General features: G+C 46.6%; 1 long non-coding RNA gene across 4 annotated transcripts; it reads right to left on the reverse strand.

The window, feature by feature from the left end:
- Positions 1-11,765: 11,765 nt before the first annotated feature.
- Positions 11,766-41,024, reverse strand: LOC150039533 (uncharacterized). 4 transcript variants are annotated; one of them, XR_016534336.1, is made up of 5 exons: positions 40,834-41,024; positions 37,909-37,985; positions 36,587-36,653; positions 14,874-14,970; positions 11,766-11,829 (listed from the first exon to the last, which is right to left on the reverse strand). It is a non-coding gene; the product is annotated as an uncharacterized LOC150039533 (long non-coding RNA). The 4 variants fall into 4 exon arrangements; XR_016534337.1 differs by having other exon boundaries at positions 37,642-37,985; XR_016534338.1 differs by lacking the exons at positions 37,909-37,985; positions 40,834-41,024 and adding an exon at positions 37,244-37,348.
- Between the last annotated feature and the right edge of the window lie 31,065 nt (positions 41,025-72,089).

The raw sequence follows: 72,089 nt of genomic DNA on the forward strand, positions 1-72,089 counted from the left end.
GAGGAAAAATGAAGCTGCCCACCCCACTTCTCCACACACTCACAGCCACCACGCACCAGGCCCCGGCTCTGCCTAGGCTAAAAAGCTCACCTCTGACAGGGAGCTGGCTCCAGAATCCTGGCTTAGGCCTAAGGGCCTTCCTCTCACACATGCAGCGTCTGGGTAGAGATAGCCTCCTTCAGTCCCTTCCCCAAGAAGAAACGCTGCCGGCAGCTTACAAGACGGGTGAACACACAACAGGCCGAGAGTGTCCTGCCCTGCTCTCTAGGCCCCAGAACAAATGCCGCTCTCTCTCTCACACTGGAGCCTTTCACAGGCGGACTGGTCCCAGGGCGAACCGACCGGAACCAGTTCATTGTCCTCGCCCCGCCACTAACGCCTCACGTCCTTGCTCCGCCCCACCCCTCTCAGCCTCTTAACCTGTAAGCCCCAGCCCTGACCTCTCACGTCCTCGCTCCGCCCAACCCCTCTCTGGCTGACACACAAGCCCCACCTGCAACCCCTCAAGTCCTCACAGTGGAGTGGCAGCTGCCCAAGCCCCATTTGCTCTGACCCCTCCCTCCCGTGGCGGCACCAGGCCTGGATGGAGGAAAATAAAACAAAAGAGGAGGCAGTGGTGGGCGGGCTGCCGCACCTGTCCACTCTCGACCTGGCCCTGGGCCTACACTGAAAGCTCACCGCTGACGGAGCTGGCTCCGGAGGACAGGCTTCAGCCTAACATAGGCGAAGCCCCTTCAGGAAGAGGAAAAATGAAGCAGCAGGCCCCACCTCATACACCTTCACAGCCACCACACACCAGGCCCCGGGCCTGCCTAGGCTAAAAAGTGCACCTGTGACTGGGAGCTGGCTCCGGAAGCCGGGCTTAGGCCTAATATGGCCTTCCTCACACACACGCGGCATCTGGGTAGAGACAGCCTCCTTCAGGTGCTTCCCCATGAAGAAACGCTGCCTGCACCTTACAGGACCGGTGAACAGGCAACAGACGCCCGGTCTCAGGCCGAGAGTGCCCGCCCAGCTCTGCAGGCCCCGGAACAAATGCTGCTCTCTCAGAGGAAGGCGGCCGCAGTGGAGCCTCTCACAGGCCAACTGGTCCCAGGCAGAACCGCCCAGAACCAGTTCAGCGTCCTCTCCCCGCCCCTGACCCCTTATATCCTCACTCCGCCCCACCCCTCTCAGCCTCTGAACCTGCTAGCCCCGCCCCCAGACCACCTGTTCCGTGCCCTGGCTCCACCACCCTGGAGCTCTCCCTCCAAGCCCCGCCCTAGACCGCTGACCTCCGTTCCTCGTCCAGGCCCCACCCCCCGGTGCTCAGCCCCCCACAAGCCCCGCCCTTCTCAAGCCTCAGCCCCACTCCGGCTCCAGCCCGCCTTTTTCTCTGGCTGTTCTTCCCACTGCCTTTGGCTGCTCTCCTCTCAGCTCCTCCTCTTCCCCTTCCCACCTGGAGAGGCGGGGCGAACAGAGCAGCAGCCTGTGAACCAGGACAGTTTCCGGGGGTGATCTGCTTTGGTGGCCATGGACAGGGCTTGGAGTCTGTGCTCTGGGTTGGGCATGGGGGGACCCGCTGTCCGTTCTGGGTTGGTGGGGAGGAATCAGTTGCTCACCCAGGGGTGGGTGTGGAGGGACCCTGGAGGGCTCCAGATCCTGAGGCCGAGTGCCACCGCTTACTTCTACCCTGGGAAGCATGGAGGCCCAGATTGTGAGCACCTGGTAGGGAGAAATGGTTGACCAGTGTCTGAAACCCCACAGCTCCTCCAGACAGCCTGGAGGCTCAGTACTGGCAGAGGAAGACGAGCCCTGGCCACGGCCTCCCCTCCCAGCCCAGTTCTTCCCCCGAGGAGGTTCCCGCTTCACTGCCCACCTGCCAACCTGCCTGCCTAGCAGAAGACCTGAGATCAACCCCTGACTGTGCGGCAGCCCACGAGCCTTTGGGAACACCCTGCTGACACTGGAACTGGAGAGCCAATGGGACAGGCAGGCCCAGACCTTCCACAGACACTTACTAGGGACAGTCGCTTAGGGCCTTGCACGGCCTCTCTCGTGCATCCCGGATTATCAGTATGTTAGGGCGGGGCGTGGGGGGGGTGAGTGGAGAACACGGAGGAAACTAGACCAGAGAGCAAAGCAAGACAAGGAAAAACAGGCTGAATTGTTGATATTTCCAGTTTTCAGTTAGCAGTGGGGAAATAAACCTTTACAGAATCCAGTTGGTAAAGGATGAATTTAAATTAAAACATTCCATCTTCTGCCTCCATCAACCAATGTTTCCTTCAAAAATTTAAAACAGGGAGACACAGCAGCCACGTGTTCAGAGACAGCAAGCGCTGTCTCACAGCTTCCATCCAAGATTAGTTTATTTATTATTTTATTTCATAAACTGCAAAAACGAGTGAAAAAGGGAGAGAAGATGAGCTTGCACTCTCCCTCTCCTACCTCTTCCTGTCTTCTTCCTTCCCTCAATCCAACACACACACAGAATTAATGTAAGGAAAACTATGGATGTGTGACCACCACACTGTTCCACACATGGCGTTCACATGCCACACTGACATTTCCCATGTGAACAGCAGGGGACGCCCTCCGAGGTGCAGTGAGCTCGTCTTCCCACCCAAGGGCGCGCTGGACCCCTGCTCATCACTCTCCTCCCCTCCGTGGTGCAGTGAGCTCCACTACCCAACAGAGGGTGATCTGGGTGAATGCTCACTAATCTCCTCCCCTCCGTGGTGCAGTGAGGTCCACTTACCACCAGAGGGCGCGCTGAGCCTGTGCTCACTGTCCTCTCCTCTGTGAATTGACTAACTCTAACTCTCACTGTAGCCTAAGTTTGTGGGTTTCTGTGACCTTCTCAGCCGAGTCTTTGAATGTATTTTCTGAGTATATGGACTATCCTAACCCCTAGACCTCTCTACAGCCTCAAGATTTCCACTAAAGAAGGAATCCCAGCTTTTTTCCAATTTCTTTTTATTTCCAGTCCTGGCTTTGAGCTCGGGGCTTGAGTACTTGGACTTTCTCAAGGCTAGAGCTCTATCACTTGAGCTGAAGCCGACTTCTGGTTTTTTTCTATGTATGTGGTACAGAGGAATTGAACCCATGTCTTTGTGCATGCTAGGCAAGCACTGTACCAGAAGGCCAAACTCCCGGCCCTTCTTTCCGATTTCTATAGCAGAAATCATTTGCATCTTATGTGTTTTCATTACCCCCAGATTAAGCTGTTCACTCTACACTCCTTTTGACAGAAACAACTTTATTTGCGTATGGTGCCTATTTCACTAATGAGATGGTTTGAATAAGATATGTCCTCCACAGGCTCATGTGAAGAATGCTTACTCTCCAGATGGCGGTGGTATTTTCAAGGGTTTTCGAGGCTCCAGAATGGGGCCTAGCTGAAAGAAATTGTTCACCTGGGTCACATCACTAGGCTTTGCACTCAGGAGTTAGGTGCTGTCCTATAGCTTTTTCACTCAAGCCTTGCATACTACCGCTTCAACTCCACTTCCACCTTTTTGTTTCTGTTGTCAGCTGAAAGTCTGTCTCGTGGATTTTTCTACCCTATCTGGCTTTGAACTATCTCAGTTTCCTCAGTAGCTAGGATTACAAGCATGAGCCAGATGCCCTGCACAAGCCTCACCACTCACAAGATTATGCCCCACAACCCTGCTGTACAAGGGACCTTGAGAGACAACCCTCCTCCAAATCACATCAGCAATCACCCGTTGTTATAACTTAAGATATAAATTATTATGTAATTGTTTAAATTATTTTTTTCTTCATTGTAGAAGCTCCTAGAAGACTTAGCAGATCCCAGGACAGAAAAGGAAATGAATGAGTCAGTCTCTGAAAGTCTGAAGTATTTCCATTAGCCTTCACTCTTCGTATAAACCAGAAGATATGCAGTTTCCCGCCTAAAAAAGAGAGATTTATCAGCATAGTAAAATTAAACATCTGCGGTGAAAGGACAACAGGAATGAGGGTCAGCAAACTTCCAGGCTAGCGGAGCAAGTCTTCATCCAATCACCTACCACCCATCTCATTAAGGGAGAGAAAATAGTGACTTGAGAAAGTCACTTCTATGCTCTTGTGAGTTGGCAAATCTTCATCTACCCATCACCTACCATCCATCTCATCAAGGAGAGAATAGTGACCTGGAATACTCACTTCCATCCTCTTGTTAGCACAAATCACAGCCAGCCTGATGCTAGATGGCTCACACCTGAGGATCACAGCCTGGACAGAAAAATCTGTGAGACTCTAATCTGCAATAAACTACTCAGAAAAAGCCAGAAGTAGCACTGTGGTTCAAGTGGTAGAGCTCTAGTCTTGAGGACAAAGAATCCCAGGGATAGCACCCAGGCCCTGTGTTCAAGACCCATGACAAGCAAATTAAATAAATAAGATAAAATAAGGGGCCTGGAGTGTGGCCTAGTGGCAGAGTGCTTCCTTAGCATGCAGAAAGCCCTGAGTTCCATTCCTAGTACCACATACACAGAAAAATCTGAAAGTAGTGCCGTGGCTCAAGTGGTAGAGCACCAGCCTTGAAAAAGTGCAAGGGCAGTGCCCAGGCCCTAAGTACAAGACCCTAATCTGTCAAAAATAAACAAATAATTACACAAATAACATAAAATAATAAATCAGGGACAGGCAAATGATGAGAGTTGGAGTATAAGCCAACTCCAACCTTGTTTTTGGAAAACAACTTTTATTGGAACGCAGCCAATTATATTCATTCACTCATTCTTGTACTGTCTATGGCATCCGATGTGTTACAAAGTCAAAGGGAGTAACAGCTACAAAAACTGTGCCCCACAAACTCTGAAGTTCTTTCTCTCTAGCCATGGTCATGTAAAGTGTGCTAACCCCTGTTCTGGATCACAGCGGAGTCAATAAGCCAAAATTGGCTAAGAACAGGCACCTAAGAGAAATGCTCAGGATAAATGAAAGAAAAACAGGAAAAGTAGGTTAAAGGAGAGCATCAAACATAAACACCATTTAATCCATTAATTTAATTTTTAATTAATCAAGCCTCCTTCTGTGGTTGAGTATGCCCTCCAGTACCACCTCCAGTGCCATCATGGGCACATATAAAAACCTCTCTGCCTTAACTTTCTTCAGCTTTTCTTCTAGTTTCACCTCCGTAGCCATTAAAAGCATGTCTTCATGCTTACTGACTGCATGCCGCTAGGCCAGACTGGGAAAGATGAGAAAACTGGTCCTGTCCCTTGGTCTGCTAGGCACCATGACTCATACTTGTAATCCTAGTTATTCAGGAAGCTTGGACCTAAGGATTTATGTTCAAAGCCAGCAGAGCAGGAAAGTCTTTAATGCCCTTATCTCCTATTTCCCACCCAAAAGCAGGACGTGTGGTAGGGAGCTAGCATGAGCAAAAAAGCTCAGGGACAATGCCCACGACTAGACTTCAAACCTTAGAACCAGCACCAAAAATTAAAAAAAAAGAGTACATGCTGTAATGGGGTGGGGGGAGTCATATAAGCAAAAAAAAGTTTTTGGAAGTAATAAAGGAGGCATGCTCAAGAGGCAATGAGAGCAAATAAGATTTCCTACCAATCTGCTTGAGTGTATCATAAAGGCTTTGCACAGTAGAGAAGACCATGATTATGAAAGCACAAGGAGGCGTTTGCTCAGAGGTTAAATTAGGATCAGGTAATAAGAGGCCAGAAACCACATGGGCATAGTTACAGAAGATACTTCTACCTAAGCACTACTGAGGCCTTCATTCTCAGAGAAGTATGGTGTATGGGATGAGTGTTGAAAGATGGACAGAATGGTTTAGTAACTAGGGAATGCTCAGAAGAAAGGCAATAATTCATCCATGCATCTTTCATAAAGCTCTGAGAACCCAACGCACGCTGTCACGCATGTGCTTCTCTTACCAGCGGTAGTAATGACTCCCGTACGTGCACTGGATGTCTTCCCAGGACACCTGGAAGAACACACACAGACGACAGCAGCAGCTAGTTGGTAGCTAGGAAGTGTTCAGGGAATACAGGGCTCTGTAATCTGCCCATTAGACTCCTATAAAGAAGCCCACTGTGATGAGAGCTGGTGACACGATGCCCTGTATAACAATGCCCTCTGTAATGTCCTCAGTCATCTTTAAACTCTTACACTTATGCCCCCAGAGTTTTATCTTGCATCTTTCTAATTTCTGGTTTCATAAGTTTCCTACCGAGCAAAAAACATCAAGGCACTGGACCCACAGGGCCAGAAACCTAAACACTGAAGCAAGCAGACTCTTAGAAAGCAGTAAACCAGCTGGGCACTGGTGGCTCAGGCCTGTAATCCTAGCTACTCAGGAGGCTGTGGTTCAAAGCCAACCCAAGCAGGAAAGTCAGTGGGACTCCAATTCACTACTCAGAAGAAGCTGGAAATGGCACTGTGGCTCAAGTGCTACCATGCTATCCTTGAACACAAACAGGTTTAGGGATAGTACCCAGGCCCTGAGTTCAAGCCCCAGGACTAGAAAAAAAAAGCATTAAATCTAGATAGAGGAACAGCTTTGAACCACAGAACTCCCCAGCTCCTACACACAAAATAGAAGGCCATACTGTGTCTTCAACTCTGCTGAGGGTTTATTAGCGATGGCTAATTCAGAACAAGAGAGCATGTGGACGGTAAGTCTCACCCAGCCAACACTGGAGTCGTTGAAGCAGAACCATTTTCCATCCACTGCATTCTGGATATAAGCACAATAGTGACCAAAGTCGGCCATCCTGACATGGGCGATCACAGCAAAGAGTTCATACTGCCCTCAGGCTGGAAGAAGACAAGGCTCTCAGTGATTTATCCCGCATTCCCCAGCCCTAGTCTTGAAGGAAGCATGTTTTGCCATGCATTTGTTACTGCTCTGTGCTAGGCACTGGTACTTCAAAGGTCCTAGAGAAAAGTCCTTGACCTGGAGACTCTCATAGCTACTTAAAAGGAAACATTATGAACCAGAACTGTAATGGCTTGCTTTATATTGGATACATGTTTACAGTAAGTAGGGATGGTCAATCTTTGTCCCCTGAGAAAAGTGGAAACCCCCAGGAAAAGACCTGTTTTAACCCCCAAGAAAAGAAGGGTCGATAACAATGGCAGACCAGTTATCCAAAGGGAATTTGTTTTGTTTTGGTTTGGGTTTGGTTTAGTTTGGGGAAGGGTTTAGGGGGGGGGGGATTCTGGAGCCTTTGTTTTATCTTGGTCTCTTCTTTTTTTGCCAGTCCTGGGGTTTGAACTCAGGGACTGAGCACTGTCCTTAGGTTTTCTCAAGGCTAGAGCTCTACCACTTGAGCCGCAGCACCACTTCCAGCCTTTTCTATGAAGGTGGAACAGAGGAATCAAACCAGGGTCTTCGTGCATAATAGGCCAGCACTCCACCAACAGACCACACTTCTGGCCCCTTTCTTTCTGCTCTTGTGAGACAAGGTCTTACCATGTCACCCAAGCTGGCCTTGAACCAATGATCCTCTGGCCTGTGTCTCCCCACTGCAAAGACTATAGGCAGTGCCACTATACTTGGTAAAATAGATAAATAAATAGTCTGCCTGAAATACACCTGCGCTCCTGTGACTCTCAACAACCTGAGGACCACCTGTCTTCCTCGGTACTCCCCTGGCCTGGCCAGCAAACAGCATCCATTCTCAGATGAGAGCAGTGCTCAGAGGAGGCAGACCTCACTGCCTGAGACGCTGCCCTTCCTCAGCCAGTGTGCACCCAGCACAGCTGCTCACCTCACCCCCAGTGGAAGCCAGCAAGAGACCCAATCACTGGCCTTGGCTGGTAAGAACCTGGACCTGGAGAATTCTCGAGTAGGTGCCATCTAACAGCTGAGGGGTTAGAGCAGCTGAGCCTGAAGGAAGTCCTGTCTGTGAGATGGATCCAGAAGTGTGGGAATACCTCACCTGCTCCGTGGCCTCACTGAGGTCTTGTTGCTCAGTCAAGAAAACATGACTGAGATCCAAGGTCTGGGGGAAATGCAAGGAGTGGCAGATTTTCTCAGTCTTTAAATTTCTAATGGAGAATCGCATAAGGTGAATGGCCAAAGTTTGGGGCAAATGCATCATCTCCAAGACCTGCAAAAGCAAAGATCATGTGAAATGGCAGGGCTGGTGGTTTACTCTTCTCCACAGGAAGAGGAGTATAGGGACACATTGCAGGGCTAAAGGCTCCCATCGGTGACTCTGTTCAGCTCCTCTGAGATTCAAGTGACACTTGACTGTCACAGCACTACAGATCTCAGACAGAAGCCATGAGCTTCCCAGGGCCACACACAGGTCCTTGAAACCCTAGGAGCAGGCATCTGTCGTAGGGAGCTGGTCTAAAACTGGAGAGAAAACCGCACCTGCCCCTGCCCTTCTCCTCTCTTTGAAGCTACATGGGAAGCCCAAGGACCCCGGCACCAGCCCCACCAGGACCCCACCCCACCCCGCATCATGAAGGGCACTGAAGGTGTCTGGGAAGCCTTGGCCAGGAAACCCACAGTGGAAGTATTTGAAGTACCTGGTTTCCACGTGTCTTCAACCCGTAGTTATCACAGAACCACTTGCTTCTGTTGGCTAACTCCCTAGGGTGGAAAAAGCAGCACAGGGCATCTTCCTGCCCGGTGGAGGGGAACAGGGACAGGCAATGTTAGCAGACCCTTTCCATCAAGAAAGCAGCCTGCCCCCGAAGGTGAGGGTTCAAGCTTTGCTTCTACTTTACTGCTACATGTGCCAGGATCTTCCATGAATAGGAGGGGAAAAAAACGGGAGGGGCCCTTGTTAGTAGAACAGTATAAGAAAAGTAGAAATAGGAGAGAGAATGTTTTCTGATCAATGAAATTGGCCCTTTAGAGCTATGCAAGTGAAACAGAATTATTTTTTATATTAAGGGGAAGTGACGCAAACAACAGGGCACTGGCAAAGTGGAGTGTGAGGATTCACCAGGTCTCACCAGCGTTTTCAGAGGTTTTGAGTCCATGTCACACAGAGGAAGAGGGAGGGTCGGCATACAGCTGGTCCTACTGCTCTCTCTGGTACAGCTGAGGCAAACCAAGGAATCCTTGACCTGCATTGTGTACAGGGCCTGCAGCTTCTCCACCTGGAAGAAGGAGCCAAGGACAGGTTAGGCTGGTGTCCAGAGCTGGACCTGTTAGACTGCCTAGCCCCTCACGCTGGTTGCCCTGCACACAAGGGTGCAGTGGGTGGGGGAAGAACACCGGGTTTCTGGGAACCCTCTCTGCACGTGGCATAAACAATGGTGAGAGACTTCTACGGGTCCTCTGACTCTTCTAGCTTCAGGAGCTTACCAAGTCCACATCAGGTATTTGATCCTTAATTAGGTTCCAGAACGTGAGGTAAAGCTGAGCGGCATCATGCTGGGCAAACACTGGTTAGAAAGAAGTAACAGCACAGTAGTGAGGGCGCTGGAGACGTCCCAGGACCAGACGCCCTGGCTGCACCAACACTCACCACTTGACTTTTACTCTTTCCCCAAAGGTCAGTATGTACTACTATGAGCCACTCAGGACACAAAAGTATTCTTGGTCCTGAATTGGACAGTTCCTCTTAAACTTATGACACCAGAATGGAACAGGGCTCAAAGTCTGCAACCCATCCGCTCTACATGCTCTGAAGGATCTGCTAAACTGGAAGCCTAGATGGAAAGGGAAAACCCTGCCACAGAATAGCCAGAGCAGGAACTGGGTCAACTGCGGGATCCAGGAGAGGCAGAGCGCGTTCTGACACGCCGGCTGTGCTCTCCGACACCAGCAGCAGAAACAGCAGCTGCCCGGCAGGGCCAGGGTGGACACACTGGGTTCCAGGAGGACAGACCACCTCCGGGGATGTCCACTGCATGGGGCCAGCCACACCTCACCCCAGCAGCTGCCCTCGCTCCCTGACCACAGGACACTGCACCCGGAGCACGCCCAGTCACGCCAGAACTCCAAATGGACCCAGAGACGACAACACTGCAGCTAAAATCTTGCTGATAGAGCCAACACGCATTCATCCTCAGAAAGACAAAACACAAGAAAAAACCTTTTTCTTTTTTAATACTGGTTCTGCAGGCTGAGCTCAGGGCCTGGGCACTGGCCCTGAGATTTTGGCTCAAGGCTAATAGTCTACAACTACAGCTAGAGCCCCATTTCTTTTTGGTAGTTAATTGGAGCTAGGAATCTCGTGGACTCTCTTACCTGGATGATTTCAAACGGTGATCCTAATATCTCCACCTCACAAGTAGCTAGGATTACAGGCGTGAGCCACAGGTGCCTGACTTTCTTTTTAATGTTTTACCCTTTATCCCTTTTGCGAATTGTCATTCTCTGTAGTTTTTCTTTTCACTTTACCTGTCTTACACTTACAAAGCATTCTACTATACATTTATTCTACCGTCTTTTTTCCTTCTTACTTTATCCCTAGCTTTCCTTGCCCTAGCAATTCTTTACTTATTTTGGGTATGTGTATGTGTGTGTGAGAGGCATGGGACTTGAACTCTGGGCCTGGGCACTGTCCCTGAGCTCTTCAGCTCAAAGTTAGTGCTCTACCACTTGAGCCACTGCCCCGACTTCCAGTTTTCTGGTGGTTAATTGGAAGTAAGAGTTCCATGGACTTTCATGCCTGGACTGGCTTTGAGTAGTGATCCTCAGATCTCAGCCTCCTGAGTACCTAGAATTACAGGCATGAGCCACTGGCACCCAGTCATCTTTTATTCTTCCAGTCTCCTGCTGTATATATAAGAACAGTTCTCACATACCACTGAACTTTACTTACTGTAAATATTTGGTCAGTTATTGAATCAATGAGATTGTTAGTACTAAGTTATATCCCTAAGCCAGAGTAAAAAATGGATTATCAGGGCTGACTGTTTGGCTTAGTGGTAGAGTGCTTGCCTAGCATGCACGAAGACCCAGGTTTGATTCCTTGGTACCACATACATAGAAAACGCTGGAGTGGTGCTGAGGCTCAAGTGGTAGAGCTCTAGCCTTGAGAAAAGTCCAAGGACAGTGTTCAGGCCCTGAGCTCAAGCCCAGGACTGGCAAAAAAAATGGATTATCAACCCAGATAATACCCATTTCTGTCAGAATACAAATTTTCAATGGAAATTTTTCAAACAACCATTGAGTTTAAATGAGTAAATTGTTTTTTTTCCTTTAACACAGGGCCTGGACATTCACTGTCTTTGAGCCTTTGTTCCAAGGCTAGCCCTCTACACTGGAGCCACAGCACCCTTAGAGCTTCTTCTGAGTAGTTTATTGGAGATAAGTGTCTCACTGGACTTCTCTGCCTGGCTGGCTTTGATCCGTGATCCTCAGATCTCAGCCTCCTGAGTAGGTAAGATTGCAGGCGTGAGCCACAGGCACACAGCTGAGCAAATCTTAACATAGGAACACAGTAGGTATGAAAAGACATGACACCTCAAAAAAGTCAACAGTCACACACAAAGGATCAGAATCACAGTGAACTAGAGGAGGACCGAATCACTGAGCTGAAGTGGTGATAGAATGAGCAATGAGAATTGATCATTCTCAATGGCATCAGAGAATACTGCCCATCTGAACCTTCTCTCCTCCTCCATCTCCCCTCCCCTCAGCTGCCCCTCCTCCCTCTTCTCCCTCACTCTCTTCTTCTCCCCTCTTTCCTCTACCTCCCACAATTTCTCTCTGGCTTCCACCCTGCTTAGAGGAGCCACTGCTTAGAGGAGATCTTACATGGCACACTGTATTTCTGGAGACAGTATGCAAGCTTCACGGGTCGCACTGCTTTCTGCTGGCTGTCCGGCATCTTCTCTAGCAGTAAAAGCAGCTGGAAGGGGACGCTTCTTTCTTGCTATTCTGCTCCTTTTGGCACCGCTATCCTGTCAAGTAAGAACAACCAGGAGCCTTCCCCCCCACACACTATTCTCCTTGTGAGGTGAGCATTACATCACTTGGAGAAATTTCCATCTCCAGGCTATGCCCTTCCCGGGAATTACATCTGACAGAGGATGGGGTACCTTAGGTAACTAAGGTCAAGAAGGGCCCCATGAGGGTTGTGCAGAGAACCCTCTAGAGAGGGGGAATCAGTCCCACTCCCCCCCAGCTCCATAGTCACATTACAGTGAAAGGTAACATGTATGCTCAAGGGTAGAACAGAGGGATGGATAAACTGTGCACTCAAGTGCAAAACAGGACCAGCAGAGTGGGAACAAGCAGAGGGGGGCAGGGACAGTGTGAAGGAGGGCAAGTCCAGGCAAACTGGTTCCTGTGCATGTATGAAAAGAGAGTAAGGAAGGCTGCTATTGTTTAAAATGAAGGGGGGGGCATAAGAAAGGGAATAAAAGAGGTAAATCTGACCAAAGTATATTAAGTATGGTAAGGCCATAGTGACACCTTTTTGTACAATGAAAATACACTAATAAAAAGGTTGAAATGGCTGGGCACGTGGCTCATGCCTGTAATACTAGCTATTCAGGAGGCTGAGATCTGAGAATCAAGGTTCAAAGCCAGCCCAAGCACAAAAGGACCTGAGACTCAAGAGGGCGGTAGCCTTGAGCTGAAGAGCTCTGAGATAACACCCAGGCCGAGGTCAAGCCCTGTGACCGATGGGGAAAAAAGAGGTTAAAATGAGAAGAAAATAACTCATTATTTATTAATATTTGTCTTGAATATCCAGTTCTTTATAATGTCTTGGAGGTTTTTTTTTCTTTTTCCAGTCCTGGATCTTGATCTCAGGCCCTGGGCACTGTCCTTGGGTTTTCTAAAGACTAACTTTCTACCACTTGAGACACAGTACCACTTCCAGCTTTTTGTGCGTATGGAACCCAGGGCTTCATGCATGCTAGGCAAGCACTCTATCACTAGGCCATGTGCCCAGCATGACTTGAACTTTTAAAGGCCTTTCAGAAATTCCCAGAAAAAGAATCTTTTTCAGAACATTCTGGGCCTACATGTACAGCAAGCAGCAAAAAGTCCAGCCTGAAGCACTCAGGCTGACAAAGATAGGTTCTGGAGAGAAAGGACAACAGAAAAGATAACAATGTATTTGGGCAGTAGTTCATTTACTTATGGGCATCCCTCACTTCTTTATTCAGTGGAGAAAAGGCGACAGGTCAGGGCCAAAGAGAAAGACTGCTGAAATTTGTCTATGCATACACACACTGGTCTCAATGACTTTCTGCAGTACTGCTCTAGTCCCAAGTCCCTTTTTATCAAACCAGCGCTGAAAATTAAAGCTGTAGGTTAAAATCCCAACCAATTGGCGGGGTTGTGGAGAAAAAGGAACCCTACTACATTGCTGGTGGGATTATAAACTAGTTCAGCCACTCTGGAAAGCAGTGTAGAGGTTTCTTTTTTGGGGGGGGGGCCAGTTCTGGGCTTGGGCTCAGGGTTTGAGCACTGTCCTTGGACTTTCTCAAGGCTTCAGCTCTACCACTTGAGCCTCAGCACCAATTCTGGCTTTTTTCTATGTATGTGTTACCTAGGAATTGAACTCGGGACTTCGTGCATGCTAGGCAAGCACTCTACCACTAGGCCAAACTCCCGGCCCCATAGAGGTTTCTTAAATAACTGAAAATTGACCTTCCCTACGATCCCACCATACTACTTCTGGGCATTTCTCCTGAACATCATAAGCCAAGATATGATAAGGACACCTGCTTAGCTATGTTTATCTCTACACTATTCACAATAGCCAGGCAATGGAAACAATCCAGATGCCCTACTGCAGATGAATGGATACAGAAAATGTGGCATATATATATACAATGGACTTCTACATAGCCAACAGACAAGATAAAATAATGGCATTCGCAGGGACGTGGATGAATCTAGAGCAAATCATGTTGAGTGAGACAAGTCAAGACCAAAGGGAAAAAAGGCGCATGGTATCCTTAATATGTGGCTATTAGATCCAAACAGTACAAGAACGAGGACTCAATATGTTCATACCCAATGCTATGGACATGGTATTGGAAATATAAACACAACTACATAGACATAAAAACCTATGACTCTATAGACATAATGTTTTATTTCATAAATTAAAATTAGCCTAATTTTGATTATGTTCTAAAACCTAAGTGCCAGTGATTGTCTATAGAGATTCACTCCTTGAATACTCGTTTGTTAAACATGTCATTTGAAATATGATGTAAAAATCAATGTTAATAAATTCTTTAATAAAGAAAATCCCCAACCAAGTGTTTCTAAAGTACCAGCGGCTAGGCATAGGAGGTGTGTCTGCCTTGGCAGACTGAAACAGTAGGAAAGGAGGAAAGGGGGTAGGGGAAGAGAAAAGAAAGGAGCAAATGTCCAGACTCCAACCAGGCCACCTGAACATAGATAACTGAAGATGACACCAAGCATGTGTACATTTCTTAAACACTCCTGCCAGGTCCCAGGGGCTCACAGCTGTCATCCCAGCTTCTTGAGAGGCTGAGACCTGAGAATCATGGTTCACAGTCAATCCCAGGCAGGAAAGTCAGAGATTCTTAGCACCAATGAACTATCAAGAAAGCTAGATAGAGCAGAACCCTTGAGCACGAAAAACACTCAAGGGAAGCACCCAGGCTCTGAGTTCAAGCCCCAAGACAGACAGACAGACAGACAGAGACAGAGAGAGACAGACAGACAGACAGACAGACAGACAGACAGACAAGCAGGTAGGTAGGCAGGCAGGCAGGCAGGCATAGACAGAGACAGAAACAGATATACACACACACACACACACACACACACACACACACACACGCGCGCGCGCGCACACGTGCATGCACCCTTAAGTGATTCTAATTTGTAGCCCAGAATACACAGGGAAGTATTTCCCTATTCTGGCAATTTATGACAGAAAGCTCTAAAAGTCCAGGTCACTATGAAAAAATAAATAAATCCACAATTTTATGACCATGAATAAAAGTCTTACCTCTTCAATATCTTTGTGAAGTCCAGGTTCATACTGAATACCTGAATCAGGGCGTTAAGACAACAAGTATTTCCAATGTTGTGTAAACCAACTGGGCCTGTAAAGGAGCAAGAATATAATGCCAAAGGAAAGATAAAGCATTCAATAAAAATCAGATGTTTTCCTAGAGTCTACTAAGGCCATGAAATGTAAAATTCTCTCTGAGATACAAAGAATTTACTAGGGAACTTTTAAATAATTAGGAGAGAAGATATCAAGAATGAAACTTTGGAATGGTAACTGATGAAATAAGTTTGAATAGCCTATTAGAAAAAAAACAGATGTCACAAAAAGAGTATTATTCACTGAAAAGAAGTAGTAGTACACACATTTATAGAAAGAGAAAATCAAAAAGCAAATACTGGGGCCAGGAGTTTGTCCTAGTGGTAGAGTGCTTGCTTAGCATGCATGAAGTCCTGGGTTCAATTCCTCAGTACCACACATACAGAAAAGATTGGAAGTGGTGCTGTGGCTCAAGTGGTAGAGCTCTAGCCTTGAGGAAGCCCAAGGATAGTGCCCAGGCCCCAAGTTCAAGACCCAGGACTGGCAAAAAAAATTACTGAATGCTTATCTGAGGGATTCGTGGGTCCTCGGGGCTCTGGGACAGGAGAAATGTCAGCCTGTCTGTGTCTAACTCCAGTGGAAGAGTCCCCACCACAGCGATGGGGAGGAAGAACGCCAGGCATCCGCGCTACTCAGGAGGCTGAGATCTGAGGATCAAGGTTCAAAGCCAGCTTGGGCACTAAAAACAGTGAGACTCTTATCTCCAATTAACCTCTAGAAAATAGGAAGGGGGCTGTGGCTCAAGGGTTGGGCGGTAGCCTTGAGCTGAAGAGCTCAGGGACAACGCCCACGCCCAGTGTTTAAGCCCCATATCCCACAAAAAAAAAGAAAAGAAAAGAAAAGAAAGAAAGGAGGGAGAGGAAGGAAAAAACAAACAGGACAGCTCTGAGTGAGGAAGGTTCACCTCCTGCAACATTTCTAGTCAAGTGATGAAAAACCAAAAACAACTTTAGGGGCTATTAGCAAACATGACACACTAGCAACCAATCTCCCAGCCATAAGCTCAGCTGCTCTCAAAGATGAGCCGTTGAAAAGGGGAAGAACGCAAAAAAAAGAAAGAAAAGAAAAAAGAAAAGTAAAAAAGGGAGAATGCGGGTGATCTCAAAATTCCTGTGGAAAAGGCTTTGGTGCCTATCAGAGGAAGACATAAAAATGTGAAAAGCTTAATATGTGGCTATTAGATCCAAGCAGTACAAGAGCGAGGACTCAATATTTGCATATCCAATGCTATGGACACGGTATTGGAAATATAAACACAACTACATAGACATAAAAACTATGACTCTACAGACTCTACAGGATGGCTACTATCTGCCACACATTCATTGAAAGCAATGTCACAGGTTACCTCACCCAGTCCTCCCAACCTGCTAGGCTAGAAACTGCTCGCTCCATTTCAGATGTAGAAATTGAAGTACAGGAGACAAGGACCTACTAATCACAGGCTCTCAGGCTTCGGACTACTGTCAGTGAGAAAAATGTTGCTGCACAGTGAGAAAGAGAGAAATGAGGCTCTCCTGGCCGTGAGGGTAGTTCCAGGGACTGAGATGTTCTCTTAGCTGCACTCTCTTCTTTCTCTCCATGCTGTTGTCTTCTGTCTCGTTAAGTGCTCCTGGGCAATGCTGAGACTCAGCCAGGATTGACTGGCAATTCTTCCTCAGGAACCCAAACACCTTGCCCATTAGTAATCACCCTAAAATCCCCAGGCCAAGGATGCCTGGATGGTGCTCAAGACGCCACAATTTTACCACCAGCAAGGGTTTCCGTGAGCCAGGGACAGAAGAACGTCTGTGAAAAAATATAGCAGAGAGGCAAGGAACAACATCTTTCATTCAGTTCTGATTCCAAACAGATGGTTCTCAGTGAGGGTGGCCCCTGTGAGGAGCTGGAGCACAAAACTCTAAATCTGGAAATACCATCATGCTGGACACCAGCCCTTGGACCCTCACATTTCCATTTGTTCCTGCTCAGAATGAGCTGCCATTTCCTAACACTGAACCACCTCCCCCACCCCTGTATCTCCACTTTCAACATCAGCCATAGGGTCCAGACCAGAGTTATATCCATGTTCCTCACACTCAAACCCTGCCAATCATAAGGGCTGTCTATCACACCAGACAACTGCTGCTGGCAGACTCCTTGCTCTCCACACCATGGGCTGCCTGGAATACACCTACAGACAACCAAGTCCCGATACAGTTCCTGCCTTTGGAAGACATGGAAAGTCACACAACATCTACATACATGCAACCCATGGTATGAAGGCTTTGGACTAACACATGAAAGCCCTACATGTGGCTTTGACATTGTTACTCAGCAAAGACACAGAAAAAGACAATGTAGTAAGGATATACAATGAAATAAACTATTAAGTGACCACAATAATGAATTCCTGTCATCTGTGTCAATGTAGATAATTCTAGATGACATAATATTAAGTGAAATAAGTCAGGTACAGAAAGACAAAAGTTAAAGTATTATTTATACGTAAAAGCTAAAAAGAAAAAATTAATGTCTCCGAAGGACAGAAAAGAGGTTACCAGACACTGGAAAGCTTAGAGGGTGAGGAGTGATTGATTATTAGTGAAGAAAAGGCACTGCTAGGTACAATAACTTCTAACATTCTATAGCATATTTCAAAACATTCTATGGCATATTTCAAAACAGCTAATGTTTCCAGTGCAAAAGAACAATACTTGAGATGATAGAAATGTCAGTTACCCTGACCTGATCACCCACACTGTACAAAATTATTGAAATATTAAACTAGATTCCTTAAAATAAATTCATGTGCAAATTAGAATGTCCAATATGTATTTTAAATGTAGTTGTAAACCACTGTTCCTCTTACAAAGCTCAAACTACAGGACTTTAGCTAATGTAAGAATGCTGGCAGGCACGGGCCGGGAGTTAGGCCTAGTGGTTAAAGTGCTTGCCTAGCATGCATGAAGACCTGGGTTCGATTCCTCGGTACCACATACATAGAAAAAAAAAGCTGGAAGTGGTGCGGAGGCTCAAGTGGTAGAGCTCTATCCTTGAGAAAGTCCAAGGACAGTGCTCAGGCCCTGAGCTCAAGCCCAGGACTGGCAAAAAAAAAAAAGAATCCTGGCAGGCAGCATTGATCAGCAGAAAGCAGGATAATACCACCACGTGTTCAAATGGGATGGCCCGCACCTCAGAGGGGCAAAAGAAAGGTTCAGGCTGGCTGCAAAGGACCTGGAGGAAGGCAACAGATCAAAGGAAGGGAAGTGAAACTGATCTCTCGGAGAGCGGCCCAGAGAGTACAGCTGAAGGATGAGACTGTGCACACATCCACCAAAGAAGAGACTGAGATCTCTGTGACAGGCCCAGAGAATACAGCTGAAGGATGAGACTGTGTACACATCCACCAGAGAAGAGACTGATCTCTCTGTGACAGGCCCTGCCTGAGAATACAGCTGAAGGATGAGACAGTGCACACATCCACCAGAAAAGAGACTGATCTCTCTGTGAGAGGCCCTGAGAATACAGCTGAAGGATGAGACTGTGTACACATCCACCAGAGAGGAGACTGATCTCTCTATGAGAGGCCCTGAGAATACAGCTGAAGGATGAGACTGTGCACACATCCACCAGAGAAGAGACTGATCTCTCTGTGACAGGCCCTGCCTGAGAATACAGCTGAAGGATGAGACTGTGCACACGTCCACCAGAGAAGAGACTGATCTCTCTGTGAGAAGCCCTGAGAATACAGCTGAAGGATGAGACTGTGTACACGTCCACCTGAGAAGAGACTGATCTCTCTGTGAGAGGCCCTGAGAATACAGCTGAAGGATGAGACTGTGCACACGTCCACCAGAGAAGAGACTGATCTCTCTGTGAGAGGCCCTGAGAATACAGCTGAGGGATGAGACTGTGCACACATCCACCAGAGGAGAGACTGATCTCTCTGTGAGAGGCCCTGCCTGAGAATACAGCTGAAGGAGGAGACTGTGTACTTGTCCAGCAGAGAAGAGACTGATCTCTCTGTGACAGGCCCTGAGAATACAGCTGAAGGATGAGACTGTGCAAACGTCCACAGGAGAAGAGACTGATCTCTCTGTGAGAGGCCCTGAGAGTACAGCTGAAGGATGAGACTGTGTACTCATCCACCAGAGAAGAGACTGATCTCTCTGTGAGAGGCCCTGAGAATACAGCTGAAGGATGAGACTGAGCACACATCCACCAGAGAAGAGACTGATCTCTCTGTGAGAGGCCCTGAGAGTACAGCTGAAGGATGAGACTGTGCACACATCCACCAGACAAGAGACTGATCTCTCTGTGACAGGCCCTGCCTGAGAACAGCTGAAGGATGCGACTGTGCACACGTCCACCAGAGAAGAGACTGATCTCTCTGTGAGAGGCCCTGAGAATACAGCTGAAGGATGCGACTGTGCACACATCCACCAGAGAAGAGACTGATCTCTCTGTGAGAAGCCCTGAGAATACAGCTGAAGGATGAGACTGTGTACACGTCCACCAGAGAAGAGACTGATCTCTCTGTGACAGGCCCACAGAGTACAGCTGAAGGATGCGACTGTGCACACATCCACCAGAGAAGAGACTGATCTCTCTGTGAGAGGCCCTGAGAATACAGCTGAAGGATGAGACTGTGTACTCATCCAACAGAGAAGAGACTGATCTCTCTGTGACAGGCCCTGAGAATACAGCTGAAGGATGAGACTGTGCACACATCCACCAGAGAAGAGACTGATCTCTCTGTGAGAGGCCCTGCCTGAGAATACAGCTGAAGGATGAGACTGTGTACTCGTCCACCAGAGAAGAGACTGATCTCTCTGTGAGAGGCCCTGAGAATACAGCTGAAGGATGAGACTGTGCACACGTCCACAGGAGAAGAGACTGATCTCTCTGTGACAGGCCCTGCCTGAGAACAGCTGAAGGATGCGACTGTGCACACGTCCACCAGAGAAGAGACTGATCTCTCTGTGAGAGTCCCACAGAGTACAGCTGAAGGATGAGACTGTGTACTCATCCACCAGAGAAGAGACTGATCTCTCTGTGAGAGGCCCTGAGAATACAGCTGAAGGATGAGACTGTGCACACATCCACCGGAGAAGAGACTGATCTCTCTGTGACTGGCCCTGCCTGAGAATAGAGCTGAAGGATGAGACTGTACACACATCCACCACAGAAGAAACTGATCTCTCTGTGAGAGGCCCTGAGAGTACAGCTGAAGGATGAGACTGTGCACACATCCACCAGAGAAGAGACTGATCTCTCTGTGACAGGCCCTGAGAATACAGCTGAAGGATGAGACTGTGCACACGTCCACCAGAGAAGAGACTGATCTCTCTGTGAGAGGCCCTGAGAATACAGCTGAAGGATGCGACTGTGCACACATCCACCAGAGAAGAGACTGATCTCTCTGTGAGAGGCCCTGAGAATACAGCTGAAGGATGCGACTGTGCACACATCCACCAGAGAAGAGACTGATCTCTCTGTGAGAAGCCCTGAGAATACAACTGAAGGAAGAGACTGTGCACACATCCACCAGAGAGGAGACTGATCTCTCTTGAGAAGCCCTGAGAATACAGCTGAAGGATAAGACTGTGCACACATCCACCAGAGAAGAGACTGATCTCTCTGTGAGAGGCCCTGAGAATACAGCTGAAGGATGAGACTGTGCACACATCCACCAGAGAAGAGACTGATCTCTCTGTGACAGGCCCTGCCTGAGAATACAGCTGAAGGATGAGACTGTGTACTCATCCACCAGAGAAGAGACTGATCTCTCTGTGACAGGCCCTGAGAATACAGCTGAAGGATGCGACTGTGCACACGTCCACCAGAGAGGAGACTGATCTCTCTTGAGAAGCCCTGAGAATACAGCTGAAGGATAAGACTGTGCATACATCCACCAGAGAAGAGACTGATCTCTCTGTGACAGGCCCTGCCTGAGAATACAGCTGAAGGATGAGACTGTGTACTCGTCCACCAGAGAAGAGACTGATCTCTCTGTGAGAGGCCCTGAGAATACAGCTGAAGGATGAGACTGTGCACACGTCCACAGGAGAAGAGACTGATCTCTCTGTGACAGGCCCTGCCTGAGAATACAGCTGAAGGATGCGACTGTGCACACGTCCACCAGAGAAGAGACTGATCTCTCTGTGAGAGGCCCACAGAGTACAGCTGAAGGATGAGACTGTGCACACATCCACCAGAGAAGAGACTGATCTCTCTGTGAGAGGCCCAGAGAGTACAGCTGAAGGATGCGACTGTGTACACGTCCACCAGAGGAGAGACGGATCTCTCTGTGAGAGGCCCTGAGAATACAGCTGAAGGATGAGACTGTGTACACGTCCACCAGAGAAGAGACTGATCTCTCTGTGAGAGGCCCAGAGAATACAGCTGAAGGATGAGACTGTGTACACATCCACCAGAGAAGAGACTGATCTCTCTCTGACAGGCCCTGCCTGAGAATACAGCTGAAGGATGAGACTGTGCACACGTCCACCAGAGAAGAGACTGATCTCTCTGTGAGAGGCCCTGAGAATACAGCTGAAGGATGAGACTGTGCACACATCCACCACAGAAGAAACTGATCTCTCTGTGAGAGGCCCTGAGAATACAGCTGAAGGATGAGACTGTGTACACGTCCACCAGAGAAGAGACTGATCTCTCTGTGAGAGGCCCAGAGAATACAGCTGAAGGATGAGACTGTGTACACATCGACCAGAGAAGAGACTGATCTCTCTCTGACAGGCCCTGCCTGAGAATACAGCTGAAGGATGAGACTGTGCACACGTCCACCAGAGAAGAGACTGATCTCTCTGTGAGAGGCCCTGAGAATACAGCTGAAGGATGAGACTGTGCACACATCCACCACAGAAGAAACTGATCTCTCTGTGAGAGGCCCTGAGAATACAGCTGAAGGATGAGACTGTGCACACATCCACCAGAGAAGAGACTGATCTCTCTGTGAGAAGCCCTGAGAATACAGCTGAAGGATGAGACTGTGTACACGTCCACCAGAGAAGAGACTGATCTCTCTGTGAGAGGCCTTGAGAATACAACTGAAGGATGAGACTATGTATATGTCCACCAGAGAAGAGACTGATCTCTCTGTGAGAGGCCCTGAGAATACAGCTGAAGGATGAGACTGTGCACACGTCCACCAGAGAAGAGACTGATCTCTCTGTGAGAGGCCCTGAGAATACAGCTGAAGGATGAGACTGTGCACACGTCCACCAGAGACTGATCTCTCTGTGAGAGGCCCTGAGAATACAGCTGAAGGATGCGACTGTGCACACATCCACCAGAGAAGAGACTGATCTCTCTGTGAGAAGCCCTGAGAATACAACTGAAGGATGAGACTATGTATACGTCCACCAGAGAAGAGACTGATCTCTCTGTGAGAGGCCCTGAGAATACAGCTGAAGGATGAGACTGTGCACACGTCCACCAGAGAAGAGACTGATCTCTCTGTGAGAGGCCCTGAGAATACAGCTGAAGGATGAGACTGTGCACACATCCACCAGAGAAGAGACTGATCTCTCTGTGACAGGCCCTGCCTGAGAATACGGCTGAAGGATGAGACTGTGCACTCGTCCACCAGAGAAGAGACTGATCTCTCTGTGACAGGCCCTGAGAATACAGCTGAAGGATGCGACTGTGTACACGTCCACCAGAGAAGAGACTGATCTCTCTGTGAGAAGCCCTGAGAATACAGCTGAAGGATGAGACTGTGTACACGTCCACCAGAGGAGAGATTGATCTCTCTGTGAGAGGCCCTGAGAATACAGCTGAAGGATGAGACTGTGCACACGTCCACCAGAGAAGAGACTGATCTCTCTGTGAGAGGCCCTGAGAATACAGCTGAAGGATGAGACTGTGTACATGTCCACCAGAGAAGAAACTATCTCTCTGTGACAGGCCCTGAGAATACAGCTGAAGGATGAGACTGTGTACACGTCCACCAGAGAAGAGACTGATCTCTCTGTGAGAGGCCTTGAAAATACAGCTGAAGGATGAGACTGTGTACACGTCCACCAGAGGAGAGACTGATCTCTCTGTGAGAGGCCCTGAGAATACAGCTTAAGGATGAGACTGTGTACACGTCCACCAGAGGAGAGACTGATCTCTCTGTGAGAGGCCCTGAGAATACAGCTGAAGGATGCGACTGTGCACACGTCCACCAGAGAAGAGACTGATCTCTCTGTGAGAAGCCCTGAGAATACAGCTGAAGGATGAGACTGTGCACACATCCACCAGGGAAGAGACTGATGTCTCTGTGACAGGCCCTGAGAATACAGCTGAAGGATGCGACTGTGCACACGTCCACCAGAGAAGAGACTGATCTCTCTGTGAGAAGCCCTGAGAATACAGCTGAAGGATGAGACTGTGCACACATCCACCAGAGAAGAAACTGATCTCTCTGTGAGAGGCCCTGAGAGTACAGCTGAAGGATGAGACTGTGTACTCATCCACCAGAGAAGAGACTGATCTCTCTGTGAGAAGCCCTGAGAATACAGCTGAAGGATGAGACTGTGCACACGTCCACTAGAGAAGAGACTGATCTCTCTGTGAGAGGCCCTGAGAATACAGCTGAAGGATGAGACTGTGCACACATCCACCAGAGAAGAGACTGATCTCTCTGTGACAGGCCCTGCCTGAGAATACAGCTGAAGGATGAGACTGTGCACACATCCACCAGAGGAAAGACTGATCTCTCTGTGAGAGGCCCTGAGAATACAGCTGAAGGATGAGACTGTGTACACATCCACCAGAGAAGAAACTGATCTCTCTGTGAGAGGCCCTGAGAGTACAGCTGAAGGATGAGACTGTGTACTCATCCACCAGAGAAGAGACTGATCTCTCTGTGAGAGGCCCTGAGAATACAGCTGAAGGATTAGACTGTGCACACATCCACCAGAGAAGAGACTGATCTCTCTGTGAGAGGCCCTGAGAGTACAGCTGAAGGATGAGACTGTGCACACATCCACCAGAGAAGAGACTGATCTCTCTGTGACAGGCCCTGAGAATACAGATGAAGGATGAGACTGTGTACACATCCACCAGAGAAGAGACTGATCTCTCTGTGAGAGGCCCTGAGAATACAGCTGAAGGATGCGACTGTGCACACATCCACCAGAGAAGAGACTGATCTCTCTGTGAGAAGCCCTGAGAATACAGCTGAAGGATGAGACTGTGTATACGTCCAGCAGAGAAGAGACTGATCTCTCTGTGAGAGGCCCTGAGAATACAGCTGAAGGATGAGACTGTGCACACGTCCACCAGAGAAGAGACTGATCTCTCTGTGAGAGGCCCTGAGAATACAGCTGAAGGATGAGACTGTGCACACATCCACCAGAGAAGAGACTGATCTCTCTGTGACAGGCCCTGCCTGAGAATACGGCTGAAGGATGAGACTGTGCACTCGTCCACCAGAGAAGAGACTGATCTCTCTGTGACAGGCCCTGAGAATACAGCTGAAGGATGCGACTGTGTACACGTCCACCAGAGAAGAGACTGATCTCTCTGTGAGAAGCCCTGAGAATACAGCTGAAGGATGAGACTGTGTACACGTCCACCAGAGGAGAGATTGATCTCTCTGTGAGAGGCCCTGAGAATACAGCTGAAGGATGAGACTGTGCACACGTCCACCAGAGAAGAGACTGATCTCTCTGTGAGAGGCCCTGAGAATACAGCTGAAGGATGAGACTGTGTACACGTCCACCAGAGAAGAGACTGATCTCTCTGTGAGAGGCCCTGAGAATACAGCTGAAGGATGAGACTGTGTACACGTCCACCAGAGGAGAGACTGATCTCTCTGTGAGAGGCCCTGAGAATACAGCTTAAGGATGAGACTGTGTACACGTCCACCAGAGGAGAGACTGATCTCTCTGTGAGAGGCCCTGAGAATACAGCTGAAGGATGCGACTGTGCACACGTCCACCAGAGAAGAGACTGATCTCTCTGTGAGAAGCCCTGAGAATACAGCTGAAGGATGAGACTGTGCACACATCCACCAGGGAAGAGACTGATGTCTCTGTGACAGGCCCTGAGAATACAGCTGAAGGATGCGACTGTGCACACGTCCACCAGAGAAGAGACTGATCTCTCTGTGAGAAGCCCTGAGAATACAGCTGAAGGATGAGACTGTGCACACATCCACCAGAGAAGAAACTGATCTCTCTGTGAGAGGCCCTGAGAGTACAGCTGAAGGATGAGACTGTGTACTCATCCACCAGAGAAGAGACTGATCTCTCTGTGAGAAGCCCTGAGAATACAGCTGAAGGATGAGACTGTGCACACGTCCACTAGAGAAGAGACTGATCTCTCTGTGAGAGGCCCTGAGAATACAGCTGAAGGATGAGACTGTGCACACATCCACCAGAGAAGAGACTGATCTCTCTGTGACAATCCCTGCCTGAGAATACAGCTGAAGGATGAGACTGTGCACACATCCACCAGAGGAAAGACTGATCTCTCTGTGAGAGGCCCTGAGAATACAGCTGAAGGATGAGACTGTGTACACATCCACCAGAGAAGAAACTGATCTCTCTGTGAGAGGCCCTGAGAGTACAGCTGAAGGATGAGACTGTGTACTCATCCACCAGAGAAGAGACTGATCTCTCTGTGAGAGGCCCTGAGAATACAGCTGAAGGATTAGACTGTGCACACATCCACCAGAGAAGAGACTGATCTCTCTGTGAGAGGCCCTGAGAGTACAGCTGAAGGATGAGACTGTGCACACATCCACCAGAGAAGAGACTGATCTCTCTGTGACAGGCCCTGAGAATACAGATGAAGGATGAGACTGTGTACACATCCACCAGAGAAGAGACTGATCTCTCTGTGAGAGGCCCTGAGAATACAGCTGAAGGATGCGACTGTGCACACATCCACCAGAGAAGAGACTGATCTCTCTGTGACAATCCCTGCCTGAGAATACAGCTGAAGGATGAGACTGTGCACACATCCACCAGAGGAAAGACTGATCTCTCTGTGAGAGGCCCTGAGAATACAGCTGAAGGATGAGACTGTGTATACGTCCAGCAGAGAAGAGACTGATCTCTCTGTGAGAGGCCCTGAGAATACAGCTGAAGGATGAGACTGTGCACACGTCCACCAGAGAAGAGACTGATCTCTCTGTGAGAGGCCCTGAGAATACAGCTGAAGGATGAGACTGTGCACACATCCACCAGAGAAGAGACTGATCTCTCTGTGACAGGCCCTGCCTGAGAATACGGCTGAAGGATGAGACTGTGCACTCGTCCACCAGAGAAGAGACTGATCTCTCTGTGACAGGCCCTGAGAATACAGCTGAAGGATGCGACTGTGTACACGTCCACCAGAGAAGAGACTGATCTCTCTGTGAGAAGCCCTGAGAATACAGCTGAAGGATGAGACTGTGTACACGTCCACCAGAGGAGAGATTGATCTCTCTGTGAGAGGCCCTGAGAATACAGCTGAAGGATGAGACTGTGCACACGTCCACCAGAGAAGAGACTGATCTCTCTGTGAGAGGCCCTGAGAATACAGCTGAAGGATGAGACTGTGTACATGTCCACCAGAGAAGAAACTATCTCTCTGTGACAGGCCCTGAGAATACAGCTGAAGGATGAGACTGTGTACACGTCCACCAGAGAAGAGACTGATCTCTCTGTGAGAGGCCTTGAGAATACAGCTGAAGGATGAGACTGTGTACACGTCCACCAGAAGAGAGACTGATCTCTCTGTGAGAGGCCCTGAGAATACAGCTTAAGGATGAGACTGTGTACACGTCCACCAGAGGAGAGACTGATCTCTCTGTGAGAGGCCCTGAGAATACAGCTGAAGGATGCGACTGTGCACACGTCCACCAGAGAAGAGACTGATCTCTCTGTGAGAAGCCCTGAGAATACAGCTGAAGGATGAGACTGTGCACACATCCACCAGGGAAGAGACTGATGTCTCTGTGACAGGCCCTGAGAATACAGCTGAAGGATGCGACTGTGCACACGTCCACCAGAGAAGAGACTGATCTCTCTGTGAGAGGCCCTGAGAGTACAGCTGAAGGATGAGACTGTGTACATGTCCACCAGAGAAGAGACTGATCTCTCTGTGAGAAGCCCTGAGAATACAGCTGAAGGATGAGACTGTGCACACGTCCACTAGAGAAGAGACTGATCTCTCTGTGAGAGGCCCTGAGAATACAGCTGAAGGATGAGACTGTGCACACATCCACCAGAGAAGAGACTGATCTCTCTGTGACAGGCCCTGCCTGAGAATACAGCTGAAGGATGAGACTGTGCACACATCCACCAGAGGAAAGACTGATCTCTCTGTGAGAGGCCCTGAGAATACAGCTGAAGGATGAGACTGTGTACACATCCACCAGAGAAGAAACTGATCTCTCTGTGAGAGGCCCTGAGAGTACAGCTGAAGGATGAGACTGTGTACTCATCCACCAGAGAAGAGACTGATCTCTCTGTGAGAGGCCCTGAGAATACAGCTGAAGGATTAGACTGTGCACACATCCACCAGAGAAGAGACTGATCTCTCTGTGAGAGGCCCTGAGAGTACAGCTGAAGGATGAGACTGTGCACACATCCACCAGAGAAGAGACTGATCTCTCTGTGAAGGCCCTGAGAATACAGATGAAGGATGAGACTGTGTACACATCCACCAGAGAAGAGACTGATCTCTCTGTGAGAGGCCCTGAGAATACAGCTGAAGGATGCGACTGTGCACACATCCACCAGAGAAGAGACTGATCTCTCTGTGAGAAGCCCTGAGAATACAGCTGAAGGATGAGACTGTGTATACGTCCAGCAGAGAAGAGACTGATCTCTCTGTGAGAGGCCCTGAGAATACAGCTGAAGGATGAGACTGTGCACACGTCCACCAGAGAAGAGACTGATCTCTCTGTGAGAGGCCCTGAGAATACAGCTGAAGGATGAGACTGTGCACACATCCACCAGAGAAGAGACTGATCTCTCTGTGACAGGCCCTGCCTGAGAATACGGCTGAAGGATGAGACTGTGCACTCGTCCACCAGAGAAGAGACTGATCTCTCTGTGACAGGCCCTGAGAATACAGCTGAAGGATGCGACTGTGTACACGTCCACCAGAGAAGAGACTGATCTCTCTGTGAGAAGCCCTGAGAATACAGCTGAAGGATGAGACTGTGTACACGTCCACCAGAGGAGAGATTGATCTCTCTGTGAGAGGCCCTGAGAATACAGCTGAAGGATGAGACTGTGCACACATCCACCAGAGAAGAGACTGATCTCTCTGTGAGAGGCCCTGAGAATACAGCTGAAGGATGAGACTGTGTACATGTCCACCAGAGAAGAAACTATCTCTCTGTGACAGGCCCTGAGAATACAGCTGAAGGATGAGACTGTGTACACGTCCACCAGAGAAGAGACTGATCTCTCTGTGAGAGGCCTTGAGAATACAGCTGAAGGATGAGACTGTGTACACGTCCACCAGAGGAGAGACTGATCTCTCTGTGAGAGGCCCTGAGAATACAGCTTAAGGATGAGACTGTGTACACGTCCACCAGAGGAGAGACTGATGTCTCTGTGAGAGGCCCTGAGAATACAGCTGAAGGATGCGACTGTGCACACGTCCACCAGAGAAGAGACTGATCTCTCTGTGAGAAGCCCTGAGAATACAGCTGAAGGATGAGACTGTGCACACATCCACCAGGGAAGAGACTGATGTCTCTGTGACAGGCCCTGAGAATACAGCTGAAGGATGCGACTGTGCACACGTCCACCAGAGAAGAGACTGATCTCTCTGTGAGAAGCCCTGAGAATACAGCTGAAGGATGAGACTGTGCACACATCCACCAGAGAAGAAACTGATCTCTCTGTGAGAGGCCCTGAGAGTACAGCTGAAGGATGAGACTGTGTACTCATCCACCAGAGAAGAGACTGATCTCTCTGTGAGAAGCCCTGAGAATACAGCTGAAGGATGAGACTGTGCACACGTCCACTAGAGAAGAGACTGATCTCTCTGTGAGAGGCCCTGAGAATACAGCTGAAGGATGAGACTGTGCACACATCCACCAGAGAAGAGACTGATCTCTCTGTGACAGGCCCTGCCTGAGAATACAGCTGAAGGATGAGACTGTGCACACATCCACCAGAGGAAAGACTGATCTCTCTGTGAGAGGCCCTGAGAATACAGCTGAAGGATGAGACTGTGTACACATCCACCAGAGAAGAAACTGATCTCTCTGTGAGAGGCCCTGAGAGTACAGCTGAAGGATGAGACTGTGTACTCATCCACCAGAGAAGAGACTGATCTCTCTGTGAGAGGCCCTGAGAATACAGCTGAAGGATTAGACTGTGCACACATCCACCAGAGAAGAGACTGATCTCTCTGTGAGAGGCCCTGAGAGTACAGCTGAAGGATGAGACTGTGCACACATCCACCAGAGAAGAGACTGATCTCTCTGTGACAGGCCCTGAGAATACAGCTGAAGGATGAGACTGTGTACACATCCACCAGAGAAGAGACTGATCTCTCTGTGAGAGGCCCTGAGAATACAGCTGAAGGATGCGACTGTGCACACATCCACCAGAGAAGAGACTGATCTCTCTGTGAGAAGCCCTGAGAATACAGCTGAAGGATGAGACTGTGTATACGTCCAGCAGAGAAGAGACTGATCTCTCTGTGAGAGGCCCTGAGAATACAGCTGAAGGATGAGACTGTGCACACGTCCACCAGAGAAGAGACTGATCTCTCTGTGAGAGGCCCTGAGAATACAGCTGAAGGATGAGACTGTGCACACATCCACCAGAGAAGAGACTGATCTCTCTGTGACAGGCCCTGCCTGAGAATACAGCTGAAGGATGAGACTGTGCACTCGTCCACCAGAGAAGAGACTGATCTCTCTGTGAGAGGCCCTGAGAATACAGCTGAAGGATGCGACTGTGTACACGTCCACCAGAGAAGAGACTGATCTCTCTGTGAGAAGCCCTGAGAATACAGCTGAAGGATGAGACTGTGTACACGTCCACCAGAGAAGAGACTGATCTCTTTGTGAGAGGCCCAGAGAGTACAGCTGAAGGATGAGACTGTGTACACGTCCACCAGAGGAGAGACTGATCTCTCTGTGAGAGGCCCTGAGAATACAGCTGAAGGATGAGACTGTGCACACATCCACCAGAGAAGAGACTGATCTCTCTGTGACAGGCCCTGAGAATACAGCTGAAGGATGAGACTGTGTACACGTCCACCAGAGAAGAGACTGATCTCTCTGTGAGAGGCCTTGAGAATACAGCTGAAGGATGAGACTGTACACACATCCACCAGGGAAGAGACTGATATCTCTGTGACAGGCCCTGCCTGAGAATACAGCTGAAGGATGAGACTGTGTACTCGTCCACCAGAGAAGAGACTGATCTCTCTGTGACAGGCCCTGAGAATACAGCTGAAGGATGCGACTGTGCACACGTCCACCAGAGAAGAGACTGATCTCTCTGTGAGAAGCCCTGAGAATACACCTGAAGGATGAGACTGTGCACACATCCACCAGAGAAGAGACTGATCTCTCTGTGACAGGCCCTGCCTGAGAATACGGCTGAAGGATGAGACTGTGCACACATCCACCAGGGAAGAGACTGATCTCTCTGTGACAGGCCCTGAGAATACAGCTGAAGGATGAAACTGTGCACTCGTCCACCAGAGAAGAGACTGATCTCTGTGTGACAGGCCCTGAGAATACAGCTGAAGATGCGACTGTGCACACGTCCACAGGAGAAGAGACTGGTCTCTCTGTGACAGGCCCTGCCTGAGAATACAGCTGAAGGATGAGACTGTGCACTCGTCTACCAGAGAAGAGTCTGATCTTTCTGTGAGAGGCCCTGAGAATACAGCTGAAGGATGTGACTGTGTACACGTCCACCAGAGGAGAGACTGATCTCTCTGTGAGAGGCCCTGAGAATACAGCTGAAGGATGAGACTGTGTACACGTCCAGCAGAGGAGAGACTGATCTCTCTGTGAGAGGCCCTGAGAATACAGCTTAAGGATGAGACTGTGCACACGTCCACCAGAGAAGAGACTGATCTTTCTGTGAGAGGCCCTGAGAATACAGCTGAAGAATGCGACTGTGCACACGTCCACCAGAGAAGAGACTGATCTCTCTGTGAGAGGCCCTGAGAATACAGCTGAAGGATGAGACTGTGTACACATCCACCAGATAAGAGACTGATCTCTCTGTGAGAGGCCGTGAGAATACAGCTGAAGGATGAGACTGTGCACACGTCCAACAGAGAAGAGACTGATCTCTCTGTGAGAGGCCTTGATAATACAGCTGAAGGATGAGACTGTGCACACGTCCACAGGAGAAGAGGGCGCTGAAGGTGTACACTCAACCCAACTCTGAACACTGGCCCCATAGTACTGAACAAACAGCCCCACCCTTCCTAAATCTTCCATCCTTATAAATGAGGAAAAGAAGCTGGTCCCAGGGGCTCCGCCTGTCATCCTAGCTACTCAGGAGGCTGAGAGCTGAGGGTCACAGTTCAAAGCCAGCACAGGCAAGAATGTCAATAAAACCCTTATCTCCAATGAGCCTCCAAAAAAAAAAAAAGGAAGTGTAGAGCCTGTTGGTAGAGTGCTTGCCTAGCGTGCACATAGACCCAGGTTCAATTCTATATACATGGAAAAAGGTGGGAGTGGTGCTGAGGCTGACCCTGACAGGAACACTGACTCGAACTCGAACCCTAACCCCAACCCTAACCCCTAACCCTAACCCTACCTATGAACCCCTACCCTACCCTACCCCTAACCCCTAAACCTACCCCTAACCCTAACCCCTACCTAACCCAACCCTAACCCTGGACCCTCTTACTCTTACCCTACCCAACTCCAACAATAACCCTAACAACTAACTCCTAACCCAAACCCCGTAACCCTAAAGCTTCTAACCCTAACCCTTCTAACCATAACCCCTAATCTTAAACCTAACCCCTAACATTACCATGTGCTCCAAACTTTACATGCACCCTAACAAGTACCCAAAACATATCCACACATAGATTAATATGTACTCGAAGCCTAAGCCAAACCCTAACAAATACCTTAACACATATCCTACCACAACACATACCTTAACCACTATCATTCTAAACTCTAAACCTTACATGCACCCTAACAAGAACCTCATAAGAACCGAAGCATACCATAACACAAGGCTATTGACCTCACACATGCTCTAACCATAAAATGCAATTTAACTCTAACACATAGCCTAACTCTTCACATATATACTAACACATACAGCGACCAGTATCTTAGCACACACTCTACACCTTACAGGTACCCTAACAAGTCCCTAAACACACCCCAACGCATACCCTAAAACATGCCCTAACCTTAACCCAATCCCTAACCCATGTACCTGAACCCTAACACATTCCCTAACACATTCGTTACATATTGTAACATGTATCCTAACACATACACTAGCTTGTACTGTAAAACACGAGAAGAACAAAGCAACCTTACATGCATTCTAACATGTACCCTAACATACCCGAACAAATTCTCTAACCACTAACATGTTCCAATAACAAGTACCCTAACGTATACTCTAAAAATTCAAGTACCACTACAGGTTCCCTAACATGCACCTCAAACATACCCTAACATATACCCCTAACATACCCTCACAAGTAACGTAAACCACACAGGCATACTTACATGCACTGTAACATGTACCCAAACACATCCCTGACACATGCCCTAACCCATACGCTAGTGATATGGTAACAAGAGCCCTAATACATACTCTTAAGCACAGTTAACCTTACAAGTTCCCCGACTCTTACCTTAACACAAAAAACTCACCCAAACCCTAACACCCTGACACACATCCTAACCCTAACATTTATAGCATGCACCCTAACCACTAACACATAGTAACAAGTACCCTAACACATACAGGTACTCTTACAAGTACCTTAACCTGTACCCCAAATGTACCTGAACATATGTGCTAATACCAACACAAACCATAACCATAACCAATACCCCATCACATGTCCCAAACCTAACACGTACCCTAATACATAGTCTAAGCATTAACTCATATCCTAAATAGTTCCTTAGCATGTACTCTAAGCCTAGGTACCATTACGAGCACCCTAACATTTACCCCAAATGTAACCCAACACATGCTGTACCATTAACCAAAACTATAACCAGTACCCTAAACACATGTCCTAACCCAAACGCATACACTAACAGATATTCAAACATGTACCTTAAACCTAACGCATGTCGTTGTACCCTAACCATTAATACATTGTCTAAACCATACAGATAGCCTTTCCCCAAATGTATAACCGAACCCATGCCCTAGCACTGGCTCCAACTCTCACATGTACCATAACATATACCCCATCATACACCCTAACTATGGCACATAGTCACACCCTGACATGGAGCCTGACCTAAACTCATACCCTAACATGTACCCTAACTCTAATACCTTACCATGTACCCTTAAAACATACCCTAACCCTAAAATGTATGTTAAACATTAACACATACCTGATAAGTACCCTAACACACACTCAAAGTTATTCTTACATGCACCCTAACAGGTACCCAAAATGTACCCTAACATATACTCTAATATGTGCCCTAACACTTTAACCCTAGCATTCCCTAACATTTACCATAACTGTAACATGTAAAGTACACCATAACTAGTAGTACGTATGGTATCAAGTACTCTCACACATACTATACATTGTAAAGGTACCCTTAAGTGCATCCTAACATGTACCCCAAACCTACCCCAATGCATGCCCTAGCATGTACACTAAACCCCACCAGCCAAACAACATACCTTAAACCCAAACATTATTTAAACATATTCCTTAATATGTATACCCACCATATACTCTAACTCTAACCCATATTGTCATCCTAAAACGTGCCCTAACCCAAACTCATACCCCAACACACCTAAGTCACTCACCAATCTTATACCTCATCCTAAACCATCTGCTACCCCAATCCATTATGTAACTGCGTATCTAACACTTTCTACAATCCTAACCCACTCCCTAAACCTAAATACTTTCTGAACAAGTTCCCTAATCCTTACCTGTTTCCTAACCCCCTGTGAAGAATGCTCCATCACATAACCCTAGCCCATCCCACAAAGTTCTTCCTCAAACATTCCCTAACTCTCAGGCTTTGCTGAACCTTTATCCTAAGGATGAGGTAACAATCCCCGACCTTCTCCTTTGTCTACCTTGTGCCCTATGCCCTACCCTAATTTTACCCTGACCCATTTCATAATCCAAATGATAATTCTCTTTTTTTGTTGCCAGTCTTGGGGTCTGAACTAAGGGCCTGGGCACAGTCCCTGACCTTCTTCGGCCGAGAGTTAACACTCTACTACTTGATCCACAAGTACCACTTCAGGGTTTTTCTCTTTATGTGGTACTGAGGGATCAAACCCAGGTCTTCATGCATGCGATATGCAAGCACTCTACCACTGAGCCACACTCCTATCCCACTAATTCTTTCCATAACTCCTAACTTCACCAGATCCCTAACTTTAAGCCATCCACTAACCATAATACACTGTCTTTCTGTAACACTGACCCTATTACTAACTCATTTCCCAATCTGCTATGTAAACCAAATGAAAAACCCAAAACCTGCTTTAACCTGTTTTTGAAATAAAACTAAAAACTTAATTCTAACTCCCACCCTGAGAAACCTAAACAACAGGCAACCTTAACACCAACAACACTACACCTGAACACTAACCTCAAAGATACCAACCCCAAGAAAAGTAGCCCTAGCAACCCTAACCACTTAATATCACCCCCCCCCCCGACACTAACAATCCAATTCCTTCATCCTATTCCTCAAAACCCTATTCTTTAAACCCATTCCACCCCAAGCTCTGGGGGATGGGTTGCGGTTGCTGAATGTGTTAGGTACACAGTTATTCTATGGATTTGAGTTCATGAGTGGCTTGGTGGAAGGCCTAAGATTAGTGAGTGGCTTAGGATACATCCTAAGGGTATGAGTATCCTAAGCAAACCTTGACTCTACCATTAACATCAACATCCCTATACATGAGCCCTAACCCAAATCATACCAAGCCTAACAACTCTAACCCCTAACACCACCCCAGTCACCTAACAACCCTATTCCTTAACCTTAATCCCAACCCCAACCCTAACCCACATCCTCATATTTACTAGAGAGTGTGCTGCATCCTTGGAGGTAGATGGTCTTCTTCTCTCAAACATGCTTAAGGTAGGTCCAAGTTTGCAAACAGAGAGACATGACACACAGTCCTCCACCCATACCTGCACACATGTACGCATGGCCGGTGTATGAACAGAGTGGGTCAGAGTTGCTGAATGTGGCAGGTAACAGTGAATATATGAATTTGAGTTATCCCACAGCTGTGGACAGAGCACTGGGCTGGGACCTAGGGTCATCAACTGTTCTGACAGTTAACAACTTACCAAGCAGGAAGGGGTAGGCCTTCCTTCTCCATAAATGCTTTCATCCCCTTTTCTCCAGGTACCGAAAGCACAGACAATGGAAGCCTAAGTTGGACCTCAGTCCACCAAAGCAGGTACTGGGCAGATTCTACACTCACAATTCAAAGGAAGTATACTCTCCAATTGTCTTTTTTGGCCAGTCCTGGGGTTTGAACTGAGGGCCTGGGCACTGTCCTTGGACTTTGACAAGGATAGTGCTCTACCACTTGAGCCTCATCATCACTTCCTGCTTTTTCTGTGTATGTGATACCCAGGAATAGAACCCAGGGCTCCGTGCATGTTAGGCAAGCACTCTATCATTAGGCCAAACTCCTGGCCCCTCTCTAGCTGTTTTCTAACACAGGGTACATTTCTCCTCAGAGTGCACACGGGCAGAGGACGTCAACTCACAACAAAAGCTGGAGCCTGGTTAAAAATAAACAAGACTTGGTAGATCTGACAGGGAAGAAAAAGGGCTAGGATATTCCTTCTGCTTTCCTCCAAAGATTCCTATTAATAACCTGACAAAGCCCCATTCTATAGGCTTCTGAGGCATAAAATGGAGGGTTTACTGTTGACGTGCTGACCTAGCCTGTGGAGAGCTCTGAATATAATACCACTGGAACTTACTCAAGCTAAGTGAAATACCTTGGAATGCCTGATAAAATATAAGTAAGATGTATATAAAGAAAACCAACATCTGTCACACGTCCCCTCATTCCCTAATCCCCATGCCTTATACAGGATATTGCTGAAAGCTCAGTGAAGACTCAGAGCTAAGGATGCAGGATTAGGATGGGCCTAAGTTGGGAAAAGGTATTTTAACAGGTACCAACTTAACAGGTAGGAAACATAGGCTGCCCTTCCTCACATATACCTTCATTCCCTTCTCCAGGCTCTGGTATGAACATGTCTGGAAGCACAGATTAAAAGCCCGGTACAGACCTAGAGATGAAGCTGGAGACCTAAGTTGGGCATGAGTCTGTGAAAACAAGTTAGAGGTAGGGTGTGTCTGTCAGGCCACTTCAACGCTGGACCACAAAATCAAATTATTCTGGACTCCATATTTATTTAGGATACTGAGCACATTTTGCCCTCAAAGTACTTACAGTCAGAAGTAACCAACACGCAACAAAGGGTGGAAAGGCTAGAACTGCTCCACAGGTCAGTGGGATGCTATACAGGTGAAAGAGGAAGGACACAAAAGTAACAGTCACACAAAAGTTCCGTACTAGAAAACTGACATATAACATCACTCTAAAGGAACTGATTAGGTTACTAGACATAAAGGGTTGAGGCTTAGTGTTGAGGTTCTTGCCTAGGTTGTAGGAGGGCCTGAAACACAATAAAATTTAAATTTACCAAAAGAAATTTAAATGCATTGATAGGTTGAACAAAATATGTATATGACCTATGTAATTAAAAAGAATTTGCCCACATTCCCTCAGCCTTCAACCCACAGGCACTAAGAAGGACATGACCAAAAGCAAAAGTGAAAGCACAATTAAGACTCAGAGACCTGGGTATGGGCCTAGGGTCACCAAAATTGTTCTGATAAGCACCAACTCACCAGGCAGAAAGGAAGAGGCTACCCTTCCTCACACATGCCTTCACCCCCTTCTCCAGGCCCCAGGATGGACATGAATGTATAGATGAAAACTTGATGCACACTTGGAGAGAGGCCAGAGGCCTGGGCAAGGCATGACTTCACCAGAACAAGTTCTAATGGAGCCCATCCAGACCATCCTATGTTGGGCTATACTCACTGAATCTGTATTCACAATCCCACGCTTCCAGTCTCTCCACATTTTACTCTGACACTGTGCATTTTCTTCTCAAAGTGCCAACAGTCACAGGAAGACAACATGCATCAAAGGCTGGAAATCGTGAAAATCAAAGCCTGAGGGGCTTACATAACTTGTGAGACACCCTGGAACACAGTACCACTAAAATAAATTAAAATACCTTTCTGTGTCTAATAAAATGTATGCTGGACCTATACAATGAAAACAAAAATCTTTTTGTGCAGGTCCTGGGGCTTGAACTTAGGACCTAGGTGTTCTCCCTGAGTTATGTTTGTTCAAGGCTACTGTTCTACCACTTGAGCTCTACTTTAGCTTTTTTACTGATTATTAGAGATAAAGAGTCTCAAGGACTTTCCTACCAGGGCTAGGTGTGAACTGCAAACCTCATATCTTGGACTCCTTAGCAGCTAGGATTACAGGCCAGGATTACCTGGCAAAAAATAACAACAACAACAATGCTTTCCACACATCCCCTCACACACTAACCCCCATGCCCTATGCAAGAGGTGGGCTTGGAGCAAGGGTTGTTGAGGTCCACCTAGCCCATTGTACACTGGAGTGTACACCCTGATCCTATACTTACAATTCCAAGCTTCTAGACTCGTCTCATTTTCACATCACAGCACCTGAAGAAAAATGAAGTCTCTGGAAAACAAAGGCCTGGAGCCTCTCTTCTGCTGAGCAGGATCTGGAGTATGGCTGACTGAAAGAAAAACAAGAAAAAGCCATCTAGACCACACTTTCTGCCTCCCACCTTCTGTCACCCACTCCAAGATTCCTAATGAGGCAGATCCTGGACCAGGCCTGGGACAATGATGGCTTATTGAGACCAACAGGGAACATGGCTTGGCTTGTGTGGCTGGGGAAACATGCTCCAAAATATAGACAAAAGATCTTGATATGCCCAGTAATATGTGGATTCGCTCTCAATACTGGAAAATGAATGTCTTAATTTCCTCAACGACCAACCCCCAGGCCCTGATAGAGACATAGCACAACACAGCTGAAGGCTCTGAACAGACTGGGAGCAGGCTCAACCTTGAAAGCTCACCTACACTAAGGACCACACACAATACCGAACAGGCCTAGGTCAAAGCTGGCACAAACTTGGAGTTGCTGCAGATGGCAGGGAGCCCAAACCTGGAATTGGCATGGCTCAGAAACGGCCTAAATGCAGAGCTGGTGCACACCCACAGCAGGGCTTGACTGGAACTGCTGTAGTCTCAGGTCCAGCCCAGACGAAAGCTCAAAATCATGACTGTCCCATCTCAGAGAGGGTATGGACATGGAACAGGCCCCAATTCAGAGCTGGCGGGGACTGGGGTTAGGCCCGGATGAGAACCTGGCACAGACTAGGAAGGATCTTTGACTCACATCGTCAAGAGACCAAGAGCTGGTCTTGACACAGAAGGGGTCAAAATACACAGGTGGAGTGGACACAGATGTGGTCTCAAGTCAGTCCTGGAGTCATACCCGATCACCAAAACACATTTAGGCACAGCGAAAGATACGAAAAGGAGAGAAGCAGGCCCCAGGACGCCACACTACCCAGCCTCCCTAGAGTAAAAGATACCAAGAGAGAAGCAGGCCCAGGTCTCCACACCCCCTGGCCTGCCTAGACTAAAAGATACCAGAAGAGAGAAGCAGGCCCCAGGTCTCCACACCCCCAGGCACGCCTAGACTAACAGAGACCAGAAGAGAGAAGCAGGTCCCAGATCTCCACATTGCTCTGGGCTGCCTAGACTAAAAGATACCAGAAGAGAGAAGCAGACCCCAGGTCTCCACACTGCCCTGCCCTGGCCTGCCTAGACTAAAAGAGACCAAAAGAGAGAAGCAGGGCCCAGGTCTGCACACCCCCTGGCCTGCCTAGACTAAAAGATACCAAAAGAGAGAAGCAGACCCCAGGTCTCCACACTGCCCTGGCCTGCCTAGACTAAAAGATACCAAAAGAGAGAAGCAGGGCCCAGGTCTCCACACTGCCCTGGCCTGCCTAGACGAAAAGATACCAGAAGAGAGAAGCAGGCCCCAGGTCTCCACACCCCCTGGCCTGCCTAGACTAAAAGATACCAAAAGAGAGAAGCAGGGCCCAGGTCTCCACACTACCCTGGCCTGCCTAGACTAAAAGATACCAGAAGACAGAAGCAGGGTCCAGGTCTGCTCACGCCCTGGCCTGCCTAAACTAAGAGATACCAAAAGAGAGAAGCAGGGCCCAGGTCTCCACACTGCCCTGGCCTTCCTAGACTAAAAGATACCAAAGGAGAGAGAAGCAGACCCCAGGTCTCCACACTGCCTTGGCCTGCCTAGACTAAGAGATACCAGAAGAGAGACGCAGGGCCCAGGTCTCCACACTGCCCTGGCCTGCCTAGACTAAGAGATACCAGAAGAGAGACGCAGGGCCCAGGTCTCCACACTGCCCTGGCCTGCCTAGACTAAAAGATACCAGAAGAGAGACGCAGGGCCCAGGTCTCCACACTGCCCTGGCCTGCCTAGACTAAGAGATACCAAAAGGGAGAAGCAGGGCCCAGGTCTCCACACCCCCTGGCCTGCCTAGACTAAGAGATACCAGAAGAGAGACGCAGGGCCCAGGTCTCCACACCCCCTGGCCTGCCTAGACTAAGAGATACCAGAAGAGAGACGCAGGGCCCAGGTCTCCACACCCCCTGGCCTGCCTAGACTAAGAGATACCAAAAGGGAGAAGCAGGGCCCAGGTCTCCACACCCCCTGGCCTGCCTAGACTAAGAGATACCAGAAGAGAGACGCAGGGCCCAGGTCTGCACACCCCCTGGCAGTCACCAGGGTCTGGGTGGCTCCGGAGGCCGGGTCTGGGCCTAGCCAGGCCGAGGCCACTTCAGGAAGGGAACAGAGGACTGCGGGGCAGGAGAGGCAGGCCCCGCTCCCACACCTCACAAGCTTGTTACAGACCCGAGGGCGCAGCTGTCTAGGCCCAAACCCAAACACGAGGAGCCCTGGCAGAGGAAGGAGGCGCCCAGACCCGCTCACCCGGCTGACTGGACCCGGGCGAGCAGCCCAACCCACGTCGGCGGCCAGGCCCGCCCCTGACACCTCACTTCCTGCCCTGGCCCCGCCCCTCTCGCGCTCTCCCTCACAAGCCCCGCCCCGGGACTGTGCCCTGGCCCCGCCCCTTTTCTCCTCCCCCAGAAGCCCCGCCCCTGGACACCGCACTTTCTGCCCTGGCCCCGCCCCTCTCGCGCTCTTCCTCACAAGCCCCGCCCCTGGACTGTGCCCTGGCCCCGCCCCTTTCACCCCCTCCCTCACTAGCCCCGCCCCTGGACACCTCACTTCCTGCCCCAGCCCCGCCCCTCTTCCCTGCCCTCCCTCACAAGCCCCACCCCTGGACTGCTCACTTCCGTGCCCTGGCCCTGTCCGTCCCGTGCCCTCCCTCACAAGCCCCGCCCCTGTACACCTCACTTCCTGCCCCGGCCCCGCCCCTCTCCCCAGCCCTCCCTCACAAGCCCCGCCCCTGGACGGCTCACTTCCGTGCCCTGGCCCTGTCCGTCCCGTGCCCTCCCTCACAAGCCCCGCCCCTACACCTTGGTCTTCACACATCTGCCGCTGGACCCCAGGTGCCGGTGTGGGTTTGTGGGTGCGGTGGTAACAAACCCCTGCAAGTAAGTGGCATCAAGTGTGGAGTTGGGGGTGGGCGGTGGCTCGTGCTGCCAGGCGCTGCTCACCAGGCTGGGTTCCAGGCCGGGGTCCCGGACCCTGCGGCTCCTGGTCTTGGACGGCCCACATCTGGCCGGTGGCCTGGTCCTCCCCCCTGGGGTCCTCCCCGCCCTGTGATCCTCCCCCCTGTGGTCCTCCCCCCCTGCGGTCATCCCCCCCTGCGATCCTCCCCTCCCTGTGGTCCTCCCCCCTGAGGTCCTCACCATCCTGCAGACCGGGCCTGCCAGGCCGTGTCCTCTCCGCCACACCCTCACCTCTCCTCCTGACACTGCTGCTCAGAGCGCCCGTCCACTCAAGCCGTGCCCTGGGGTGGCCTTTGTAATCCCCAGTGTCTGGCCTACCTCTCCTCCTGGATCGCGGAGCCCTCCAGGGAGGAGCTTTACGTCGGAGATCATGCTTGTTATATAGGAGAAGCTGAATTCTGAACAAAGAGTCGAATGCTATTCCAGAGCGAAGGCGTTCATGCCACCATGGGGCCTGGGTCCTGAGGAAAGGTGGATGACCTCTAAATACTACTGTCCTCTTCTGTGCCTACTGACATGATGCCCAGCCAGTATTAGACACAGTGCTGGCCAAGATGAAGCCGAGGGAAATCTTTTCAGTTCTGTCTGCAACATGTTTAATCCTTAAGGGTACAACGAGGAATTGGCTTATCTCCTTGGGTTTTACCTGTGAGCAGACATCCAAGGAGTTTGATGGACACTAAAGGAAGACAAAGAACCTTATTTGTCCTCTATGGCATTAAACTTCTGAAGTCATACATCTTTTTGGTATAAAAGAAAAGCTGATTCTTGTAATGTTTATTAAAAAAAAATTCTGTTAGCGTTTTTCTGGTACTTTAATTCAAAGATAACCAAAATGACACAGGTGATTTTTTTGTTTCCCACTGCATTGAGTAGGCACTCAAATAGGTTGAACTCATAACAAACTTTGAATATCGATTTTTTTTAAAAGAATGTGAACATTGGAGAAAAAAAAATACATGGGAAAAAAATATTCTCTTATGCACCAGTGAATTACAGGATTCCAGAAATACTGCCTGCAATATGCACTTACAACAATCAGAAAGTTGTAACAAGCAAAATGTATCATTAATATGATGAGTTGAAGAACCAGGCACTTTTCTTTCATCTTCTCAACAATGGATTTCTAGACTGAAGAGGAAAATGCAAATTAGTGAATTGCTATGACCTTTTAAAATCTGCAATCATGAGTGTAAGGCACAGTTCAGTATATAAAACAAACATCACACCTTTATTTGAATTTCGATTTGGCTACTGAAGGATAAAGCCTCAAAAACTTTCCTTTTTGACATTCAGATTTAATTAAGGCTCTCTTGATTCTCATCCGTGTGTTTCAGAGTCTGTTTTATAAAGGGCAAAGACTCAGGAAAAACAGCAGATGGGTATGACTCTGGCTGCTTCGCTAAGAAAATATCACACAATGTTCCTAGCAGACCTTTCATTTTTAGTCAAATGTCATCACTTCTCTAGATTACTACCAGGTTGGAAGAGCCTATATAGGTGGTAAGATGGCTTTGTAATTTTGTCTTTAGCCAATAATTATGTGGAAAACACATAAGGTTAAGAAACAACTTTATTATTTTCATGCAAATATCTCCTACAGGAGTTTGTTTTAGGCATTATTTTCAATAAGTTATTCATTATTTTCCACAGAGGTTTTCAATGATCAGAGGAATTAGGAAATGTGAAGCATAATGATGCCATCATATATAAAAGCACATTATTTCCTTTCAGATATATTTTCACTCTAGTTAAAAATATATTCATAAAGTTTGTCACTAGTTAAATTTTTTTTTGCCAGTCCTGGGCCTGAGCTCAGGGCCTGAGCCACTGTCCTTGGACTTTCTCAAGGCTAGAGCTCTACCACTTGAGCCCCAGCACCATTTCCAGCTTTGTTCTATGTATGTGGTACTGAGGAATCGAACCCAGGTCTTCGTGCATGCTAGGCAAGCACTCTACCACTAGGCCAAACTCCCAGCCTGTCATTAGTTAAAAATTCTGATTTAACAAAATAATGTTAAAGATTAGGCTGTAATCCTAGCTACTCAGGAGGCTGGGATCTGAGTCCATGACTCTTATCTTCAGTTAACAACCAGAAAACCATTGGTGGCTCAAAGTGGTAGATCACTAGCCTCGAGCTGAAGAGCTCAGGGACAGTACCCAGGCAGAGTTCAAGCCCCACAACGGAAAAAATAAATAATAATAATAGTAAGGAAATAATAAAAATTAAAACTTGTGATGTTTATACCTTTTGAACTATTAATTGTATGATTGGACAGGTGTTCTACCTCAACTTTCCAAATAAGCTAAGCAGATTATCATTAAACACCTTCACATAAAAACTGTCAACTAATGGGAGTTTGGTTTAGTGGTAGAGTGCTTGCCTACCAAGTTTTTAACTCAAAACCAATTATTTGAAAAAGCCACTACAATCTTTAAATTTCACAACAGATGACTTTCCATCAGACATAGATTCTTCTACTCTCACCTATCCACCTGTGACTGTAGTTCCAGGGTAACTCATTATACATCAGTCCAAACCATGAAGCTGGCTCATGAGTAGCTGAGTTTCTTAAGTTGGCAGCTACACAAACAAAAAAGGACTTTTGCCAGGCTCCCATGGCTCACACCTGTAACCCTAGCTGCTCAGGAGGCTGAGATACGAACATAGTAATTCAAAGCCAGCCCAGGCAGAAAAGTTTGTGAGACCCTTATCTCTAAATAACTACCAGAATACCTGAAGTGGCACTGTGGCTCAAGGAAAAGCTCAGGGACAGCGCCCAGCCCTGAGTTCCAGCCCCGCAACTGACCAAGAAAAGAAGGAGCAGCAGCAGCTCTCCTGCTATGGAACAGCAGAGAACCAAGAAACCATTCTCAGAAGAAAGTTTGTAGTCAGCCACATCTCTGGTAGCTCTGTGCACATGGATACTTTCAAGTGGTCTGAGCTTACAATATAGACTTAAGGGAAAACATTCTCCAATTCCTTATTTGCTGCTTTACAGTGCGTCCTGCAAACAGACTGGGAGAAAGACAAATCTACAGAGCTTAGCAAGAGAGAATTCCACAGGTGACTGTAATGTAACATATAATTGACAAATTGTAAACATGCATTTCAATCTGGATATTTTTAATAAAATTTTCACTTCACTTACTGTGATCTTACCCAATCTGTCATAGTTGCCACCTTTTTCAGAGAATGTGAAAGCAGGATTGAATGAACCATTGCTTCATTTTAATTCTGAAGAACATTTTATTTTGTCATTATTTTAGTTGATATAATCTCATAGATCAAAATATTTTATTGCATATATGCCTGCACACATAATTCATACTAAATGTGTAGTTTAGAAAATAAAACATCTCAGTATTGTTCTGTGCATTCAAACAATGCAAAAACTAGTGATAAAATCTTCAGAAAAAAATAGTCATTCAGTATTAAAATTTCTTTCTATAAAAAGCATTAGGTCAAAGGTAAGAGTATATGATATGTTGTTAATGCATAGATGATTTAGGCGTGAAAAAAATGAATAACTTCTTTATTAAAATACCAAAGTATTTGAAATTCCAGTCCCTAAAGCACATTACAGTTTCTGAATTGTGAAGGTCACAGCTTGACATTGCATTCTGACTCTTCCCTTCTTGTGCAGGTTTTGAAGTCATGTCCACTCAAGACTCCAGCCATGCACGGCTACTTACCAGGTGACTTTTTATGCCACGTTGTGTGATGCAGGAATAACGTTTGGGCTTTTATTGCTTGAGGAGAATGTGCTCCTGATGGGTTTATGATGTGGAGATGAAGGCCAGGACTCGGGTTAGGCGGGTGTCACACGGTGGTGGAGGTGGAGGTGGTGAAGGTGGAGGTGGAGGTGGTGGAGGTGGAGGTGGAGGTGGTGGAGGAGAAGGAGTTGGTGGAGGTGGTGGAGGAGGAGGAGGAGATGGAGGGGAAGGTGGAGGAGGAGGGGAAGGTGGAGGAGGAGGGGAAGGTGGAGGTGGTGAAGGTGGTGGAGGTGGTGAAGGTTGAGGTGGAGGGGAAGGTGGAGGTGGTGGAGACGGTGGAGGAGGAGGAGTTGGTGGAGGTGGTGGAGGAGGAGGAGGAGGAGATGGAGGGGAAGGTGGAGGTGGTGGAGGAGGAGGAGGGGGTGATGGAGGAGGTGGAGGAGGTGGAGGAGGAGGAGGTGGTGGTGGACCTTCTCAGCTCGGCCTTTGGCGAATGGGGCGCGGTGGCAGGGCGCATGGCCTCCGGGCGGCTGGCGCTGGGGCACTGTCTCAGGTCTCCGTTCTCCAGCTGGGGTCCGGGGAGGAGGCGGCGGGGCGCGGGTCCCAGGTCTCCGTTCTCCAGCGGGGACGCGGGGAGGAGGCGGCAGCGGGGCGCGGGTCCCGGGTCTCCGTTCTCCAGCGGGGACGCGGGGTGGAGGAGGAGGAGGTGGGGCGCGGGTCCCAGGGCGCGGCCCGGGCCTCCGTTCTCCAGCGGGGACTCGGGGAGGAGGAGGCGGCGGGGCGCGGGTCCGGGGCCTCCGTTCTCCAGCGGGGACGCGGGGTGGAGGAGGCGGCGGGGCGCGGGTCCGGGGCCTCCGTTCTCCAGCGGGGTCGCGGGGTGGAGGAGGAGGCGGCGGGGCGCGGGTCCCGGGTCTCCGTTCACCAGCGGGGATCCGGGGAGGAGGAGGCGGCGGGGCGCGGGTCCCGGGTCTCCGTTCACCAGCGGGGATCCGGGGAGGAGGAGGCGGCGGGGCGCGGGTCCGGGGCCCCCGTTCTCCAGCGGGGACGCGGGGTGGAGGAGGAGGAGGTGGGGCGCGGGTCCCAGGGCGCGTCCCGGGCCTCCGTTCTCCAGCGCGGGTCCCGGGGTCTCCCCGCCGCGCCCCCCGGGCCGGCCGCCCTGGAGCTGCAGGGTCCCGCAGAAGCGCACGCGCTCGCGCGGGGCGGCCAGGGTTCCGGGGCCGCCGCGGAGGAGGAGGAGGCGGCGGTGGCGGTGGCGGCTGGCGTCCCCGCCGGGGGCCAGGCTCGGGGTCCGCAGCAGGGAGCCGTTGGTCTTCACCGGGAGGGCGGCGCCGAGCCGCGCGCGCCCCTCGGGGGTCGTCCGCGGCGGCGGTGGTGCGCGGGGCCCGCGCGGGACGGTGAGGATGGCGGAGGGGTGCGCGGGGGCCCGCGGCGGGGCGCGGGCTGGGGCGGAAGGGGGCAGCCCGCCTCCCCGGAGCCCCGCGCTCCTCCCCGCGCAGCCGTCCAGCCGGCAGGGGCGCGGGCCGGCGGGCGCCTCGTCCTCCAGCGGCAGGTGGGAGGTCAGGGAGTCGATCCGGTGGACCACCTGGAGGAAGAAAGCGGGGCGTCAGAGGGCAGCCGCGGGGGGCTGGATTCACGTCCGCCCCCCCGGGTGTGCACGCCCTCCCGGCGCTGCCCGGTGGCCCAAGGGCTAGAGCGCCAGCCTGGAGAACTGCGCCCAGGTCTGGGGTAAAGGCCCAGGACTGGGCAAAAAGATCAAGCAAAAAAGAAGAAAAATGGCAAGGAAAAAATAAAAACCAGCTCTCTGGATCACCCTTGTGTTACCAGAGAAGGAGAGAGTTCTTGAGGACAGGTCAGAATTCTTATATGAAATTGGATAGGGAAGGGGGGACCAAGACATGAGTTATGCACCTTCCATCTGGTGAGTATCATGTAACCCTTCTATTAATTACAATAAAAAATATATGAAAAAAAATAAGAAAGTGAGCCTCAGCTGCTTGGCTGAAGCCCCTGGCATCGTCTCACCAGCCTGAGAGTCCAGAGGAAAGAACAGCCCCCGAGGGGAAACGATTTAAAGAAGACTTGGGCCTGCAGGGCAGGTGAGAGGACATGCGGAGTGAGGCAGCAGCTACACCGAGCGCCTGGGGGCCCCATAGGAAAGAACCACCTGTCTTACAAGAATACCAGGGTGAGAAAACCCCACTGAAATAGGAGACTGAGCGGACTTTTCGTTTTGTCACGATTCTGTATCCTAGTTATAAAGCACCCAGAGATTCAAATGAGGAAATACAAACCCTCAGACACACTACCATGAAACGACAAATCACTGGAAATGAATGATAAAAAAACATTTAGACCATCAAAAGAAGTATCAACTTGTTACAAAGTAATCTTAAAAAGTAGGCAAACAATCGTTACACAGATTACACATGCCTGGAGACATGTTAGAAACAGATTTCAGACTGAATGAAAACCACAGTCATGGTCTTGTACTTTCATTTTACGCACATGTGAGAGAAGCAAAACTTCCCTCTGATAAAGACTCGGAAGATTATATTTTTCACACTTTGATATGAAAGATAATAATCCATGATAATTCAGCTAAAAGTAAAAATTTAGCAGGGAGGACATGAATGAAAGCATACCTAAATATGAAAATTAGTGACTAGGTAAATGTAAATGTTATGCAATCAGTGAGAATGTATGATTGAGAAACGGGGAATATTAGGAGGGTGAGCAAGAACATGAAATGGAAAGGCCAGCTGAATGAGCAGATCAGTAATGAAGATAAACCCGCCATTATTAATGAACAAGAACTTTGTAGTGAATCAACTTAACATACGTAGAGAAGTTCTAGAACATAGCTATAAAAATAAACACTATTATAAAAATGGTCAGAAAATAGTTATTCACATTATAAAATATAATGGTTAAATAAAAAGATAAGACTGGTGATACTAGAAACATTAAACATAAAATCTAAGAACTATTCTTGACCATACAGGGAAACTATTTTAGAAAAGGTATTTCCAATAACTCCAAAAATTCTAGGCTAAAATTTATTTCAAGTTTCAGCCTTGCTACCAAGTAGCAGTATTATTTTTAAACATTAGAGACAATGATAATGTGATTCATAGCTGCAATTAAGCACTAAAAAGGCAGGCAAGGGTGCACATATATATATTTCCCTGATAATTGAGATTAAAAACACCAAAAATTCTAAACAAAACAAATATTACACAGAATTCTTCCCTGTGCAAACTAGAATTTCCCATGTATTATGAGTACAGTTTAAAGGGATACGCAAACACAAGAGACCAGGTAAAGAGGTGATATGAACCAGGTAGTGATAGCTCATGTCTATAATCCTAGCTACTCAGGAGGCTGGAATCTGAGGATCACAGTTCAAAACTAGCCCAGGCAGGAAAATCCACAAGACTCTTATCTTCAGTGGAATGCCAAAAAAGACAGAAGTGGTGATGTGGCTCAAGTAGTAGAGTGCTAGCACTAAACAAAAAAAGCTACGGGACAGCATATAGGCCCTGAGTTCCAGACCTGTGACAGATAAAAACAAACAAAAAAGAGGTGATGTGTGCTTTCCAAGCAAGCCGATTGGAGCACTGTTCAGAAACTATTTCAAACCAGGTAACACCTGAGAGATGTCCTGAACGACAAAATTAAATTTGAAGTGAAAGTCATTTTCTGGCAGCAGCAACAGGTATACAGAGATAAACGTATTATGTTGTTCAAATATGAGGCAGGGATTGGCACACAAAGAAAAGGAAAAGGAAGACAGACAAGAGCCAGGTGGCAAGAGGCCTGCAAGGACTCTCCAGAACATTGGTTGAAAAATCTGAAGATGGGACAATGTTTCTGACATTCACCACCTTCAAAACAATGCAAGTGGATGTAATTATTTTAGTGGGCTTATTTCTTTCAAAATCTAATTATTTCACAGCCACAACAAAGAACACAGGAAGCTCAGGTCTAGATAACAGCTCAATCTAGGTATGATTTGTTCCAGGGTATTAATATTCCCAGGCAGCCTTAGAAAATTACACAAAATTCCATAGTTCATTACTTTTAACATAAAATGGTCTACAAATTTTACTTACCATTTCTAAAACCAAGCTGTTTAAAATATTTTAAGCAAGACCCATATTATGAAGACAAAGTACCTGATATCATTTAATTTATTTTCTTGTATAACCACGAGTAATTTTCAGTTGTTCCTAAAGAAAACAGACATCGAAATTATCATCCACTATTTCTATGTGTCACATGCCAAATGCTTTTTGTGCGTCATCAGGAAACTCAAAAGCAGAACTAAGGAAGAAAATGGGTTGAAAACACAGCTTCATTCCGCAGAGTTACTACAACTATGGCCACCCCTTATATGTAGTTCCCATTTTTCTTTTCTCAGGTTGCCGGGGCCTACCGGCAGCAAACTGGGGTTCCTGAAATAGGGGGCAGGGACTGGAAAAAATAGAAGAGAGACAAACACATCCGGTCCGGGAGGTCTGCAGCCCAGGTAAAGACTGCAGCCCCGTTTATTATCAACTCAAGGCTTCTATCCCTTCTTGAAACCAGGGAACTTCCAGGTGTTACATTCATATGGTAAATCTCAGGTCATTTAAACAGAATAAGGCCAGAAAACAATAAGACAGTAAAGCCATTGTCTGATGCAAATCAAGGTACAGTTTGATTCCACTCTGGCTCCCAACACCACCCAGGTCATAATGTTACCATTAATTTTGCTTCCAGAAGACTTTTTCTTAATCATTGGTAACTTTAATTCTTTTTCATGAGCCTTCTTGTTGTTTAACTTATTGATTTGAGTAAAAGTAATTAGTTTATTATTTATTATACTATTATTAAACATTTAATGTTTTTCTCAGCATATATTTGTTGCAACGGGGGTCACTGTGATATCTCCATACATGAATATAAGTTGTCACATCAAACTCACCGCTTCAATCACTTTTGCCTCATTTCTACCTCTTTTCTGCCAGTTCAATAACTGGCTTCTCGTTAATGAAGTGGTGACTATCCCTGCCTGACACAGAGGAATCCACGGTCCAATTCCGCGAGGTAGGGGGGGACTGTTAACTGTAGCTGAGATGTGAGAATTGCAGCAAGAAGCCAGCCCAGGCAGAAAAGTCCATGAGACTCATACCCTCCTATGGCCAAAAAGCCCAAGTGGAGCTGTGACTCAAGAGATAGAGTGCTAACCTTGAGCAAAACAAGTCAGGGACAGAATGAGCCCTGACACACACACACACACACACACACACACACGCCGGCACTGTTCTATGTCCACAATGTCTGTAGAGAACTTCATCCACCCTCTCTTCTGAACCTACCCTCATCCACAGGTATTATCTGCAACAGAGATGTCTTATGTTCCTCATGTTTTTTTAAAAAATTGTTCAAAAGGGTTTCACTATATTTCCCAGTAAACATGTTGAATTCAGATTAGCCCCTCTACTTCTTTCCCTTTGTCCATTCCCTCCACCTCACTATTGTTTAACAGCTTTCAGTGAGTTTTCTTATGTCGTTTTCAAATGTGGATATTATTAATTTCCCATCATTCTCCTTCAGTTGTTATTCTGTCATTGATGATATTAATTTTTGTTTTCTTGGGATTTCTTGTTTTAACAAGCAGTGTGCTTTACCCAAACCTTCCTATAGTATGGGGAAAGAAGCATACTCCATCATCATTACCTTAAACACCCTAATCAATGTACATAGTCCGTGCAGTAACACTTTGTGAAAATATATCAAAATGATTCCATTGTGCTAATCATGTTCAAGAGGAGGCTGTAATTCAAAAGAATGAGGTTGTAAGCTTTAATAATAACGATATAGCTCTCAATCTATCATCTTGCTGCTTTATATAAGTTCAACTGGAAAGTCCCCTAGATTGTCTCTTACTTTCCCACTCAATATTAAAATAGCAAAACACTATATGTATATATCCTAAAAGCATCACTGATAAGGTAGCAAAAGTGAAATTCTGTAGCCAACTCCTTTTCTTCTGTTCAGTCTGTTGCAAAGCATTTAGAAAACATTCTTTAAGGGCCGGGAGTTTGGCCAGTGGTGAGTGCTAGCCTAGCATGCACAAAGACCCGGGTGCAATTCCTTGGTACCACATGCATAGAAAAAAACACTGGAAGTGGTGCTGAGGCTCAAGTGGTAGAGCTCTAACCTTGAGAAAGTCCAAGGACAGTGCTCAGGCCCTGAGTTCAAGCCCAGGACTGTCCAAAAAAAAAAGAAAAGAAAGAAAGAAAAAAAAGAAAACATTCTTTAAATGTATATTTATTAGATACATATTTATAAAAATCCTTTAAGCAATTTCTCACTTAATAAAGATCAAATCCTAGTGCTGAAACAAGACTGCAGTAATAGCATGGTCTAGGTCCTGCCTTTGACAGCTGTCATTCATGTTCGAATGCTCTTGTCATTCCTCCTACAGCTCAGACAATGACAAGCTCCCACTGTGGGTTCTTGTATGAGTCATCCACTTCTTCATAAGTGCTACTTGTCTAACCTGTTCTGCTGTTAGATGAACGAATCATTTCTACACATTTGTATACATGGATTTACTTTTAATACATTTTATTTTAGAATACAGATTTACTAAAATATTGAAAAAATAGAATAAAGAGATGCCATACATAATTTCCCTATTATCATCCTATATTAGGATTATCACAATAATATTCTATATTTTCACAATTACCTTCTTTATAAAATTTTTATGACTATGAGTTGTTTAACTGGGCTTCATTGTGATACTTATGGCATACATAAGATATACTTTGATCACATTTAACCCATCTATATTACTCTTTCCTAGTCCACTGCCCTCTCCCCCCTCCTTTTTTACAGTTTTTGGTGGGTTTCATTATTCTACTTGTATATACATATAATCTATATCGATATATATTTTATTCATCTATATACATGATTCTATTATATTCATTGTATCCCCATTCCCACCTTGTTGTTCCTTCTCCATAGAGTGTCACTATGTCCTGGGGCTTGACCTCAGGGCCTGGGCACTGTCCTTGAGCTCTATCAAAGTTGGCACTCTACCACTTGAGCCACAGCATACACTTCCAGCTTTTTCTGTGTATGTGGACTCAAACTCAGGGCTTTGTGCATGCGAGGGAGGCAACTCTACCACTAGGCAACACTCCCAGCCCATATTTTCTATATGCTATTATCAAATGACACTCATTCTTTTTCTTTATATTAGCATATACTAATTGTACAAATGGGTTTCGGTGTAGCATTTGTATTCAGGCACACGGTGCACCTCACCACTTCTGTCACTCTAAACACTCTTCACTGTATACCCTCCCTTTTTTTGGTTTTTGTTTTTTGATATTTTACCATTTTAATGGGCTTCATGTAACTATTCTCATTCATGCATAGAATTAATGTACTTCATTTTTTGGCTACTGTCCATAGTGCTGACAGTGCCAGTTAATCACTGAAATTTCTTAACTTTTCCCTAAATGTCTTTTTTCTGTCCAGGATCTATTCCAAGTTATCCAGTTACAAGTCAGCATTCCTTTATGGCTTCTCTAGGTTGTTATAGTTTTCACTTTGCTTGCTCTTCAAGAATTTGACTGTTTTTGATCATTATTGGCCAGGTATTTTGTACAATGTCAAGTGGGAGTTCTCTGAATGTTTTTCCTCGTGCTTAAATTCATCAAATGTGCTATGAGGAAGAACACTGCATAGGTCAAACACGTTCTTAACAAGTAATTTCAAGAGGGAGTACTGTCAACTGGACTTACTACTGTGATATTCAGCTAGATTATCTGACTTCAACTTTCTTTGCTATAAATTTATTCCATTTTTCCTCAGGTCTTCATCACTACACTTTTTCTGTTACTGTTGTTATTTTTATTTTTGTTCTTGTCTTTGAGACAGGGCTTTGTCAGGTTACCCAGGCTGGCCTAGATCTTGCAATGCTCCTGCTTCAACCTGGTGAATGCTATGATCACGAGTGCTACCACACTACATAGAACTCTACACTATGCTATTTGGAGAAACATAAAGTACACTGGAAAATAATAAGCTCATATGACTCCAAACCATCCTATAATTAGTATATTATACAGATCCCTATACAGAGAAGATATTTACTACAGGCTCAATTATAGCATTCAGATTGAATATCAATCCAGAAAAAATAGACACTATTGTAAATATGTGTTCCAAAAGAATAATATTAAAGAGCGAATATGCACTAAAAAGGTATAAAGATAATTCAGGAGCCATGGCTGTGCTACTGTGTGTGCTTATACTTATAATCACAGCTACTTATGAGTCAAAAATAGGATAATATAATATCAAGGATACAGAAAAATGTTCAATATACTCATAGAAGGTTGATATCCTTTATGGAATTTAAAATATAGCATGCTTTTTAAAGTCATTATAAATAAGATCACTACCATAATTTTAACTCAAAAGAAAACAAACATAAAATATATGAGAATGTAACTGCTGAGTATGTCTTAGTCATTTCTTTAGTTTAATGTATACAATATTGTACTTATCTAGCAACCTAGAAAGTAACATAGTGTATTTTCCATATTGAAAACTTTAACATCTACTCTCACCTTTTCAATGCTATTCAGTAATATAAACTATGTTACATATGGCCACTGGCTGGAGTTACTGCAGTCATTGTATGCTTAAATACAATTCTCACCCTTTCATCTAAATTGAAGGGAGAGGCTTCTGTATAGGAAGTGGTAACAGAAATGACAGAAATCCTCAGAAACAGATTCTCTAACTGCATTTATCCCAAGGGAACGCTACCTTGATTGTTATGCTAATAATAAATTGTGCCGGCTGCTCTGACCTACCCAAAATCTGAGGGATAAATCTAATCAGCAAGGCATGTCCTGTATGCTTTCTAGAAATCACTGTACAGTTTCTAGTATCCCTGTAGTTCCATCACCTTAAAACACATGGATGCACACATGTGCTCCCCTGCCACTCAAATGACCCTAACTGAAGAAGCCAGCTGTCCTCGGCCAGAAAAGGCGGCAAGAAGAACTGAAGCAACAGAAGCAGAGGGCTCAGGAATATAGTTAACATGCAATACATGCAAGAGTAAGGGAGAAAACAGCTAAATGCACCTTAGCTAGTTTTACTTTTTTTTTTTTTTTTTTTTTTTGCCAGTCCTGGGTTTGAGCTCAGGGCCTGAGCACTGTCCTTGGACTTTCTCAAGGCTAGAGCTCTACCACTTGAGCCTCAGCACCACTTCCGGCTTTTTTCTATGTATGTGGTACCGAGGAATCGAACCCGGGTCTTCATGCATGCTAGGCAAGCACTTTAACCACTAGGCCAAACTTCCGGCCCTACTTTTATATGACAAAAATCAGGTCTTCCAGAGGATCAACAATCTCCTGTGTAATACTTCCCAACCCATTATCCACCAACCCAAACAACTACCAATTACCTCCTATCAACCATCTCTCCAGGAAAAACTGTCAGGCTTAAATTAATCATTCGAATGCAAGGGAAGCTTGTGGAACATACTCATGCTAGACTAAACCTAATTTAATCCTAATTATGGCACTTGCTACACTAAGGACAAAATCTCTCCCAGGCTTGAATCTCTATTCAGTTTTCTTTGAAGTGATTCACAGTCCACATTAATGAATTGTTTTGATGGGTAAATGAGACAATAAGCACAAAACTATAGCTATTAAGCACAAAACCGTAGCTATTAAGTAAATGTTAGCTATTTTTCTAATGCCTATCTAGATTCAGTGATGCATTACCACTGATACCTTCGTTATATTTACAGTTGGGTATTAGCACATCAAAGTTCATAGAAGTACTGCATACAAAAAAACTAAATAAATATACTTACCAGTGTCCTAAAACTTCTCATATTCTCTTTGACCTTCCAATTTCAGCTCATTGCTAACCCACACATCTCCACATGCTAACAAGGTTAGGGCTAGGGGTGTATCTCAGTGGCAGAGGGCTTGCTTAGCATTGTAAGAACCTGGATTCGATTGCCAGCACCTTGGGGGGAAAAAAAGAAATTCCATCTAATAGTGTAATAAGTCCTCTCAGTTCTAGCTCTGTAGCCTACCTGAATATAAATTTATTGCTATTTTATTACTCTGACCAGAGTTTCTTCCAATCAAAATTATGTAAAATGATCATTTCTTCTAATCACTAATAAAGACTGACTTTTGCATAACTCTAACCCCTCAATGCATCACCCTGACAATAATTTTTTTTTAAATAATAAAAAAAGTCTGACTTTTGCAAAGTACTTTGGAAGCTCTACTAAGATAAAGCACAACACTAAGAAACTTTTAAAACAAGGTCTGCAACATATTCTAGGCCACATAGAATTTAGAAGATTATAAATCTTTATGAAGGGGTCAAAAGCTAGATTAACGCACAAAGAGTTTTAAAATTGTATTTATGAGTAACTCTTCTAAAGAGTGGAATTAATAGAAAATATAAGTTAAAGAATGATATAATAAACTTTAAAAAAGTAAAGACTTAGGAATCAAATCAAGTGGTCAAGTGAAGTATATCAAAACACAAACCACAAAAAAATAAGCTTACATTTACTAATATATAATATAGTTACTAATAATTCTTGTTACAAATAATAATTTATTAGCAGAGACTAAAATTTATCACTCAAATAAAAAGTGAGGGCAAGGATAGTGGCCTAGTGGTAGAGTGCTCGCCTTGCATGCATGAAGTTCTGGGTTCGATTTCTTGGTACCAAATACATGGACAAAAGCTGGAATTGTGCTGTGGCTCAAATGGTAAAGCACTAGCCTTGACAAAGCCAAAAAACAGTGCACAGGCCCAGAGTTAAAGCCCCAGGACTGGTAATATATCTATATTTTTATTAAATATATTTATATAGAGTGAATGCCTTGATGAAATCCTTTTCTGAAATCTCTATAAAATTAAGCAGAACTAAGGCAGGTACTATGGCTCATGCTTGTAATCCCAACTACTCAGGAGATTGACATCTGAGGATTGTGGTTCAAAGTAGTCGTATCTCTAACAACCAAAAATACTTGAAGTGGAACTGTGACTCAACTAGTGGATTGCAAGTTTTGTGTAGAAAAGGTTAGCAACAGTACCTAGATGGAGTTCAAGCCCCAGGACATACATGCATACACACACACACACACACACACACACACACACACACACACAGCATTTGATGTATCTATAGTATTTCCACACTTTAAAGGGAGAAAGATTAGAAAGCATTGTAAAGACTAATCTGACTGTTTGCTGGTGGTCATACCTGTAATCCTAGCTACTCAGGAGGCCAAGATCTGAGGATTGAAATTTGAAACCAATCTGACTAGCAAAGTCCTCAAGATTCTTATCTCCAACTGATTACCCAAATCTGCAAGTGGAGTTGTGGTGTAGCCTTAAGCAAGAAGGTTAGGGACAGTGCCTAGGCCCTGAGTTCAAGCTCCAGGACTGGCACAAATGTTTTTGTTTGCTTGTTTCTTTCTTTCTGTTTAGTTTTTGGTTTTTGGCCAGTCCTGGGGCTTGAACTCAGGGCCTGGACACTGTCTTTGGGCTTTCTCAAGCTATCCCTCTACTACTTGAGCGATAGCACCACTTCTGGCTTTTTTTTTTATTTAATGAATAATTTTCATGATTTATTTTACAGCATCACCAAAAGTCTAGGTGTAGGCTATATGTTTTTTCCATGTATTTTTATTGTAATTAATTGAAGGGTCACATTATATTCATCAGACTTCTGGTTTTTTCTATGGATGCAGTACTGAGGAATTGAACCCAGGGCTTCATGCATGCTAGGCAAGCACTCTACCACTAAGCCAAACTCCTGGCTTTTTTTTTAATTAAGAAAGACTAATCTGTTGTACAAAATTTATCAGTATAGTCCAATATATTCTAATTCTTCGTTCTTAGCTTTTTCTGTTATGGCCTTGTTCTACTGGTGTTTTTTTTTTTTTTTCATTTGTTGCCCTTCCTTCACTACTGCTGCTACTGCTGCTTCTCCTCTCCTTTTTCACCTTCCTCCCCGTCTTCCCCCCTCCTCCCCACCTCCTCCTCTTCCTCCTCCTCTTCCTCTCCTCCTTCTCCTTCTCCTTCTTCTTTTTCTTTCTTTTGTGACACTGGGGTTTGAACCCACAGTCTCAAAATCTACCATTTGAGCCATTTCTCCAGCCTTTTTTGCTTTAGGTATTTTTCACATATGGTATCACTGTGATTTTCACGTAGCATGTATAGCCATTATTCCTGGCTTTAGGAAGCTCTAGTAAAAAAAAATCTACAGCAGAAAATAAACAAAAAAAAATTCTAAATAAATGCCTGACATTAAGAACAAGTTAGCATAAAGTAAAGTGAAGGCACTATGTTTTCAAACATGTTCTCCATCAATTCCTGACAACTATAGAGACTGATACTGTGTTTGCCCTACCTCTAGAATCTAGGACATTTTTGTATTTCAAGACCACTGAAAGAACTCGTGATATCTTTCAAATGCTGGTGCATACTTTAAATCACACACATGTGGGATGGGATGTAGCTCAGTGGCCAACGTGCTTGCCTAGCAAGTTCAATGTCCTGGGTTCGATCCCCAGTCCCAAAAAAGAAAAAGACAAAAAATACAGTTAAATCACACACATGTATACACATATGTCATTGGATTAATCTTTCTATTTGAAGGATTATAGGTCCTGAATATGATCAGTTTAATTACACAAGACGATAAGTCACTAAAGAGGAGGCAGTTGGCCTGTTTTTGAGGAAAATTTTTAGTCTTAAGAAAGGTAATAACAAGATCGTGTGGCATATAATTATTTTATTCTTGTCACTGGTGTTCAAGACACAGTAATTGAAGTGGTGCAGACACTTGGTCACTAGAGTAAGCAGAACACTATGGAGACTCTTGAAAGTGCTGCTGGCTCCAGGGTTAACAATCTCGTCTAAACCACTTAGTACATCATATCACTTCTTTTTTGCTTACATCAATAATTTACACAAACATCATTGTGATATGCTATATTATTAGATTGTGAACACTGTGAAGATAAGAGATGTCTTTTTTTCAATATTATTTCCACATTATCTAGCATGACTTTTACTCTTATTGTTTGCTCAAAGAATAACTGTTGGGAAAAATTGGATTGTATGTCAAGTAAAATAATTTATGCTCTCCTTCCTGTATGTATATTATATGTGTATATGTCCAGTCTTTTGTGCTTATAACCATTAGTACCAGGCTTAGAACCCAGTACTAGCTATCAGTACGGAAGATGGCACGAAGTGAAAATGAAGAAAACATCTACTCACATTTTCTCATTTTTAGTGGTTTAGTAAATACAAGATTTGTGTTTTGTCTGCAAAGTCAGTCATAAAATTCAATTAATCTGCAATTTTAAAAGGCCTAAGAAAGGCATGAATGTCAAAGAAGTTAATAAATGCCCAGCTCTCTCTAGAGATGACAGCATATACTGGCACATCCACATAGTGAGAAGAGAGCCACAGTGATAAATATTTGATTTAGTTACCAGCTGGCTTAGACGAATTGGTTGCACTTTTGAATCTCTCTATTGCAAGTAAAAGCTGGGTAAGAAGACTGTCATTTCATATTATGTAAATCCACATGGCTTAGGGAACTTACATAAACAAACTGCAGTACAAACACCAACAGCAACACTTCCCTGCATGCACAAGTCACCATGCTGTATCAAAAATCCAGCATCATAGCTGGACATGATGGCTCACGTGTGTCATCCTAGCTACTCAGGAGGCTGAGATCTAAAGATCGAAGATTAAAGCCAGCCCGGGTACTAAAGATGGTGAGACTCTTATCTCCAATTAATCACTAGAAAATGGGAAATGGGGTTGTGGCTCACGAGTAAAGAGGTAGCCTTGAGCTGAAGAGCTCAGGGACAGCGCCCAGGCCCAAGGTCAAGCCCCATAATGGCCCACAAAAGAAAAGAAAAGAGTCAGCCAATGAAGAATCACAATTGTGATTTTAGAAAAAAAAGTTTTTAAGTTTTTCACAAACCTCAAAAGTTTATGAACTACCCAGGCTATCTGTGTGTGTGTGTGTGTGTGTGTGTGTGTGTGTGTGTGTGTGTGTGTGTGTGTGTGTTCTTAATTGCCATTCTAAGATGGAATCTTAGCACAGTTTCGATGTGAATTTTCTTTGTTGCTACATGTTGAATATTACTTCATGCATTTATGGATCATTTATGCTAATCTTTTCGAGAGTGTCTCCATCATTTCTGTATTCACAACTCTCTAGCAATTCTCTCTTGCTGACACTAACAGTGAGGTCCACAAGGCCTTTACTAGTCCGACATGACAGTGAGGTCCACAAGGCCTTTACTAGTCCGACATGACAGTGTGGTCCACAAGGCCTTTACTAGTCCGACATGATATGGCCTCTCTAATATTCTAAACTTGTGTTTACCAGTCACTCTTCTACTTCTCCATTGAGGCCATGATGGCTTCACAGAAAATAACAGAACACATAAGCCCACTACCACAGCATTTGCTAATACATTTGACTTCTCTATTCCCTTCGTCCAGAAAAACTCTAATCCCTTGTCTCTGCAAAGAACACTCCTTCATTTCCATCCATTCTTTGCTTAAATGCAACCTTCAAAGAGATTTTTAACTCAACTTCGAAACATACTAATGCATTATAGAGAAACATAGAACTTTAGAGATGAGGAAACCCTTATACATCTCCTGGAGGCTAGAGGAGGAAAGGTTATAACCAAGAGACACAGGAAAGTACGTCTGGTGATGGACCTGGTTCTCAGAAAGTTCCAGCCATCCTTTCTCAGTGCCCTTCACTTTAGGGACAAAGATAAAGCCAAGGCTCATTTAGAAATATTCTGTTATTACCAATGAAGTATTTAACTGTGAATATTCTAGAATACATTCACAGAGAAATCTAAACATTTTAGCTACTTTTTAAAATGAAAAGCAACTTATAAAATGGCTTTTTCCAAACTCTGGGATTTTGCAGGGAACTCTTCCCATTGTCAGACTTTTTCCCCCATTCCATTTTTAAAGAAGAGAAAAATTATGTATTTCCCACGGGAATCTGCTATTTGTGTGAATGCTTTTAAACATCTGAAAAAAAATACAAACAAAATTCTTTAGAACAAGCCAGGTGCGGTGGTTCATGCATGTAATCCTATTTCCTCAGGAGGCTGAGGTCTGAGGATCAGGGTTCAAAGCCAGCCCAGGCACTCAAGTCCACTTGACTCTTACCGCCAATTAACCACTAGAAAACAGGAAGTGGCACTGTGTCTCAAGGGGGAGGGAGGTAGCCTTGAGCTGAAGAGCTCAGCAACAGTGCCCAGGCTCAGAGTTCAAGCCCCACAACCGACAAAAAAAAGTCTTAAGAATGGTTATTGCAGGTTTGTGGAAGGATGGAAGAGGGCAGAAAAGGAGAGAGAGAGAGAATCATGGTTTGGTCAGTAGTTAAAGCAGATATCTATCTTGATTGAAATGATGTGGTGAATTTTAAAGGATTATGCACTGAGTTTGTCTACTAGTGGCATAACCCTCATAATGTATCTAAAATATAAAAATGAGGGAATAAGATTTCTAATGGGATTCATGTCAAGCCAATCAACATCAGCAGGTTCTCTGTCCTAGCAATTCCCCTACACAGTTCTGGCTGGCATACAAAAGTATCTGATGTCAAAATTTCTTCCTACCCATTTTTAACTGTCTCAGTGAGAGCCCAGATCAACCTTCTCTTTGGGCGCATCTACCTCATGAGGATTTCGCACCGAAAATGCTAATAATAGAAACTGTTTTGGGTCATGATACAAACCCAGCAGGATGCTCAAAACACCACAGGACATACCGGTGCTGCCTGGAAAAGCTTGTTGGCAGGTACCACGTGAGCCATATGGAAACTGCTGAATCCGGAAATAAAGTGGCAGATTCTGAAGCTGACAGTGTCCCTTACCTTGATAGGATGAATATTAGTCAAGGACAGAAAGCATTTCTGCCTTTCACGTGCCTGCCATCCATGGTTACCAAAAATTCGCAGATACAGTTTTCATTCTGCTATTTTACTTTTTACTATTTGGATTCGTTCCTGCGACAATGACATTTTGGAAGAAGTGAAAATATTTTAAAGCACCTACAAAGTTATATGGCCTAGCAAAATTAATATTCTGTTAACCCTAACATCATAAAAGGATGATTGTAAAACATGTCCATATTGTAGTAATAGCTAATGTTTTTACTTCCCTCCTGAGGGATGAAACAATAAAACTATTTGTGCACCAGGCCCAGAGTTCAAGCCCTAGTATGAAGAAAAAGAAGGAAGAGAAGGAGTAGGAGGACGAGGAGGAGGAGGAGGAGGAGGAGGAGGAAGAAGAAACACACCTAGAAAGAAAGTAGGCTGTAACTATTTGCCATGTTTACAACCAAATATGTTATTTCTAAAAATATTAATATCCATAAAATTAGAAATAAGTAGAACACCAAACATTAAGGTATATATAGAAGAACTTACAGCTAATCTTGAAATAGTTATGGCCTAATATCATTCAAGAAAATAGAAAATACCACTGTATAATTAATAATTTTACATGATTTCAAAGACAAAATAGAGTACAATTTTTTACTACAGCCATTTCTCAATAATATTAAGAATACATTTTACTTTCTAATTTTTTCTGGGTGTTCTATAGTATTCACAACTTACATTACTTCTGAAATCAGAAGTTTTGAAAAGCAGAACATTGATTGCACGTTTACCATTGATTGCAGCCCCTGGAGTCTGTAAGACGTCAGAATTCCTATCAGAACTGAACCTTCAACCTCAAGGAATTTCATCACTTAATTCTCAAAAAATACCAGTACAGCTCTCTAGAGACGGTTTTGTAGTTTATTTTGTTAGTAACAAAAAATATATATATAGCTCAAAATCACATTTAAATCTCATTTCCTACATTCAGATTTAAATACCTGAGATCCTCATAGCAGCAAAGGTAGAATAAACATAATCTAGTAACAATGCAATCTATTGCATTGGTTTTATTGTCTCTCTGCACCATTGCCTGAAGCCCACATCTATTACTTTAAGATTGCTTGAATTTCTAATCAGCTAGTTTTCTGAGTGTTGAATAACTGTATTCACAGTGAGGAGTGGTTACTGGCTATCTCAATATTCTCAGAATCCTTTCCCTCTCTTCTAGCATTCTAACCTATCTCTCTGGTAGTAGTACTGTTTAGGTACTTAGGCAACAGATTACATGTCAAAGCTAGCCTGGCAGGAAAGTCTGTGAGATTCTCATCTCCAATTAATCACCCCCCCCCAAAAAAAAAGCCAGAGGTGGAGCTGTGGCTCAAGTGCTAGAGCACTAGCCTTAAGAACAAAAGCTCAGGGACCGAATCCGAGATCAAGCGCTAAGACTAGAACACAAAAAAAGGGAAAATTTCTAAATACTTTACCATTTAATAAATAAACCTGTTTTAGAAAATTTGTATGAAGTAGAATGGTGGAACTATTCCTACTGTTAAATGAAGTCAAATCCCATCTCTGGACACACTACAGAGATTATTCTCTACAATTTATTCTAATGGAGTTTTATATGCTCATCAACCAAAAAAATCCCATTAAACAATCTATACAACAAACTATATGTGTAAGAAGGAATATTTAAAACTAAAATTGTTTGGTTTCCATCAACCCTAGATCAGATAGTTTCTTTGAAGTTTTCAAACTTTTCAAAATTAAGCCTACTACATTTTTATGAAGTTACAAGAAAAGTCATGAGTAATCTACAGTTCCCAGCCTCACTGCAGTCATTCCACCCACCCATGGGATCCATCATTTGGAAATTCCAGTCAGTGGCAGGACAATCCCCATATACCTATAGATAGATAAATATGCATATTTGAGTTTGTAATATGGTGACAACATTAAAAATGAAGTGTTGAAAGTTCAAGATTTTAAAAAATCTGAATTTTGTGCTTGGATAAAGACTTTATCAGACTTTATCTCTCTCAAATCAACAAGACTTGCTATTCCATATTAATGTCAACATTTGATGCAAAAGTTTGCAAGTGATCTCTTTGATCACAAATGATTATGGAAGTTGTTAGATTATTTTTTAACTATTTAAAAAGCAATAACTTTGTTTTTACATTTCTTAATGAAAAGGGATCATCTACACCATTATATTTGTTATGAGCCATTTTGTCCTCAAAACTATAGCCTTTCTTTTTTTCTTTATTCTTTCTTTCTTTCAATGTGTAGAAACACAAGAATTAATCTAGACCAATTATTTTAACCATGAATCTGAATAAACTAGAAGTTTCTGAAAGTCTCTGTCTTACCTTTTTAAGTTTCTACCTTCTTCAGCAGGGGAGTATCATCCTATGAAAAACATGGCAGGTATAGATTTGGGAATAAATTCATATGAATTTGTTTTCAGCTATTTTCTTTCTTTCTCCATTGAGAGTGGTCAGCAAACTCAGTAACATCTTTTAAATTTTACTAGTGTTTAAGGGAAAAATAAATGTATCTCAAAATAAACTTAGAATTCACTGAGACTATCAACAACAATGCTGTCATCTTAGTAGCATAATAAAAAGAGATTTGGCACTTGGGACAAGATAAGTGCGAAACCATATGCTGAATTATACTTACAGTTTTTCACGATACCACAGAAAACTGAATGACTCATGGTGAATCTTTGAATTATTTTTTTGTATTGTGGATAAATTTGATATTACTGAAAATTCAAAATTCAAATTGAGGTTTTACTCAATTATGAGGGCAGAATGAAAGTACATTTAGTTTTTCTAGAAATCCTATTTTTCATCTTTAGTATACAATCTAATGATAACTGATTATAACTACCTAGGTAATCAAAAAAGTTCACTCCCAATGACAACTCTTTCTATTGGAAACATTGATTTCGTTTTCACTTGTTAGTAAAGTGTTTCAGAAAGGTATTACCATCTTCAAATCTACTTTATTATCTGAATTTACATAACTGCCAAAGTCCTGACATCTTCTATGAGGAAAACTCACACTAAAATAATCCCAAACATCTAATACCATTGGTGCAGAGTTTATGCAAAGATAAAAGATATAATATTTTATTGTATTTTACTGTTGGGGTAATGTATAGAGGGGTTACAGTTACATTCATCAGATAGTGGGTACATTACTTCTCCAACACTGATACCCCTTCTCATGTTTTTGTTCCCTTTTCCTCCTCCACCCCCTCCCAATCATCTTGTTTTTCCCCTTACCTTTCTTATTTCAAATTAACTAATACATGTACATACAACACACCAGGTAATAAAGTCAGATACAGTAACAACATGAGATAAATCATAAGGGAAAAAAAAAGAGAAAAGAAACCACTTCACATAGCATGTTAGGAACAACAATCACAAGATAAAACTCTTGCTTCCGTATCCTAGAGTTCATTTCACTTAGTCTCATCCTATAGGGCCCTATGTATATAGCTTTTGAGCTACTGTGATCCTCTGCTAGGAGAATCCTAGATGTTCACGATTTATGGCAAATGAGGGAAAACATAGAGTCTGTGTTTCTTTGGGTCTGGCTTACTTTACCTCAAATGTTTTTTTCCAAGCTTTTTCCATGTCCTTACAAATGTTTGGTTTTTTTTGTTTGTTTGTTTTTTCTGATGGCAGTACAGATTTCCACTGTGTATAAATGCCTTGCACTGTAATTCAGAATAAAATACCATCTGGTGCACAACACACGCGCATTCTCTGGTACTGATCCCAGGCTTGAACTCAGGTCCTGGGCACTGCTCTTGACCTTTCTTGCTCAACACCACCACTCTACCGCTGGATCCACACGTCTACTTACAGCCCTGTGGAGGAAGCAGTTCACTGGAGAAAAGAGTCTCAGGGACTTTGCTGCCCAGGCTGTCTTCACACCTGGATCCTCATATCTCAGCCTCTGAGGAGCTAAGATTACAAGCGTGAGCCAGAGGCGTCCAGCCATGATCTCTAATTCATTTTTATGGACATTATAAGTTAGTAACGGCATATCGACAATTTATATAAAATTTATTACTGCCCAGAAGCATCAAAATCATAAATATAAGTAACCTTACCGTCCAGGACGGGGGAGAGCGCGCCGACCCCGGGAGGACGCGCCGTCCAGGACGGAGGACAGCGCGGTGACCCCGGGAGGACGCGCCGTCCAGGACGGGGGAGAGTGCGGAGACCCCGGGAGGACGCCCCGTCCAGGACAGGGGAGAGCGTGGTGACCCCGGGAGGATGCACCGTCCAGGACGGGGGAGAGCGCGCTGACCCCGGGAGGACGCGCCATCCAGGATGGGGGAGAGCGCGGTGACCCCGGGAAGATGCGCCATCCAGGATGGGGTAGAGCGCGCCGAACCCGGGAGGACGCGCCATCCAGGATGGAGGAGAGCGCGCCGAACCCGGGAGAAAGCGCCATCCAGGATGGGGGAGAGCGCATTGACCCAGGGAGGACGCGCCGTCCAGGACGGCAGAGAGCGCGGTGACCCGGGGAGGACGCGTCGTCCAGGACGGGGGAGAGAGCGCTGACCCCGGGAGGACGCGCCGTCCAGGACGGGGGAGAGAGCGCTGACCCCGGGAGGACGGGCCGTCCAGGACGGGGGAGAGTGCGGTGACCCCGGGAGGACGCGCCATCCAGGATGGAGGAGAGCGCTCCGACCCCGGAGGATGCACCATCCCCGGAGGAGAGCACGGAGACCCCGGGAGGACGGGCCGTCCAGGACGGGGGAGAGTGCGGTGACCCCGGGAGGACGCGCCATCCAGGATGGAGGAGAGCACGCCGACCCCGGCAGGATGCACCATCCCCGGAGGAGAGTACGGAGACCCCGGGGGGACGGGCCGTCCAGGACGGGGGAGAGTGCGGTGACCCCGGGAGGACGTGCCATCCAGGATGGAGGAGAGCGCGCCGACCCCGGGAGGATGCACCATCCCTGGAGGAGAGCACGGAGACCCCGGGAGGACGGGCCGTCCAGGACGGGGGAGAGCGCAGTGACTCCGGGAGGGGGCACCATCCCCGGAGGAGAGCACGGAGACCCCGGGAGAACGGGCCGTCCAGGACAGGGGAGAGCGCGCCGACTCCGGGAGGACGCGCGGTCCAGGACCGAGGAGAGCGCGGTGACCCCGGGAGGACGTGCCGTCCAGGACGGGGGAGAGTGCACCGTCCTGGACGGCGCGTCCTCCCGGGGTCAAGGTCGCGTTTGGACCATGAGCGACCCAGCCCTCCTCCGTCCAGCACCCTCCGGGCCTGATTCTCCAAGGCTCCCTCCCAGGCCCCACCCGGCTTCCCAGAGCCCGGCTCAGGTCGGGGAGTCGGCTAGGAAGGGGCTCGTCCTGGGGAAGAGAAAAGCAAGCCCAGTCCCAGAGTCAGGGTGCAAGTGGAGGAACCCTGGGTGCACAGGCCGCACACGCCTGCACACGCGCCTGCACACACACCAGCATATGCATCTGCACACACACCTGCATATGCGTCTGCGCACGTCTGCACACGCGCCTGCACACACACCTGCAACACGTCTGCATACACGTCTGCGCACACGCCTACACATGCGTCTGCGCACACGTCTGCACACGCGCCTGCAACATCTGCACACACATCTGCGCACACGCCTACACACGTCTGCTCACACGTCTGCGCATGCGCACACACCTGCACACACCTGCACACACGTCTGCACACGCGTCTGCACACGTGTATGCACACACACCTGCACACGCGTCTGCACATATGTCTGCACACGAGCCTGCACACACGTTTGCATACACCCCTGCACACACGTCTGCACACGCGCACCTCCATGCACATGCACACCTGCGTGCGCGCCGTGATGCCTCTGGCTACCCTACCCCGGCGGTTGGGTCCCCAGTGGGGACAGGATGAGGAAAGGAGAGACGGCCTCTGGAGGCATAGGAAAGGACGTCCAGGACCCCAGACCCCGGTTCCTGCAGGCACAGAAGTGGAGAGGAAACCTGAGCCGGGCTTCCCTGCCCTCCTCCGTGGGACCCTGGCGCCCTCCTCGGGTTTCTCTCAGAAACCAGGCAAGAAGCCCACTTGCCAAGGACTGGAGAGCTGCGCAAGCCCGGCCCCCCGTCAGTCCGGCTCTCCAGCACCCCCCGCCCCGTCACTCCGGCTCCGGCCCGGCCCCCCCCTCCGTCAGTCCATCCCCGACTCCTGTCAGTCCGTCCTCCCCCGCCCCAGTCCATCTGCCCCCGTCAGTCCGTCCCCGGCCCCCCTCAGTCCCCAGCCCCGTCAGTCCATCCCCGGCCCCCCTCAGTCCCCCGTCCCGTCAGTCGGTCCCCGGCCCTCCTCAGTCAGTCCGTCCCAGCACCGCTCTCAGGCACAGTTTCCCCTCGTCTCGCCCTCACCCGGGTCCACCCGGGTCCACCTGGATTAAAAGCAGAAAAACGCACCGGCTCCGTCTAGGAGTGGCCGGGGCCCGGCCGCCCTCGGGGCCTCCCCGCGGCGGGTCCCGGCGGGCAGGGGACCCCGCTCACCTCCTTGAGCTCTGTGGCCACGTCCTTCAGGTCGCCCAGCACCAGCTCCAGGCCCTCCACGATCGTCCTGATCTGTTCCTTCACCCGGGCTCGGGGGGCCGCGGGCGGCGCCGACGAGGTCGGGGACCCCGCCGACGCGGCTGACATTCTCCGGGGCGCCCGCGGCGGGTCAGGGCCGGCGGGCGGGCGGCGGCGGAGGCGGCGCGTCCCGGGCTTGGGCTCTGCCGCGGCCGCCCGCGCCCGGAGCTCTGTCCGCGGCGGGAGGCGGCGCTGCGCGCTCGGCCCGGCGCTGGGGCGCAGCCATGGACTCCGGGCCGCCGCTGCCTTGCTCCTCAGCCGAGGGGCGCCCGCAGCCCGCAGCCCGCGCCGCCCCGGCCTCGCCGCCCCCGCCCCGCTCCGCCCGCAGCCAGGGCGCGCGCGCGCTCCCCGGGCTGGACGGGACGCGGGCGGTCGGGGACGCCCCCTCCCGGGACGGGTTCCTCTCGGGCTCACCCGGCAGGGTCGGCGCTGCCTCCTGCCCGCGCCGTCTGCGTTTCCGAGCCGACGGCCCCCGCCCGCCCGCCCGCAGGGGACTTCTCGCCCCTGGCCGGGCTCTGTCCCGTCGGGAAGCCCAGCCCGATATGTCCCAGCACGCGTCCTCAGGGCCACCTGGCCGAGTCCCCGGGCCCGGCCCGGTCCACGTCCCCTTCCCCACCCCCCGGCCCGCCCCCGTCCGGCCCCGGGGCTGGGGACCCGCCTGCACGGAGCCTCGCTGGTCTCGCGCCCCTGAGCCTCCAGTGGCTCCTCAGCCTGACCTAAGGCGGGGAATCAGAAGGGGCGGCCGCCTCTCCCTGCGCGGAGGGGACTCTTCCTCCTCCAGGTGCGCGTGTCGGGGTCAGGGCCCTGGGCGTCCCCGAGCGGCTGTGCCAAGCCAGCCCGGCACCCCCGGGCCCCCAGCCCGCTCCCCCCGCGGCCAGCCAGGCACCACGGGCCTCCAGCCCGCTCCCCCCGCGGCCAGCTGTCCCTGAGCCTTCCCTGCTCCAGCTGGCTTCGAACCCCGGGGCCCTGGAATGCTGTCCTCCTGAGCCCCTGCGGCCTGGCTGCCTGGCTGCAGCTAGAGTTTACCTCTAGGAACCTACACTGTTGACTGGGTTCACATTCTCTCAGAATCTTCTCCTTCAATGCCTCTAACATGAAGCATTTTCAGTTATCCGAGCTCCTGAAATGACTCTCTTCCGCTTAACGATTCTCTTTGGAAAAAGTGCTTTTGCAAATTACATTTGGACTAGAGGAGAAAACACAGAAGACGAATTAGAAATCAGAAATGCCTAAAAATATATATATATATATATATATATGTATGTATATATCCAATCACTGGAAAATACTGAAAAAAATAGAGGACAGCAGAATAAACAGAGAAATCAAGTTAGAAAAAAATTAAAAGAATGGTTTTGTAGTAGTCATGGAAGAAGAGGGCAGAAAGGTTTAATAAGTATTGTGCTTGAGTTCTCTGAGTTACGTAAAATCTTTTTTTTTTTTTTTTGCCAGTCCTCGGGATTGAACTCAGGGCCTGGGCAGTGTCCTTGGACATTTTGCCCAAGGCTAGCATTCTACCATTTGATCCACAACACCACATCTAGCTTTTTCTGTGTAGTGGTACTGAGGAATAGAACCCAGGGCTTTGTGCATGCTAGGCAAGCACTCTACAACTAGGCTACACTCCCAACACAATCGATTGTCTTTAACTCGCCTTATCTATTCTTTTCAGGCACTACTCCTTATATTTTAATTTTTGATTCTTCATAGTAAACAAGGCTGGAAAATTCCGAGCACAGTGATTTTAGATAAAGATACTGGAGATGAGGAAAAGGAGTGATGTTTTCTTCCCCAGGATTGAAAAAAATGCTCTCCAATGTCGATGCCACTCCAGATGTCTGTTCAATTAAGAATAGTTTGAAGAGCGTTACTGTTTTATAATTTTATTATTCTGTTTAATGTCTAACAATAGTTTCTTGTCCTTACTTGCTGCATTGTCACTGCTGTTCTGACATATGTAAGAAGAATTCTACCTCAATCAGATAAGGAAAATGGTTTTAACAACATCTTCAGATACTTGAAAATAGTATTTTTGATATTATACCAACACTTGACAAGTTATACATTTTTGTAGATAGGTTATGTAGTTCTTTTTTTTTTTTTTGCCAGTCCTGGGCTTGAGCTCAGGGCCTGAGCACTGTCCTTGGGCTTTCTCAAGGCTAGAGCTCTACCACTTGAGCCTCTGCACCACTTCTGGCTTTTTCTATGTATGTGGTACCAAGGAATCGAACCCGGGTCTTCATGCATGCTAGGCAAGCACTTTAACCACTAGGCCAAACTCCCGGCCTGTAGTTCTTTTTTATTTTAATTTGGCAGTACAGTGGATTGAACCGAGATTTGTAACGCAGACACTCTACCACTTGAGCCAAACCATTAATTCCTTTCTACCTTGTTCTTCCTGTGCGTGTGTGTGTGTGTGTGTGTGTGTGTGTGTGTGCCAATCCTGAAGCTTAAACTCAAACCCTAGGCACTGTACCTGAGTTTTTGTGCTCAGGGATAGGGCTAGTGCTCTACCACTTGAGTTACCGCTTCACTTCTGGCTTTTTGATAATTGGAGATGGGGGATGTCATGAATTTCCCCATCAAGCCTGGCTTTGAACTGTGATCCTCACATCTTAGTCTCTAGAGTACCTAAGATTCCAAGTGTGAGCTACCAGTATTGAGCTATTCTTGATATAATCTTCTACATAAAATCCTCCTCGAAGTAGTTGGTGATTTCTGTCTGTCCATTTAAGAGTAAAGCAATAGGGTCATGTGCTAGGACTCACACTCAGGAAGCAGAGATGGGGGTGGGGGGAGTTAGTGAGTTGACATCTCAATAACTCAATAAGTGAGTACCTGTCATCCCACCTATACAGGAGGAAGAAGTAGGAGATACATGGGCCCAAGCTAGCCTGGGCAAAAACAAAATAAGACCCCACATAAAAAATAAACTGAATAAATGGGGCTGGGGCCATGGCCCAAGTGACAGAGTCAGTAAGAGTGATGTCCTAGGTTTAAACCCCAGGATTGCCAAAAAAATAATACTATTAATAATAATAAAACATGATTCAATACAGAATGGCTGGTCACTCTGCGAACATTCTAAGTTTTTTATCTATGGCCTCTTCTCTCAAGGGTTAGTATGTGGACTAGCTGAAATTCATAACCACTTCAAATGCAGAATTTCAGACCGTATCCCCTTTGTGATAAACTAGAATATGCATTCTAAACAACTTCGGTTTACCCATGTGTACATTGAGATTTGAGAAGCACTGTTTTTGCCCACTTCAAAATAGTGAGAACAGTGTCAGGCTTTCCATTATTCCACGGTTTATTACTCTCTGTGCTTGTTCCTTCCCTGTAGACCTATAGTTTCTCTAAAAATAACACTTTCCTCTTGTTGGGGGACAGATAGAATTTGCTTGTTTCCAGAGTTATGGAGCTAAAAGTAGTAACAGGCCTTAAAAAGTCTACATTACTCCTGTGACCAACTCCCTATTTTTTTAGATTTAGTACATTTATGATTTGAGCCCTTGGATTATCCAAGACAAACTGCTTTGCCTTGCATGTCACTCCGAGGGCTTTTGAATTTAATTTCATTTTGTTGTATCACTTATGATTCTCCTTCTATTATGCTGTTTGTACTCCAATTCTTTTTTCATCAATATGATAAAACTGTTTTAAAAAGACAAACCTTTCATTACTCTCATTTACTTGAGTTTTGGGAAAGGCAGATCATAAACACCAATTAGCCATAGGAAAGGTAAAACCATAGCTAAGTGGGTGATACAGTAGAGAGGCTCTGAATAGAAGGTGCCTGGGGGTTTAAGAGGATGGTTGACTGGATAGCCTAGATAAAGGCAGAAACTGAGAGAGAATGCTGAAAATAAAGTATTTGTTTTGCTACTTTTGTTTGCATTGGTCCCAGTTGTGGATTTCATACCTGCATCAGGCAGAATCCTTCCAACCTTAAGAGGGAAGAGAATCTAGGTTAATATATGTCCATTTCCTGTAACATTTACAATGGAAGATGTTTTCAGTGTCACGTGTATCTTTGTTTTATATTCTAAGGAGGAATCTAAACCTTCTTTACTTGTAGGATCCTATGACAGCCATATCAGAATCATAATTAGCCAAATCTGAATCATGACAAAAAACTGTTAGTGGGAGAGGCTCAGAGGCAGTAGAAATAGGTTCCACGTGGTAAACAGGACTTTACAACCTAGCCCCTTCAGGCTCCTTGAAAGAATTCCACTGTGGCTCCATCAAAAGCCTCTAGCACTGCAAAAGTCAAATTAATACCCATTGTGTAAACCAAAATAATCACTCTACACTATGGAATACATGTGCAAAACCCAGTAAAATTCTGAATATTTACTGTATTAACTTTTTTGTGCTCTAAATAAATGCTAAATATTGATATAAACCATTTCTCAATTTTGCTGGGAGAGAACATGTGTTTCATCTGCCTAATAATGATTAGTCTGGCACTGGGTCTAAAGCTAAAAAAGAACTGCAACGTATGTGAGGATGCTAAATAGTCTGACATTTCATTGGACAGAAAAATGTGCAACTTTAATGTGTTTTTCAAATCTTATTCAACCATAGAACTCTTTTTTTTCCAGTCCTGGGCTTGAGCTCAGGGCCTGAGCACTGTCCTTGGACTTTTCTCAAGGCTAGAGCTCTACCACTTGAGCCTCAGCACTACTTTCGGCTTTTTTCTATGTATGTGGTACCATGGACTCGAACCCGGGTCT

Source organism: Megascapheus bottae, unplaced genomic scaffold (assembly GCF_031878675.1).
Source record: "Megascapheus bottae isolate mThoBot1 unplaced genomic scaffold, mThoBot2.hap1 HAP1_SCAFFOLD_220, whole genome shotgun sequence".
NCBI lineage: Eukaryota > Metazoa > Chordata > Mammalia > Rodentia > Geomyidae > Megascapheus > Megascapheus bottae.